At 41.9% G+C, this 72,089-nt stretch overlaps 1 protein-coding gene and 1 pseudogene across 1 annotated transcript; both read right to left on the bottom strand.

Annotated features, from left to right (window-relative positions):
* Positions 1–27,061: 27,061 nt before the first annotated feature.
* Positions 27,062–27,180, bottom strand: LOC134930239 (5S ribosomal RNA; annotated as a pseudogene).
* Positions 27,181–48,874: 21,694 nt separating this feature from the next.
* Positions 48,875–54,915, bottom strand: EN2 (engrailed homeobox 2). Its single transcript, XM_063921880.1, has 2 exons — positions 53,892–54,915; positions 48,875–50,872 (listed from the first exon to the last, which is right to left on the bottom strand). The coding sequence occupies exons 1-2, from the start codon at positions 54,379–54,381 to the stop codon at positions 50,556–50,558; spliced, it is 807 nt and encodes a 268-aa protein (XP_063777950.1). The 5' UTR covers positions 54,382–54,915; the 3' UTR covers positions 48,875–50,555.
* Between the last annotated feature and the right edge of the window lie 17,174 nt (positions 54,916–72,089).

The raw sequence follows: 72,089 nt of genomic DNA, 5'->3' as shown, positions 1-72,089 counted from the left end.
TTTCTGCCAATGAAAAGTTGGGAGGTATGCATATCTATAATCTGTGCTCACGGGTCCCTAGGTCCATGGGGGTCTACACTACACCCCCTACACCCATATAATTATACTTTTTTTTTTTTAAATCATTTTTATTCACGGGATCACAAATACAATCAGATACCAACAGGTAATGGTTTCAACAGATTACATTGGAGGTATAACATAACATTTGGGGGTTATACAGATGATTGGAAAAAAACAGTGACCCATTTTTAACCCAGAGAGCGGGTAGTGTAAAATAGAGAAAAGGGCCAGTCAGTAGCGCAGCTATCCGACTAGCGTTAGGAGGTAAGAGTAGAAGAAGGTCAAAGAGAATAAAGACATGGAAGAAGAGAAAAAAGAAGAGAAAGGGACAGAATAGAATAGGGTAGAATCCTCGGGAGGGTCTCTTCAAATATGGTGCAGGGTATCACAGAGTAAAGGGTGATGGGGCATGCTGGGTAGCCAGCCATGGGCTCCAAATTTTCTCGAATGACTTAGGGGAGCAGTTAATGATGCTAGTCATGTAGTCCATGCGATAAACGTACCAAATACGGGCAATTATAGATTGCATGGAGGGCGGGACAGGGTTTTTCCAATCTGCAGCTAGTTGACATGTTGTTGCGGATACTATATGCCGCAACAATTTATTTTGATATTTGGTTAATGATGGTAGATTTAAGGGGAGGAGAATGTATTTGGGGTCAGAAGGAACAGAAATCTGCAGCAAACTAGATATAAAGTTTATCACTTCCCTCCACATACGCACTATTTTAGGACATGACCACCAGATGTGTAGGAAAGAGCCCTCTGCGCCACATCCTCTCCAGCATCTATCCGACGTATCCGGGTACATTTTGCTCAAACGAGATGGTACATAATGCCATCTATATAATAATTTATAGACATTCTCTTTAATTCTAACGCAGATAGAACTAGAAGCCGCGTTGCTCCAGGCTTCAGACCACTCATCATCATCCAAGGCCGAGCCTAGGTCCGTTTCCCATGCTCTCTCATGAGGATCTCGCTGAGAGGGAGCATCCCCAGTGAGAGTAGTATATAAGAGGGAAATTAGGCCTTTGGTCGAGTGACGTCTGAAACATATAGTCTCAAACGTGGTCAGGGGTATACTAGAGAGGACGCGGCCCATGGAGGAGTGAAAATGTCTGAGTTGTAAAAATTTATAAAAATATCTAGAGGGAATATCAATCGTTTCTTGAATCTGAGAAAACTGTGGAAAACTAGTATCCCTGGTAATATCATTCAGATATAAAATACCTCTATCTTGCCATGGAGCAAACAGTGATTTATTTGTACTGGGGGGGAATGCAGGGTTGTGTAATATTGGGATGATAGGGGATGGGGTTGGGGCTAAGCTATATTTCCTATTAGCAAAGTCCCAAATCGTAAGTGAGCGGGAGACCACGGGATGGGATGCTATGGTCCTGGGGCGGCAGGATTTCGAAAGCCAGAGAAGAGAAGAGTAGAGAGACACACCTCAGCGGTTTCTATAGCCACCCAGACCCTGTTAGATTCGGGGTTGCACCATTGTACACAGTGTGAGAGCTGTGTAGCGAAATAATATCTTCTAAAATCTGGGATGCCTAGGCCACCACTAAATGTGGGGCATTGTAAAAGTTTCAATCGGACACGGGGACGCTTATTCGCCCATATGAATTGTGATGTATAGAATTGCAAGAATTTAAAAACAGATGGAGGGATAAATATCGGGAGGGTCTGGAACAGGTAAAGTATCCGAGGGAGCACGTTCATAGTCACCGAGTTTACCCTACCTATCCAGGAGATAAAGAGGCTAGACCAAGAAGACAAGTCTGATTTAATTTGATCTAGAAGCCTAGGGAAATGAGCTTGGTAAAGCTGATGATGGCTATGCGTCAGAAAAATACCTAGGTATTTAATCTTTCGCTTGTGCCATTGAAATGGAAAGGAGTTTTCCAAAGAGAGCTTAATCTGGCCGGGGATATAAAAGTTCAATACTTCAGTCTTACTCGTATTAAGTTTATAACCTGAGTGTTTAGAATAGAGGTCTATCTCAGAAAGGAGTGGCTGTAATGAGTGAGATGGGGATCCCAGAGATATTAGAACATCGTTTGCGTATAACGCAATTTTATGTTCAGTAAGGCCCACCCGCACTCCAGCTATATCTACATTAGCCCTGATCCGTGCTGCCAGCGGTTCCATAACCAGGGCAAATAGCAATTGGGAAAGCGGGCATCCCTGTCTGGTGCCGTTATTGATGGTGAATGCGGAAGAGGTGAGGCGATTAACAGAGACCGTGGCCGTAGGGGATCTGTAAAGCGCCGAGACACCTTCAAGGAATTTGCCAGAAAAACCCATCCTCCGGAGCACTGAGAAAGCAAAGGGCCAGGAAATTCTGTCAAAAGCCTTCTCGGCATCTAATGCTAGCAACAACGAGGGTAATTTCTGTTTATGGATAGAGTGGATCTATGGCTCTCCTGGTATTATCGGAGGCCTGGCGGCCAGAAATGAACCCCACTTGGTCCGGGTGTATCAGTTGTGTAAGTAGGGGAGCTAAGCGGTTGGCTAAGATTTTAGCGTATATCTTAAGATCTACGTTTAGCAAAGAAATCGGGCGATAATTGGAACAATGTGTGGAATCCCTTCCTGGCTTTGGAATCACAATAACGTCAGCTTGTACAGTCGCTGGCGCAAATGATGCTCCCTCTAAAACACTATTAAAGAGCGAGGTGAGATATGGAGCCAATTCCGTATGGAATGTTTTGTAGTACTGAGCGGTAAAGCCATCTGGACCAGGGGCAGCTGACGATCGCATAGATTTGATAGCGGCAACCGTCTCTTCTAGCGATATATCCGCATTAAGAAGAGAAATCTGTTGCTCCGTCAAACCTGGTAAGGGGGCACCCGACAAATATGAACATGCTCCCCCCGAACCAACGGAGGGAAGAGGAGATTATATAAGGAGCTATAATAGTTTCGAAATTCCTCCACCATCAGTTTAGGATCATAAGTGAGAGCATCTAACGTAGAAGAATGTAGTTTATCTATCAGTCCCATAGCTCGCTTACTTCGTAACTTATTAGCTAAAAGGCTATCTATTTTATCCGCTTTATCATAAAAATTTTGATGAAGCTTCTGTAGTATAGCTGCCGCTCTCCGCGATAAAAGGGGGTTCAACTGGCCTCGGAGGTTATTTATCTGGGAGAGTAGGGAGTCGCACGGGGCAATTTTGTGCTGGGCTAGAAGCGCAGTAATTTGAGATTCCAATGAGGAAACTTCATGTGCTGCTTTCTTACGTATGGCTGAGGCCTTAGACATAAATTGGCTGCGAATAGTGGCTTTGTGTGCTTCCCAAACTAGACTAGGAGAGACTTCTGGGGAGGCGTTTTCCTCAAAAAAAAATTTTAGGTTCAGTTTAGTGTCTGAAAGAGTGGAGGGGTGCGAAAGGTGAGTATCATCAAGACGCCATTTACGGGACTTATTAGGAGTTCCATAGAGATCGATCAGGATATACACTCCTACATGGTCCGTCCAGGAACAGGGAATCAGATATCAGCGTCGAGATTGAGCGAGAGACATGTATCATATCTATCCGAGAGTAGTGCTGATGAGGTGCAGAGAAGTGAGTGTTTAAGACGCCAAGTGTCTTGTAAATCAAGGTGTGTGAGGGAGGATGTCAATGTAAGGGCCGCATCAGACGGAGACGCTTCCTTCTTATGTTTAGGAGGAGTGGATTTATCTAATAAGGGGTCAAGCACAGTGTTGAAGTCCCCACCTAGAATAATGTGGCCTTGCGCTACTCTATTGAGATGCAAAAAGAGCGTGCGAAAAAAACGGGATTGGTCCTGATTAGGGGCGTATACAGACACTAGTGTTAGAATATCAGTGCGGATCGCACCTATCACTATCAGGTACCGGCCGTCAGGGTCAGCTATGGTTGTGGTGTGGACAAATGGGATATTGCGATGGATCAGTATAGCTACCCCCCTTTTTTTACAAGCAGCAGAGGCAAAAAAGGTCTGGGTAAATTGCTTACCGTGAAGTTGAGAGTGTGTACCGGTGAAATGGGTCTCTTGGAGAAAAACTATATCAGCCTTCTCTCTCCGACAGGCGGATAACATCACTGTACGTTTCTTGGGAGAATTAAGCCTGTTAACATTTATAGAATACAGTTTAAGCGCCATGTGACACCAAAGAACAAAAGAGGAGCAGTGTAAACCCGTCCCGGGGAAGAAAGAAAAGGAAAGAAGAAGAACAACAAAGAACAAGAATTAGAAATATAGAAGAAAAGAAAGAGATAGAAAACCCATACGGGAGAAAACCCTGAATTATAGGGTCCCAAACAAGGACCGCTACACAGATATAAAACAACATACTTCGAAATAACAAATAAATTGAGCACGGGGGTAGTGGGAACAGTAAACTATCGCAGGAGAACCGGGTCCCTCTGGACCGCAACAGTTGAGTCGGCTAGAGCCGAAGATACAATAATGTAACCCATAATATGAAAGAACAATGAACAAACAAAAACGTACTGTGTCATAACCAAACAATAAGAGAAAGAAAAAAAAGAGGGGGGGGGGAAAGAGGGGCGGTGAGAGGGGGGGGGGGGGGACAAGAGAAGCAAGGGGAGACAAGGCAAACGGGATAGGCCCAGCGTAGTATTATCAGGCTAGGCGTAACACATGTTAAACTTTAAACCTTGGTGTGCATTATCAAAGCTCATGGTAAACGCCTGAAAAGATGGAAGGTGATAGTAAGAGTCTCCTCTTATCAGGAGACACATTTCAATAGAGTTAAGAGCTATTCAAACGTATTCAGATAAAAGTGCGCCGAAATCAAGGGGGGTCATCGGTGTCATTGCGGTGACGAGTTACCCTCGTCCATTCAGGCGTGGGGATCTGGGAGCGTCGTGGCCCAGAGGAAGAGGCAGTCCCCCCATCAGATGGTGGTGCAGGGAGGAGACCAAGTTTGGTCAACAGATCCTGTCCTTGGTTTAGGGTTTTGACAGAGTGAGTAGAATTGTTCGCTGTAACTTGTAACATGAAAGGAAACCCCCACCTATATCGTATTTGTTGTTGGCGCAGTATACGAGTAACAGGCTGCAAGTCCCGTCTCTTTTGAATGGTGGAGGGGGCCAGATCTTGAAAAACTTGCAGTTGCATATCCCTGAAAGTGATCACCGGAGAGTCTCGTAGTGACATCAGAATACGTTCCTTTGAGCGAAAATAGTGTAGCCGAACTATAACATCCCTAGGTGGCTGTGTCGGGGTCGGTTTTGCTCGGAGCGCTCTGTGGGCCCTATCACAAAGGCAATCAGCATCTGAAAGGCCAGGTACGACGTGTTGAAAGAAGTCTTTCAGGAAGGCTGGTAGTGCAGAGCTAAGGACTGATTCCGCCACGTTACGGATGTGTAGATTGTTGCGATGGGAGCGATTCTCTTGATCTTCTTGACGTTCTTTGAGGTCCTCCAGCTCGTCGTGAAGTCTGGAGAGCTCCGAATCAAGACGTTGATGAGAGCGGCAAAGGTCGTCTGTCTTCGATTCAAGAGTGTCTGTACGATTACCAAGGGTCGTGAGATCAGATTTGAATTTGGCGATAGCTGTGGAAAGTTCTTGCTTAAAGGCGGACTGCACCCCTTCAAGTAAACTGGTCATAACTGCTTGGATCTGTGGGTCAATACCCGCCTCCGATGAGCAGGGGGAGGAAGGAGAATCCGTGATCAATGCAGGAGTCGGGGGACCCTTAGATTTTTGTCAAAAGAAATTTGTGGGGGCCTGCGCGTTTTTCTTGTTTCTCTGCGCCATCATGGGGAAGTGAAGAGGGTAGGCGGGGTATCACAAATGTAAAAATAGACACAGACGTTGCTTGTCGGAGGTATGTTTAAGTAGAGAAGGGGAAGGTATAAAGAAAACTATCACGGTCCAGGTGGGACAAATTGTGTTGCTAGGCCAGCATCTCAGACAGCACAGTGGGGGAGATAAGGGCCAGTGACCCCATCATTATCTTCATAGGGCAGCATTGGTAAGCGGCACGTGTAGCAATGGATAGTAGCGTGACCCCAGAAGCGAAGAGAGTAAGGACCCGGCGGCGTCAGAGGGAGAGACTAGGATAGGCGGTCCCACAATCTTACCCAGTCATCTGTATGTGAACGTCTCCAGGAGCTGTGTATTGTAATGTGGCACTGGAGCTTGTCTGCCGACCGGTCCGTCGGTAGGTAGTGTGCGACGTCGGGAGCCGGCGGGTACAGCACAACCCCACAGATCCTCTTCCCTCAAAGCGACTGGCAGAGGTGCAGTGGTAAAAGCTGGAGGCTGCACTGTGGTTCCGGGGAGAGAGAGCAGGGGGCTATATAGCATCAGTGGTGATAGAAGTCTCGTCTGCCACCTCCAAGATGGCCACCGCAGCCGAGCTCCAGCAGAGCCGCAGCGACGAGAGGAGAAGCAAACCAGCCCAGGAGTTCCCCGGGCCGATGCACTCCACCAGCTCCCCCCGGCAGCAACTGCGACGGCAGAGTCCCGGCCTGCACGAGCCGCTCAGGCGCGCACCTCGTCCGCGCGGCTCACTCTGCCCCCTCCAAGATGGCCGCCTGCGCCGGGCGCATCCAGCCTCCTCGCGGCTCCAGTGAGTGTTTTGTTCCCTGCTCCAGGGGCTCACATCCACCGTCCCCGGCTGTCGGTAAGGGTCCACGGGGGGAGGGAGAGCACGGGCAGCTAGGATCACCGCAATCCGCGTCTCCAACGGATCGGCGCCTCCTGGCCGGATCGGGCTCCGAAAATTTAGGTCCCAGCTTCTATAGGGTGGGGAGGCCGCAACCTGCTGGAACAGGAAAAACCTGCTCCCCGGCTCTGCAGCTCTTCCACACCAATTGCCCTGGCTCAGGGGCAATATAAGAGGGCTCCTGGGGTAATTCAAATGCAGTTATCTTGGTTATAATAAAGGTAAATAGGAGGCTTTTTTCAGGAGCTCTCTAGGGACACTCCTGCTCAGTCAGGCTGCAAGCCACTCCCCCCATATAATTATACTTATCCCTCCGGAGTCACGTGGAGATCTGTGCTGCACTGGAAAAATGTTGCAGTGGCCATTTTCCCCTGTGATTTGCAACTGCGCAATAGAGATGTCCCTTGAGAACAAAGTGTGGACGCCATGTTCCAGTAGCCTCTGGCACAAATACAGAGTCTGCCACACTGCCAGAGAGGAGGGTGCATGTACGGAGCCTGCACACATGCCCTCTTCTCTCTTTAAACCCCCCTGGTGTGCACATATGTATCTCAGATAAATAGGTGAAACGCCACAATAAATAGGTGCTGATGGAATGCAGGTTTCCATGTTTGTAAATGAGATATGTTTTACTCGAAAATGGTTAACTGACCAAATAGGATTCACTTTGCTGCATTACAAATGTAAGTACAATGTCAATCATCTACATATTTCCGCAGCATAGACATTTTTACATATGTATTTTTTTAAATAGTATAGTAAATAATGTATATAAGAGAATTTGTATTTTAGATTCTGTGGTTCTTTAACTGATCCATTTTCATATGTGAAATGTAAACTAACACAAATTCAGAATATTTCATATTCTTTGCCGCTTTGTATACAGTATATCCATGTCTCCAGCATTGTCATAAAGTAGTTCTGAATCATTGACGTTCTTGAGCTTGAAGGTAGATCAGCAATGGGATTAGGCAGCTCAGATGCGGTACTGACAAATTACTAGATAATGAGGATGTAACATATGAGAACTGCTGGTTTGGGTGTACTTTGGATGCTGATTTGCTGTCTCTTGAGAACAGCTGCAAAAACAAATATCCATATAACCTAACATGGATATAGCATACATTCATATATACTACACTGAAAAAATAATAATCTAATTTTAGCTAGATACTCTTCATGCATAATAATACATTGCATTGAGCTTTCATGGGTAATCTGGGATTACTACTACCTATGACAATGTTCATACAGTGCACATCCTCATATCATTTGTAACTACTGACAGGAGAATATAATAGGCTTGAGATAGCTGATATAGCCACCCCTCTATAGTGGTTATTTAGTAGGCAAAATTATGTAGAACATTAGAAACTGAACTGCAACTTCTTCCCAAGAGAAAAAGACTAATATAAAAAGTATTTACAGGTGTCTTCAACTAGACATAACAATGACTGCATATGCTGGACAGTAGATTTAGTTACTTATAACCTTCCCATAACATTACTTGCATGTCATATTTACTTATCTTCATTTTTGGAAAGATGTAGCTCAGTCGGAAGTAAACTGGCAGTATTACAATGACACTGAGGGGGAAATTCAATTCTCTATGATGTATGGCTGCACACAGCCCGCGGAATTGTGATAGTCCAACATTGATCGCTTTCCTGTGCTCTGCTATGCGGTCGGACATACAGTATAAGCAGCTAATAATGTGTCTGGCTGCTGTAACCTTTATACGAAGATATGCTAATTCAACTACCTGTCTATGGTGTTGGTAGATAATACGCTCTGTGCCTGTCTTCTTCTACCATAGAAGCCTATGGGCGCATCCCCTAGTGTTTATCCCCTTGTACCAGTGTCTCTCGGAGGCGGAGCTTAGTATGTGAAATGCTCTGATACTCCATCTTAGAGTGAGTGAGTAAGCGTGCAGAGCTGAGACCGGGAGCGGAGCTCAGTGAGAGAGACTTACTGCGTTTCCATGCATGTACCGTGGCTCCGGAGCTATCACAGAGCCGGGCGCCGCACCTTCTCTACAGCGGGAGTCAGACTGCATGGCTGTGCAGTCCTCCATCCCTTTCCACTGGAGACAGCTTCTGCTGAGATACCGCAGCCACACAAACAGACTGATAAGTACTGCTACCACTGCTGTATTACCTTGTATGATATAAGAGGGCCAATTACTTATATTAATAATACATTCTAGTCACCTGTATGTTTACTGAATAAACCTGCATTTCTGTTTAAGTTCATTAAGTTTGTGGACTGACATCACTGCACCAGGTAATCTGCTATACTCTGCCAACAGGTTATTGGCCCGTGCCCCAGACCTGCATGTCCAGACTCGTGTGCCTAAAGATTAACCCCTGAGTGCTTTTAAATAATCACACAGATAAAGTTTAAAGTGACATTTTATACATTTGCAGAAAGGATGCAGCATGAACTTTGCTAAGCTGAAAGGTTCAGAGAACTATGCTACATGGAAGTTTGCCATGGAGATGCAGCTTATGCTGGAAAAGTTGTGGAAGGTCACAATAGACACAGGAGCAGGTACAAACCCAGATGACGTAGACAGAGCCATCGGGACTATAGCTTTAGCTGTGGAGCAGCATGTCTATTCAATAGTCAGCGAGAAAGTGTCAGCTAAGCACATGTGGACAGCCCTGCAAAATGCGTATGAAGACAAAGGTCTAATGAGAAGATGCGTTTGAGACGCATGCTATATGGAATGAAACTGAATACCTGCAAGGACATGGACGATGATATTGATAAGTTATTGTCGATAGCTCAGCAGTTGGCATCTGTGGGGGCACAAGTGGATGAGGAAGAAGTGGCAATGGCTATGTTACAGAATCTAACGCCGGAATTTGATAATTTGGTGGTTGCTTTAGAGTCAAATGACACTAAGCTGACATTGGAGGTTCAAAGAACGTATTCCCATCAAGGCCATTGCTGAGGGTTCTGCCTTTATCACAAAGGACACAAAGTCTAAAAAGGACAAATTCAAATGTTTTGTATGTCACAACATAGGACATAAAGCTTCAGATTGCAAAACGAGAAATTCCAGTGGTGCGAAGAATCAGTGTGACAAGCCAAAAGAGTCAGCACTGAATGTAGCAGACAGTCACAGGAAGGATTGCTGGTACATGGACTCGGGGGCCACTAGACATTTCAGTTGCAATAAGCATTGGTTCAATTCTTTAACACCCTGTGTATCGACTACAGTTTCAGGGATTGGAAATAAGGTCCTTACTGCATCACAAGCTGGGACAATCACAGTACGTTTAAGAATTGGAGGAGAAACAGTTGTTACAGATATCCAAGATGTGTTGTATGTGCCTGATTTAGGAAGTAATCTCATTGCTATCAGCGTCCTAGAGAAAAAGGCTACAAAGTCCAATTTCAGATGGGCAAATGTATGGTGCAGAATAAAAGAGGGACTGTTATTGCTTGTATTAACCTGTGTGAATAAACCTGCATTACTGTTTAAGTTCATTATGTGTGTGGACTGACGTTACTGCACCAGGCAATCCGCTATACTCTGCCAACATATGGGGCCCATTTATTATAGATCACATATGCAATGGTATCTGGGCGCGATATTAGAATCCAGGAACACATTGCAATATGCAATCACTTCAGTTGAAAATATGATCCAGCACCAGCAAGGACTGAGCCCGTCCCTGTGATGTGCTGTAAAGGCTGCTGCGCATGCGCGGTCCTGCTGACTGCTGTGCACTGTGGCCATTTCCGGTAAAGGGTTGCTGGTTGAACTTAAAGCCCTGATTTGTAGTCCATAAGCTACAATGGGCTATCACTATCTAATGATGGCTGCAGCTGCGGGGGATAATATCGGGAATACATCACATTACGGATATTGGTATATCTGGCAGCATCAGTCCCCCCCCCTTCTCCCATAGAAATCTATGAGGGATGTGACTGCTGCCGGGAATGGAGGGATCGCTTCTGGTATCGGAGAGATGCTGTGATCCGTTCTTTAAATATTCTGGTGATACTTAATATTTGCAGTTAACACACCAAAACGGGTGTTTTCAGGTATTAAGCTACAAATATACAATGATAAATGGGCCCATTTGTGAGTATCCATGCACCTGCATGCATGTGCGTTTCGCCACCCACTGTTTTCCAAATGCCCTGCAGCTGTCTTTATTAATATCGTGACTTGCATCCAGCGCATGCAAGAACCCTGTTATGTGTACAAGATAATAGACGAAATCCCTTATACAGGTGCTTAAAATGCACTTATACACACACATGTATATATATATATATATATATATATATATATGTACACTGCTCAAAAAAATAAAGGGAACACTAAAATAACACATCCTAGATCTGAATGAATGAAATATTCTTATTAAATACTTTGTTCTTTACATAGTTGAACGTGCTGACAACAAAATCACACAAAAATTATCAATGGAAATCAAATTTATTAACACATGGAGGTCTGGATTTGGAGTCACACTCAAAATTAAAGAGGAAAAACACACTACAGGCTGATCCAACTTTGATGTAATGTCCTTAAAACAAGTTAAAAGGAGGCTCAGTAGTGTGTGCGGTCTCCACGTGCCTGTATGACCTCCCTATACTGCCTGGGCATGCTCCTGATGAGGTGGCGGATGGTCTCCTGAGGGATCTCCTCCCAGACCTGGACTAAAGCATCCACCAACTCCTGGACAGTCTGTGGTGCAACGTGGCGTTGGTGGATGGAGCGAGACATGATGTCCCAGATGTGCTCAATTGGATTCAGGTCTGGGGAACGGGCGGGCCAGTCCATAGCATCAATGCCTTCGTCTTGCAGGAACTGCTGACACACTCCAGCCACATGAGGTCTAGCATTGTGTTGCATTAGGAGGAACCCCGGGCCAACCGCACCAGCATATGGTCTCACAAGGGGTCTGAGGATCTCATCTCGGTACCTAATGGCAGTCAGGCTACCTCTGGCGAGCACATGGAGGGCTGTGCGGCCCCCCAAAGAAATGCCACCCCACACCATTACTGACCCACTGCCAAACCGGTCATGCTGGAGGATGTTGCAGGCAGCAGAACGTTCTCCTTGGCATCTCCAGACTCTGTCACGTCTGTCACATGTGCTCAGTGAGAACCTGCTTTCATCTGTGAAGAGCACAGGGCGCCAGTGGCGAATTTGCCAATCTTGGTGTTCTCTGGCAAATGCCAAACGTCCTGCACGGTGTTGGGCTGTAAGCACAACCCCCACTTGTGGACATCGGGCCCTCATACCACCCTCATGGAGTCTGTTTCTGATCGTTTGAGTAGACACATGCACATTTGTGGCTTGCTGGAGGTCATTTTGCAGGGCTCTGGCAGTGCTCCTCCTGTTCCTCCTTGCACAAAGGCGGAGGTAGCGGTCCTGCTGCTGGGTTGTTGCCTCCTCCACATTTCCTGGTGTACTGGCCTGTCTCCTGGTAGCGCCGCCATGCTCTGGACACTACGCTGACAGACACAGCAAACCTTCTTGCCACAGCTCGCATTGATGTGCCATCCTGGATGAGCTGCACTACCTGAGCCACTTGTGTGGGTTGTAGACTCCGTCTCATGCTACCACTAGAGTGAAAGCACCGCCAGCTTTCAAAAGTGACCAAAACATCAGCCAGAAAGCATAGGAGCTGAGAAGTAGTCTGTGGTCACCACCTGCAGAACAACTCCTTTATTGGGGGTGTCCTGCTAATTGCCTATAATTTTGTCTATTCCATTTGCACAACAGCATGTGAAATTGATTGTCAATCAGTGTTGCTTCCTAAGTGGACAGTTTGATTTCACAGAAGTGTGATTGACTTGGAGTTACATTGTGTTGTTTAAGTGTTCCCTTTATATTTTTGAGCAGTGTATATATACAACCGACTGCCTCATGTATTACTGTATTACCTTGCTCAGGTGCCCTCCTTAGGGGATTGCACCCCTATACATGCATGAATTGGAGGGTAGGCAGCACTCATGAGGCTTAAACCGGCATACAGATACCAAACAGTGCTTTGATCAGCGTTTCTGGGACCTTGACCCCTTCCTCAGGACATGCAAGACAACAATCACAGTGACAGTCTGACAGAGCAATTCAATTCATGCTCCATTAAGGCATGCATGCAGTACTTCAGCTTGCAGCCTATGGACGCCCAAATGGGAGTTAAGGACCCCATACACAGGTCCTATTTGGCCTGTTTTCATCCGATTCTGACGTTTCGGGCCAAATCGTGTGTGTTTGACATGAGTTCAGATCCGATGCACTTTCCCGTGCACATCGGATCGGAGTCAGAGATCGGACGTGCTGCACGTCTGACAACCAGATTGGGGCGGGCTCCGGCAGCGGTAAACGGGATCGCATGGAACATGACACATGCAAAATGACCGCATGTAATATATCGCATGCGATCCTTTGCAAGACTAAATCTGATATTAATGGGCGTGCACATGCAGCATGCACACCGAATTACGTATTGGCACCCACAAAACAATTGAATCCCCCCACAGTGTCTAAAGGGCTCACATACAGTATATCAAATTAGGACATTATTCAAAACACAGGCAGAAACTTTTAAAGTGCTTATGTAAATAGAATAAATACATTATAATAGCTAAGACCATATCATTATTAACTAGATAAAAATATAAAACTATAAAATCTATTTCAACATGAGGCCTAATGGTAAAAAAATTCTGGAATAAATTTAATCTCCATCCTGGCCAAATTAGCTGCTATATTATTAACTCTAATGCTATCTATAAGGTGTTTGATTCCATAGAATGCCTTAATTCCGGAAGCAATACTCGAATGTTCTTTCTTGAAGAGCATAGATATGGCATGGCTTCCAGCCCCTTCCTGATATTGCTTAAGTGTTCCCCCCAATCTGATCTTTAAGGGTGTAGCGGTCCTGCCTGAATAAAACTTTTGACATGTGCATTCAATCGCATACATCTCTTTTGACTTCCCATATATTATGTTCCTTTCCATTTATTTTGACATCCTCTACATCCTCTACTATTTTTTAGATTATCTTTAAACCTTTACATCTTACACATGTACTGCATCTGTAGAACCCTGTGGACTTAATGACACACTAGGGTCCTTTGATGTAGGCTGAAAAGTCCCTTTAATTAAATTATTTTTCTATCTTAGGGCTTTGCTGTAAATATTAGAGATGTGCACAGGGACGTGCAGTCAGGGGAGGCAGGGGAGGCAGTGCCTCCCCTGTCATTAATGATTACAATAATGCAAAGAAGATACTTATGATACATATGACACACATACTTATGATACTTATGACACACATTTTGTGTCATAAGTATATGCTTTATATTGTAATCATTTGTACCCTGTAAAAATAGGTTTCAATTCGTTTCGGAGGCACCGAGAGCGGTGCCTCCTGCGTCCAATGATAAAGGGCTGCAAGTGAGGGGCGGGGCCAAGCTATGGGCAGTAAAAAGCCCATTTAAAAAAGCAGGATAAGCGGCACTAGTAGACGTGCCTCAGTGACAGGGGCGTGCTTTCAGTCCATATGAAAGCACGCCCCTGCCTCTGAGGGAGATATGATTGGGCATCACTCCTCTCCTTCATCCATCGTCACTGTAAGCCGGGAGTAGCTGCACACTCTGCCGCCAGGGCTGGCCATTTCATTACTCCAGGTAAGGCACCATATCGCTCCGCAGCCCAACATAGTCTTCAGGTGTCACCTGGTCCCGGACACTATCAGAGACTGGCGCACAGCCCCCCCGCCCGCTTCCCTGCAGGATCCTCATACTTGTGATTGAAGTGCTCCGCGGCATGCACAGGTCAGTGTCCCCGTCACTCTGGTCAGCAGCGCGGAGAGCCGGCTGGTGTGTATGTGCGGTGTGCATATCCCGCCATCTCCTGGTCTCCATGCTGAGCGCTGCTGTCCTGCTTTCATAGTTTCATTACAACCATGTGGGCTCTGCCAGCGATTTGTACACACTGTGCCAGAGTATAAGGGGAGTGGTGGTGGTGGGGGGGGGGGGGGGGGGGGGCGAAGGTGATTAGTGCGTTTGTACCGGGTATAAGTGTAGGGTGTGTGATTACTGCATGTGGTGGTGGTGGTGGTGGGGGGGTGATTACTGCATGTGTGCTGGGATGTGTGTGTGTGTGTGTGGGGGTGTGTGATTACTGCATATGTGCTGGGTGTAAGGGGAGGGGGGAGTGAATAGTGCATATGTGCCGGGGTATAAGGGGAGTGATTAGTGTATTGGTGTAAGGGGAGGGGGGGGTGCACACAGACGTAAGGGGAGGGGTGGAGATTACTGCGTGTGTGCTGGGGTATAAGGGTAGCGGGAGTGATTAATGCCGCCATCTCAAACAACCACCCTTCAGCTCTAATCCTGCTTCCATGCCTCCAGGCAGACCCTCTGCTGCTCTCCTTAACCCTGGCCACCTCTGCTGCCCAGGCCTTGGCTGCCACTGCTCCTCAGAATTTGCGGACATTGGCGGCAGCATCAGATTGGTAATTAGCAGTAGGGGCAGTACCTGGCAGCAACATTAGCAGGCATTGGCAGCTGGTGGGGGTGACGGTACAGTAGTAGGCACTGGCAGCGGCGGTAGTGGGCATGCGTCACCAGCCACTGACCTCACTGCACGCCACTGGTGCACAGATCCCAATGTTCTGGTTTTGCTAAAACCGCCCTCTGTGTTTTGGTTTGGTTTTCTGGTTTTGGCAAACACCCTTGTGTTTTTTTTGGTTTTGGATCTGGATTTTATTTTATTTTAAATTGCTAAAAACAGTCCAAAATATGTAATTTGGGCCTGTTTTTGTTCCTACAGTATTATTAACCTCAATAACATTAATTTCCAGTCATTTCCAGTAAATGTTGACAACCTCACAGATCACAATATTGGGGGTCATTCCGAGTTGATCGCACGCTGCAGATTTTCGCAGTGCAGCGATCAGGTTACTACTGCGCATGCATATGCACCGCAATGCGCACGCGCGTCGTACGGGTACAGAAAGCATCGTTGCTGTGCAAGACTTCTAGCGACGAATCCATTCACACAACCGATCGCATGGAGATTTACAGGAAGAGGACGTTTATGGGTGTCAACTGACCGTTTTCTGGGAGTGGTAGGGAAAACGCAGGCGTGTCCAAGCATTTGCAGGGCGGTTGTCTGACGTCAATTCCGGGACCGGACAGGCTGAAGTGATCGCAAGGGCTGAGTAAGTTTAGACCTACTCAGAAACTGCAAAAAACATTTTCGTCCCGCTCGGCTGCACAAGTGTTTGCACACTTGCAAAGCGAAAATACACTCCCCTAGAGGCGGCGACTATCTGATCGCTGCTCTGCAAAAAATAGCTAGCGAGCGATCAACTCGGAATGAGGGCCCCTGTTCATCAATATAGAACCATGGCTGGCTAATTGAAGCGACAGAGCAGCATCACAAAAGCCAGTTACTTTAAGACTACAGCACATCTATGAAACATTGTGGCACAGCAATGGCAGACAGGATGGCAGTTTAATAAACTATTTGACCCCATAGAAAGAATGTTTTCTAAAGTAGAGGCCCTGGAGTTGTACAGAGAAATCAATGTGGAGTATGTAGTGGCAGGCAGGTAAAGCATTGATTGAATGATTGATTGATTGATTGATTGATTGATTGATTGCAGTTGATTATTTGATTGAAAAATATTAATGTAATTAATTTAGAAAATTAAATAAAAAATCTCAACAATCTGTTTTGCAGCAATTGAGAAGAGGAAAGGACATGAAAGAGTACAATGTTAACAGCCCAGGATTCCTGAAAAGGGTTGAAACTGATTCATTTATTGATTTATTAAATTAATTTAGAATTGAAAAAAAAATCTGTTTTCAAGCCACTGAGAAGAGTAAAGGCCATAAAACGGTACAATGTTCATAGCCAAGGATTCCTGCCAAGGGTGAAACTAGTCAAGAAAATGTATAGTTGCAACACAGAGATGCAAATGCCACATAAGCCTATCCTACACTAACAAATATTCTGAGACTGACATATTGACCATAGTACCACACCCACCAACCTCTTCCCAATTGTGTAACACTCCTTCAGTACATTAATGAGGTCCACAAGAGAGTGTGAGTATGAGGGATAACACCATGATTTTTCTCCTAAATCTAGGTCCCAAGTGGTGCATGATGGAATTGTCCTTCGGTTTTCCTACCCACCCTTTTGTTGTATATTAAGAAATACATGCACAATTTAACAAAGCAAGCACTTAATCAACAGGGACTGATACTTCTTTGGCTGAAGTGCTTGGTTTGTTTGGTCCCCCACAGTGGCAGTGGAGATTACATGTGCTGGTCCAAACTGATGGCAGCTGAGACTAGACAGCTTGTTATTATTTTACAGGATTTTTTTCAGATGGCTTAGATGGTTAATGACCCTATATCTACTAACTTTGACCTCCCAAATAGTACAGATGCATTTACAAATGTTGTCAGAATTTGGGTAAAAATAATTCCCCACACAACAGGGGACTTTTTTGGTCTTAACAATGGCCTTCTTTGTGTTACGGGCAAGAACTGTTGCCACTGGTGGCTAACTTACTTTAACACAAACAACATCCTCATCATCAACATCCTCATTAGCATCAGATACATATATATCGTCTTCATCCTGTTGCACTTCTTCCACACTAGCATCCTCAATTTCTATATATACAGTGACAGCAGCACAGCCCATTAGATGGGCACAGTGACAGCAGCGCCGCCCCTTAGATGGACACAGTGACAGCAGCACAGCCCCTTAGATGGATATAGTGACAGCAGCACAGCCCCTTAGATGGACACAATGACAGCAGCACAGCCCCTAAGATTGACACAGCGACAGCACTTTTATTCCACACAGCCACTTGGATGGACACCGCAGAGCAGAGAGCAGCATACGGCAGTGTGACTTGAGTGAAATGACGACAAGTCCCAGCCTTGGCTCCCTTTTATGCAATCCAAAACCCACAAGAATCTAACGCCAAAAGCATGACATTCGGCTTTGATCTGGAATCCGAGTCTGATGGGAACACTTGATAGACTTTTTTAAGTTCGGAGTGGTTTGGATTCCACGGAATCTGAACTGATCATCTCTAGTTGTAATAACGGAGAGGAATTCCATTGAGGCAACTAATGCAATCTATGAAATAATGTATAAACAAGTATATATTGCAAGAAGCAAGGCCAGATCCTTCAAACAACTTCTATTCAATTTAGGGGTGTTTAAGAGCAGAAGACCTGTGTGTAGATTTTGTGCCAGAGTCTACTGCACATGTGCAGGTCTCTGGGAACATGGCACCTGAGCCTTTTTCCTGGGGGGGACTTTTCTACTGTGTATGTGCAAATCACTGGGAAAATGAGAGAGATTTCTGCCGATTTCTGCCGAATGAGAGGACCGCCGATCAACACGAGACGCTGCGGGGGAGGGTTTAAGTTTAGGTGCCACCCGGGTTGTTTAGGGTTAGGCTGTGGGGAGGGGAGTTAGACTTAGGCACCACTGGGGGGGGTTTAGGTTTAGGCACTAAGGGGGAGTGCGATAAGGCAGGGTTAGGGAAGTGTGTGTGGGTCAATACTTACCTTGTCCCTGTCAGGATCTTCAATACCACCTCTATGCTGATGACACACAACTCTACCTCTCCTCTCCTGATCTGTCCCCCTCTGTCCTCTCTCAGGTCTCCAGCTGCCTCTCTGCCATCTCCTCCTGGATGTCTGAGCGCTCTCTGAAGCTCAACATGGACAACACTAAACTCATTATCTTTCCCCCAGCCAGAGCAACACCCCCTACAAATATCTCTATCACTGTTGACAACACTATCATCTCCCCCGTTCCCCAACTCCGCTGCCTGGGCGTCACTCTTGACTCCTCCCTCTCCTTTGCACCCTACATCTAAGCTCTGGCGCAATCTTGTCAGTTCCAGCTACGCAACATTGCTCACATCAGGCCATTTCTCTCCCAGAGTGCAACTAAACTTATCATCCACTCACTGGTTATCTCACGACTCGACTACGGCAATGTTCTGCTCACTGGCCTCACTTGCTCCCACCTCGCACCCCTCCAATCTGTCCTCAACTCCGCAGCTAGGCTCATCTTCCTCTCCCGCCGCTCCACTTTTGCCACTCCCCTTCGACAAAATCTACACTGGCTCCCATTCCCCTACAGAATCCTCTTCAAACTCCTCACCCACACATACAAGGCCATCTCTAATTCCACTGCTCCCTACATCTCCATCCACCTCTCCCTTCATACTCCCTCCCGCCCACTATGGTCGGCTGATCACCGTCACCTCTCCTCTGCCTTGGTCACTGCTTCCCATGCACGAGTTCAGGATTGTGCCCGTGCTGCACCCCTTCAGTAGAACGCGCTCCCCCGCTCCATTAGACTCTCCCCAACCTTGCAAAGCTTCAAACGGGCACTGAAAACCCACCTATTTATCAAAGCGTACCCCTCCAATGCACAACCTAGTCCTTAGGCTGCTCCTCCATCCCCCTGCCCCACGCCTTGAACATCTCTGCTTTGCTTGCATACTGCCATCAGGCTTCCTCCTGCTTGCTTGCACCTCATATCATCTGTCTGTCACCGCTCCCCACTAGATTGTTAGCTCTTCAGAGCAGGGCCCTCTTTCCTATTGTTGTCTAAGCCCTCTTCTCGACACATTTCAGTCAGCGACCATCTTTACCTGCTTTTTCTCCTACTGGTTAAGGCTCCTCTCTATCTATGGCCACCAGCCCCAAGTAGTACAATGATTACTCCCTTGCTACTTACATCTAAGCTGTATTATGTTTTGAGAATTGTGGTGCTCTTTGTTACCTGTACTCCATTTTATTTATTTAATTACGGTTATGCTAAGTTTTGTCTCCCTGTACTGTCCTTTGTATGGCGCTGCATAACACTTGTGGCGCCCTATAAATAAAATGTAATAATAATAATAATCTTGACCATCGGGATGCTAGCATTGCTATTGTGACTGCTGGCATCCTATCTTCCCGACGTACACTGATCCTGTTTTGTGAATTTAGCAGTAGGGATCTTCTGAAATAGCAAGCTTTCATTTCTGGCATAGACCTTGGACCTGATTCAGGTTTGTAATCAAAGCATAAGACCACACAATTGGGCAAAACCATGTTGCAGTGCAGGTGGGGGCGAGAGATTTACTCCTCATTACTGATCAGAGGTAGTCCTTCCCAAAAATTTTTTGTGGGGGATCAACCAAAGCAAGCTCTTCAGCCCCTAAAAGTGTCAGTCCCTTTCACTGATGTGCTTGGTTTGTTAAACTGTAAATGTCCTTTTTAATATCCATCATGGAAGGGGGGGGGGGGCGGAGGACAATTCCATCTTGCTGTGTGGCAAAGATTCATAGATGTGCTATAAACTGCCTTGTGTTTTTTGCCGCTGCTCTGTCGGTGTAAACAGTCAGCTCGCTGCAGCCTTTGGCCTAAAACAGATAAAACAATATTGTGAGGTGGTCAAAATTGACTGTAAATGACTGAAAACTAATGTTATTGAGGTTAATAATACGGGTGGTCTTCTGTATGCCGGCGGTCGGGCTCCCGGCGCTCAGTATACCGGCGCCGGAAGCCCGACAGCCGGCATACCGACACTTATTTTCCCTCGTGGGGGTCCACGACCCCCATAGAGGGAGAATAAAATAGTGTGGCGCGCGTAGCGCGCCACCGTGCCCGTAGCGTGGCGAGCGCAGCGTGCCCGCAAGGGGCTCATTTGCGCTCGCCACACTGTCGGTATGCCGGCGGTCGGCCTCCCGGCACCGGTATGCTGGTCGCCGGGAGCCCGACCGCCGGCCAGCCGTAGTGAACCCAATAATACTATAGAAACAAAAGCAGTCCCAAATTCTGTGATTTTAACTGTTTTTATGATTTGTTTAAAAAAAAAAAATACAGATCCAAAACCAAAACATACAAGGGCAGGTTTAGCAAAACCAAATTCAGATCCAAAAACTTGAAAGAGATACAGATCCAAAACCAAAACACGCCGGTCGGCGCACATCTCTAATTCAAATACCGTATATGATAAATGGGCAGTATGCCTCACAGGGCACTGAGGTCATAGGTTCAATTCCCACCATGGCCCTGTGTGGAGTTTGTATATTCTCCCCGTGCTTTCATGGGTTTCCTCTGGGTACTTTGGTTTCTTCCCACAATCCAAAAATATACTGGTAGGTTAACTGGCTCCTGACAAAATTAACACTAGCATGAATGTGTCTGCGAGTACATGTGTTAGGGAATATAGATTGTAAACTGTACTGGGGCAGGGACTGATGTGAATGGCCACATATATCTTGTTAGACAGAAGGAGACTAAGAAGGTAATCAGATGTGCAAAGACGCAAGCTGAGGAGAAAATGGCCCAGTCAGTGGGTAAAGGAGGTAAAACTTTTTTTTAAGTATATAAGCAAAAGGAGAAAAACAAAAGGTGGAATAATAAAACTAAAGACAGGGAGTCTCGTTGAGGGAGACAATGTAATGGCAGATCATCTTAATTATTATTTTTGCTCAGTATTCAATACTGAAAGAGAGGGGAATGGGCCACAGTTAAGTTGCAGAGATATTCAGAAAAATTAATCAAGTACATTTACAGAGGAGAAGGTCCTAACAGAACTCTCAAAGCTGAAAGCGGACAAATCTATGGGTTCAGATGGGATACATCCAAGGATACCAAAAGAGCTTAAAGAGGTGCTGGTAGCACAATTAACAGAATTATTCAACCAGTCGTTAGCTACAGGAGTAATTCCAGAGGTAGAGGCAAACAACTACAGACCAGTGAGTCTTACTTCAGTAGTAGGAAAATTGATGGAAACACTCTTAATAGAAAGAGTTGTAGATTATCTCAAATCCAGCAATTTACAGGATCCCAAACAGCATGGATTCACTTGGGGGAGATCATGGATATAGCTTATCTAGATTTTAGTAAGGTTTTTGACACTGTTCCACATTGCAGACTGCTAAATAAACTCGAAAGCTTGGGACTGGATACTAAGATTGTTGAATGGATAAGATCTTGATTGCAGGATAGAAAACAGAGAGTTACAGTAACTGGAGTGCATTAACAGGAGGGAAATGTTACCAGTGGAGCACCCTAGGGATATGTACTTGGACCAGTGCTTTTTAATATCTTTATTGGTGACATTGCAAATGGCATTAAAGGAAATGTATGCCTTTTTTGCAGATGATACAAGGTATGCAACAGGGTAGACACACCAGGAGTAAAACAAATGATTGAGGATCTAGGTAGACTAGGGGAATGGTCAAGAGTGTGGCAATTACAGTTTAATTCCAAAAAATGCAAAATCATGCACTTGGATCTCAAAAATCCAAAGGCTAAATATAGTATTAATGGCACTATACTGGAAACTACTGAGGAGGAAAGGGATCTAGCAGTCACTATTTCAGGTGACTTAAAGGCAAGTAAGCAATGTAACAAAGCAATGAGGAAGGCTAGGCAGATGCTTGGCTGCATTGGGAGAAGAATCAGCAGCAGAAAGAAGTAATAATGCCACTGTATAGGTCATTGGTACGGCCTCATCTAGAATACTGTGTTTAATTCGGAAGGCCATATCTTCAAAAGTTTAGAGACTGTACAAAGAAGGACAACTGAAATGGTGCATGGCCTACATCCCAAAACATACCAAGAAAGACAAAAAAAATCTCAATATGTATAGTTTGGAGCAGAGAAGGGAAAGAGGGGACATGATAGAAACTTTCAAATATATCAAGGGTTTTAACAAAGTCCAGGATGAAATGAAGAGAAGCAATTGGACACGAGGACATGTACTGAAACTGAAGGGAGGTAGGTTCAGGGTAAATATAAGGAAAAATGAATTCACAGAAAGGGTAGTGGACAAGTGGAATAGCCTCCCATCAGACGGAGCACTTTAAACATGCATGGGATAGACATAAGGATATCCTTACAAAGAAATAAGGATCAAATAAGGTTTGAGACAAAAATATGGTAGAAAAAGGGACTAGATGGGCCAAGTGGTTCTTATCTGCTGTCAAATCTGTTTCTATGTGACTATGTTTCAAATATTCTTTGCAAAGCATTGAAAAATATGTGTGCGCTATATAAATAACTGGTAATAAATAATAAAAATGTTACGGTGTGTACACACGGTGAGATTATTTTCTTACTATTTTGACTATATAGTCAAAATTGTAAGAAAAATTAGTGCAGATCGCAAGGAGAAAGTCACCTTGCAATCCCGATGCGATGCCGATGCGCGGTCCCACGCGGTCGGCATCGCAAGCCTAGATAGACTGTGCATCAAGTCAATTTTGACTATCTAGTAGAAAAGAAAGTCAAAATTGACACTTAGCCAAAATCGCACATAGTCAGTATCGCAAGCACAGTCATTATGTGCTTACGATACCGACCTAGTCCCTATCGCACAGTGAGAATCGGGGTTAGCCCGAATCTCACCATGTGTATGCACCTTTACACTGGAGCTGCTGGAGCAGATTTAGGTTTGCAGATGGCTCTAGACCAGGAATCTTAGAAATGAGTTTAGATTTAATAAGTATCACAGTGTTTAGAAGAAAGGATCCCCCACCCCCTGATGACAGCAATGGAAATTTTCTTCCCCCTAACCATTGAACCAACAAAATGGGTGAGCCATGTAACAAAATAAATAAAGATATTCAGGCTCAGTGGTTTGCTGCATAAAGGTGTGTGATGTGAGGGAGCAGGACACAGCTGGGTACACACTTGCAGATCCCTTTGCAGATCAGATAAAAGTTCTGATCCTTGGAGCAATTATCCAATCAGTGTGCACCCTTTATACACCGATCTACTTTTAGCTCAGTGTGTACTTTGTTCTGTGGGACATGAGGCATTTCAATTTCTGAGCAGATCTTAAGATGTATACAGAGAAAAGAATGTATGAAAGCCCTCAGTCCTGTGTCAACATAAATGTCCCATGAAAAATGGCTTTTTTTTCAGATGAAAAATCCTCCACACATCGATTGGACCCTTGTGGGAGATGTATCAGTCTTTGATCATCAGTCCGTACGATTTCTTCCAGTGATGGATGTGCCTCAAAATAAAACCAAATGAAGATAATATGGTGTAGTATGTCTATATACAACCAAATAGTTATTCTCTAAACCACCACCTACGGATGAATCCCACAAGATTCTTTACATCAACATCTCTTTTCACACCAAGAGGATCTCAAAAATGGTGACGTACCGTACTCACATAATCACTAGTGAGTACCCTCCCATAAAGGTATCTTTGGTAACAGGTATCTCTTCAACGCGTCACTAGACTCCCTCTGAATGTTATATTCTTATTCAGCGATTCTCGTGATTACCTCCGATGAAGCATGAACCTCAGGGCAAACCAGATACATATAATATGGTGTAGTACGTCTACTTAGGAATGATTACACCCAGGTGAAAAAATGTGAAAAAAAGGTGTATAACTTAGCATACCGGAACTCACACTAATATAAAGTGAAAGACTCCTATAAAGGTTTCTTTAGTCACCAATCTCCAATGTCGTGAATGAGACCACCGTGCAGACACCTTATTAAAACCACATGGAATGACGTACCGTACTCACACAGTGTATGGCAAATGTGTTCTCATAAAGGTATCTTTAGCCACCAATATTCAATCGAGTGTGTGACCTCCCCAGGAACACCCCTCCAAATAATTCAGGTGCGGGACGTACCGTACTCACATAACACTTAGCGTCTGTAATCACGTAGCAGTTTCTTTGGTTTTCTTCAGGAGCTTTATACCATATCCTCCCAAACGGGGGAATTATAACCCAAAAGAAACCAAAATTGCACTAATGAATTCCATAAAATCCATATAATTTATTAATACACAATAGCTAAAAAATTACTAAAATTGGGGTGACCGGCGGCAGATGAAAATAGACAGTTTACTCTGAGAGGCAATCTCGGCCGTGAAAACCAAACGGGAAAACTGAACCGTCTGTGCCCAAATGTTGTTAAAGATAAGTAACACTCCTAGACCAACATGTTTCGACTGAAAAGTCTTTTTCAAGGTGAAAACGTTAAAGATAAGTAGCACTCCTAGACCAACATGTTTCGACTGAAAAGTCTTTTTCAAGGTGAAAACATATTTAGTCATTTTTTAGCTATTGTGTATTAATAAATTATATGGATTTTATGGAATTCATTAGTGCAATTTTGGTTTCTTTTGGGTTATAATTCCCCCGTTTGGGAGGATATGGTATAAAGCTCCTGAAGAAAACCAAAGAAACTGCTACGTGATTACAGACGCTAAGTGTTATGTGAGTACGGTACGTCCCGCACCTGAATTATTTGGAGGGGTGTTCCTGGGGAGGTCACACACTCGATTGAATATTGGTGGCTAAAGATACCTTTATGAGAACACATTTGCCATACACTGTGTGAGTACGGTACGTCATTCCATGTGGTTTTAATAAGAAGGTGTCTGCACGGTGGTCTCAATCACGACATTGGAGATTGGTGACTAAGGAAACCTTTATAGGAGTCTTTCACTTTATATTAGTGTGAGTTCCGGTATGCTAAGTTATACACCTTTTTTTCCACATTTTTTCACCTGGGTGTAATCATTCCTAAGTAGACGTACTACACCATATTATATGTATCTGGTTTGCCCTGAGGTTCATGCTTCATCGGAGGTAATCACGAGAATCGCTGAATAAGAATATAACATTCAGAGGGAGTCTAGTGACGCGTTGAAGAGATACCTGTTACCAAAGATACCTTTATGGGAGGGTACTCACTAGTGATTATGTGAGTACGGTACGTCACCATTTTTGAGATCCTCTTGGTGTGAAAAGAGATGTTGATGTAAAGAATCTTGTGGGATTCATCCGTAGGTGGTGGTTTAGAGAATAACTATTTGGTTGTATATAGACATACTACACCATATTATCTCCATTTGGTTTTATTTTGAGGCACATCCATCACTGGAAGAAATCGTACGGACTGATGATCAAAGACTGATACATCTCCCACAAGGGTCCAATCGATGTGTGGAGGATTTTTCATCTGAAAAAAAAAAGCCATTTTTCATGGGACATTTATGTTGACACAGGACTGAGCGCTTTCATACATTCTTTTCTCTGTATTCATTGTTTCCATTTAGGGCATTGGTGGTCCCTTTGTTTGTATTAAGCTGCATAGGTTCGTTTTGCGCCTTGGGACAGTTCACTTTCTGTTTTATTAGATCTTAAGATGTAACCTCCTGATCTGACCATTGCAAAAGCATTTGAAGCTGTTTAAGCTAACACTAGTTCATACCTCCTAACTGCCCCGATTTTCACGGAACAGTCCCGTTTTCCTGGGACTGTCCCACTCGCATGCGCACAGCAGCTATTCATCTTGAGAGAGGCACAGGGGGCATGCCAGCAGCTGACAGGGTGCTCTGCATGCCCCCGGCAGCGTAAATGGGGGTGTGGCCCGCAATTGCTGCACTTCTGGTGAAGCCATACACCCTACCTGTGAGGCCACGCCCCCTAATTTTGGGTGCATGCTTTCGGTGCACGTCAATGTCCCTCCTGCCAGCTTCAGAAAGTTGGCAGGTATGCTAGTGGATATAAATCAATGCAATTATCGGCCCGATCAGCTGAAATGAGGTATTTGGCGTGATAATTGCATAGATGTGTACAATCTTAAGGTAGTGCAAGACACACCAGTAACTTCTTTACTCTTGCACTTCGGTGAACCCGGAAGAAAATGATTTACAGAAGACTCTTGTGTGGGTGCACTCTTATTTTGATTTGTTAGTATGAAAATATTAAAACATAACTTTTATTATCTCATTATTTTAAGAAAAAATCCACACTTATATAATCCACCACAATTAATTCAACTAAATATATTAGTACACATATATATGATTCAGCCCGCCAGCATCTCTGAGAGATGCCATATCTAATTGATGTGGCTGATCAAACTAGAAAAATTGGGGTGAGTATAATCCACAACCAATCATTAAAAATTAGAAATTTTTTTTTTTTAGAATTTTTTACTAAAAATTTGGAAATGTTCTGGTTAGTCTATACTAATAGACTTCAGGAGGGATGTAGACACTCTGGCTCTACACCCTGATCCTATCCCACCAGCACAAGCTCAGCTTGTATTAATAGGACCTCCAAGGGTCATTGAACCGAAATGTTATCAGGAGTATAGATCCTTATTAGCATTGACCAATGTCAGATCTGTGACATGTCAAGGAAGACGGTACTTAGAAAAAGTAACACAGGTCAGAGAAATAAGCAAAAGAGATGATTAAAGGAAAATGTGGTGATCCTGCTGTTGGCTTAGAGTCGAGAAGGTCACGAATTACAACACCGGGTATTCTCTGGGGGTCACCCTCACAGATACTGACCCAGCCCACCACCGTTTTACTTCCAAGATCGGACGAGATCGGGCTCTGTCGGTGGGGTATGGTAGTAATTTCTTGGGCCTACTATAGCCGACTCACCAATGAGAGTGCACCTAAAGAAGATTGGGGAGAGAGACAGAAAAACGGGGCGGATCTGCTGTCTATGTTAGGCACAGGATAAACCTGTGGATCATGGATGAGAGTCCGCAGATATATAGAGAAATGGAGAAATGGAGAAAAAGGGGGAGAGAAGAAAGAGAACTGAATAGAGACTGTGACGGATGTCAGCTTGGTATCAAACCGAAATGCTGTCAAAAAAATATATAAAAATATAATAATAAGGCATAGACCCGAGTAACTGGCAATGTTGGATATATTCAGTGGTTACTCTATTTAAAAAGAAATAGAGAAAAAAAAAGTTGGTGCACAGGCCCTGATGGGTACCAGTTATCACTCTTATTCACATATGCTGCAAAAGAACAAACGAACAAATACTATGTATACCTTGCAGCACGACTGATAAATTATTAGGAGAGATAGCGGTGTGACATTCCTGCCCAGATCCCTAGATAAACCTGATTAGGTCTAAATAATACCTTATACAGAGCTGCAGAGCTATAACATCAGGCATAGTATACAGGCGTTAGGATAATCCACAATCTCGGGTATGTTTAGGAGTACCCCTATTGACAGTATAACAAGTAACGGGGGTAGGCAGGCCCCTGCAGATACTGATTAGCTAAATGCTTATACAATTGCCATTCTTGATTCTCTACTCAGTGCTGTCCAGAAAGGTTTCAAAAAACCATAAAATGACAATAGACCCTAGTGGTTAGAAGGGATAATTATGATAATATGGTTGAAAAAAGCAACAATAATGGCAATTTGAGAGAAAAAATGAAAAGAGTAAAAAATATTTGAAAGAAGAAAAATGATAAAAAAGAATATGATATAACAGTCACTGCCCAGATCCCTGGGCTGCCCTAATTAGGGTAAAGAAAAAACGTGCCGAATTACTGCATTTGTATATAGAGTCAGATGAAAATAAGCAAAAAGGTGTACCGGTCCCTGCCCAGGTCCCTGGGTCAGTCACTATATAACAGGATGCAAGATTTACTCCTCAGGTCCTTGGTTGATGTTGGAGTGATTCATGCTGGAACACTGGGATAGGTCATGCTGGAATGCTGGAAAACGCGTTTCACCCGTCCTGCGGGCTTGTTCACTTCCAATGCTGCTGGTATGGTGTGATAACTTAGGTTTAAATACCCGTATAGGTGGTTATTAGCCAATAGCTGCAATGTGCTTGATTAGCTGAGATCATCCTCAGGCCTCCGCTGTGCTCAGCAGAAGTGACGTGTTTGGACAGGTTGCTAGGCAACCTATACATCGTGCCTTAACAAAAACGACACACAAGGAAGGGGAGAGAGTGTTAATAAACTCTTTATTAGTGTCCTCGTTAGTATAGTGTCCTCGTTAGTACAGTGGGTTAATACATTCGGGCCGCAGGGATAGCCGCTTATCTATTTACGATATTTATATATCCTGAGCCCTGCTGCGCCACGTCATATCCGGTAACTGCTTCCGGCGTCATGTTGCTAGGATACGGGACGTCCTCAGCTGCTTTAGGTGACGTCACCTTCCATCCAGGGATCGGATAGGACGTCGGGGTTAGAGCGTCCCGTCGCTCGGCAACCGAGCGTACTCGGGACGTTCGGTCTGACCAGCGGGTGGGACTGTGTTAGAGCTCCTAAAGGCCGGTCTATTCAGTATATTGCTGCCGGCTGTCGGGTTAATGGTTGGAACAGTTGTTCCCCAGAACTTAGTATAGGCCTAGGTTTATTATAGACAGAGTTCATTGCGATGCTTTAGTGTTAGATATTGCCTGTGTCCCGCCCTAAAAAAGGTTTTTTTGCAGATTAACCGTGTCTGCTAGGTGGGATAGTGCAATGACCTGTTTATAGATTGACCCCATCCTGGGTGATAAACTAAAAAAGAGGGAAAGAGAACTTGATCATTAATGTATTAATATGTGATCCCAGGTGATGATTTATATAGGGGGTGATCTGAAATAATACATTACCAATTAACTAATAATGGGAATAAAAATACGGTGCCTAAGTGAAAGTGAGTGTATGTGTATGAGGATGTAGTGTTAGGAGTGATATGAGGTATGTGCCAATAGATTATGACTTGATGGGCAGATTTGAATTAGGATATGGTGAATAAGGTGGTGAAGCCCACCGTGAAAGTGGAAGTAAGTGTTAGAAGTGTGATAGTGGCACATAAATAGGAAATGTGGTGATCGTGTGGACTGGTGGTCTCACTAATGTTGATAAATAAGGGGTTACACATCACACCCATTAGTTATTGGGTGTGGGCATGGTGAGTAACCTCGTAGGGGGGTTATTATTTGAGGGAAGGGGGGAATAGGATGGGTGAATACTCGAGTGCATTAAACCAAATTAAATCAGTGACAAGTGTGTGGTAAACAAATTCATAGTGAGGTGAGTGAATACACAGTGTAGGACGTGATGCGGATAAGGCTGGTGAGGGGGAAGGGGGGGGGAAGGAGAAAGGGGAAATAACAGGTGCTCCTGGTGGGTCACCAGTACCTGGTTACGGGGTATAGTCTGGTGAGTACAAGTACTGCCTGATACTGTGAGAAGGGGGGGACAGTTGGATGAAATAAAAGACAGGGTGGTGATTGCAGACATTGGGCCATCACCCTGACTGTTTATAGTCAGGTAGTTATTTAAAGAAAGGCACTATAATTTATGCTTTCATTGAGGCCCATTGGTTTGTAAGTGTTTAATTTGAATATCCACTCTGTTTCTTTCTTTAGTAGTTCTTTGGTCAGATCCCCTCCTCTGATGCCTAACTGGACTTTTTTCAAGCCGAAGACTCTAAGGTCTTTTTGGAAGTCTGTGTGACAGGAATGAAAATGCCTGGCAACCAATGTCAGTTTTCTCATTCGTGCGAGATCACTGGCAGCATTCCGACAGTTTCCCACATGTTCCAGGATCCGCTCCTTGAATTTCCGGGTCGTCATTCCAACATACCTCAAGTTGCAGCTACATTCAATGCAGTAGATCAGGCCTTGTGTGCAACAGTTAAAGAATTGTTTAATAAATATTGGTTGACTGTAGCGATCTGTTATTGTATTTGTTTTGGCTATCTGGGGACAGGCTTTACAATGTCCACATGGAAAAGTGCCTCTCAAAGTATTAGACCTGATTGTTCTGGATTGAAAGTGACTCCGTACAAGGAGGTCATTGATGTTCCTTGACCTTCTCCAGCTCATTTGAATATTGGTGTCTATCCATGGTGCCAGGGTCTCGTCAAGTTGAAGTATGGGGAGATGTTTTTCAATTGCTTTTTTGATCTGTCTCCATTCCGGGCAAAAAGTTCCAATAAATCTGATCTTATCATCTGGTTTATTTGGGGTCTTGGTTGAGAAGATAAGGGTGTTCCTTGGTATCTTGGTTACCTCTTTATACGCTCGTTTCAGAGATCTTTTACTGTACCCTCTCTCATGCAGCCGGCGAGATAGTTCCTGGCTCTTACGTTTAAATACTTCATCTTCAGAACAATTTCTTCGGAGTCTGAGAAACTCCCCTTTCGGTATGTTTTCCACCGTTGGCGGGAAGTGTGCACTGGTTTGGAACAACAGACTGTTGGTGGATGTCTCTTTCCGATAGAGTTCTGTGGATAGGCTGCCTGTGGTAGATTTATAGATATTGATGAGAAAGAAAGGCTACCTTCTCCTGATTGATGGTATGTGTAAGCCTCATGTTGAGGTTGTTGTTATTGAGGAGCTTGATAAAATCCATTAGGAGATTCAGCTCCCCAACCCAGATGATAAAAATGTCGTCTATATATCTAAGCCACAACATGACATGTTCCGTATATAGATCATTAGTATCGGAAAAAACGTACTTCTGCTCCCACCAGCCTAGAAACAAGTTCGCATACGTGGGCGCACATGCTTCCCCCATAGCTGTACCCCTGACCTGGAGGTAAAATTGTTCCTGAAATGTAAAATAGTTCTTCTCTAAAACGAAGGCAAGTAGGCTGTACAGGAAGTCCCCAAATAATGTCTGCACTTTCCTCCCTTCCTCTCTCTTAGCTTCCCTCCAGATCCAGTACCCGGGGAACGTGCCCTACCCACACCCTATCCATAACTTCACCACTGGGTAATATATGGTGATGATGATAATGGATGAAGTTAGGCTGACAGACCTTCTCCCCTATTCTCCTAATATCCAAAATATGCAAAACCTGCTTTCATATTAATCAATCCTACATAGTATTAAATATGTTAAAAATTATTTGCAGGAAATTCAATTGCTGACTGTACATTAGCCCCTGCATTGCAAGTGTTCATCTTGTGATATAGATAGACGTGTTTTGCTATTCCAGAATGACAAATCACATCCATTGCGCTGAATTGAATTGTCTACTTTAAGTTTTGAAAAGAAAAATACCTTTTCAAGATGAAAATAGAGGTCCCCACCATATGAAATGGCACATTTAATGTGTGGTTTCATGTCATGGGTGACTTAAGCTTCTAGCTGCTGGCAGCCTAGCAGAATCTTCAGGAATCTTCCTAAAAGAAGTTTGTATTAATATAACTGAAAAATATTTGTGGCTAAGCAACAGTAGAATGTACAGGGTGTTTAAAAAAAAAGGTAACAATTTTTTTTCTGTTCTCACACATTGCTCGTGTTGCCGTGTCGGTCGCTGGTATGCATACCCCCCAACTGTCCCGAATACAGCGAGACAGTCCCGATAATTGGACACTGTCCTACCTGTGGGCCGCAATGTCCCTTCAGCAGGGGGGACAGTTGAGAGAGCCAGTGATCACTGCTGCTCTGCAAAGCAGCTGGTGATCACTGAATAGATGCTGTGCGCATGCGCACGGCATCTATCAGTACAGGGAGGGGAGCCGGAGGCTCAAGGAGCACTGGGCATGCCCCCAAAATGTAAAAAACGGGGGTCACAGTACAAGGCTCCGCCCTCCACCTTGCCCACCCTGCCTGAGGCCCTGCCCCCTTTTTGGATGCTGGTGCGCCTCTGGCGCAGCTGTTCCCAACTTGCAAGAGTACAAAGTTGGGAGGTATGGGAATGTTCTTTATTAGGATTAACCATGGACCCTGTTTGCCGGAACATTTCCATCTAAGACAGGACACAGTTTTGTTTGGTGGTGCAGGTCTCTGGAAATTATCCTAGAATCCAGTTGTTACAGATGGCAGGGAAGGCCTGCCATACCGTTCTGTCCCATAGCTACGGAAATAATGTTTCACACACCATGCACAGTGGATGGCGTACTGTGGCATACCGGCTGTCACTCAATGTCTACTGTAACCCATAAGATACATAACAGTAACGTGCTGTAAGCTCGGTGGCTGGAGAGGCACTTCCTCTCTTCTAAAAACAAAAATAAAAGCGTAGGGTTCCCTTTATTTAACTAAAGCCAGCACCAGGCTGAACCAGACAGGGAGATAATGCTATAGTGTGGAAGGGGGGCACTCAGTTTTGAGTCCCCTTGCCATTACATTAAACATCCCCCAAACCAGTCAGCTCAGGGCTGAAATTCCTCAGAAAGGTGGGACTCCAAAAAATAAAATGGGGTCCCTCATCCCGAGCAACAACCAGCACTAGGCTGAAAGCCCAGTGCTATGCCCCGCACCCCCGGTGGTGGTGGGTGCGGGGTTCATGGCAGTGACGTGCGGTGGGGTGAGGCAGGTATGGAAGAGCCATTCCTGTCATACTAACGTTTGTGCCAGAGTTTTGACTGTGTAAAGTATATGAAAAATACAAAGAATATGTTTGAAATATCTTCTTTGCATTATTCTAAAAATTTTATAGCCCAAACTCTGGAGTAAAAAGTCTATGGCAGGTGAGGCAGTGCCTCACCTGTGTATCCTTTCCACACATCTCTAATCAAAACTCACCAAATTTCCAGGAGTTTATACTGCTGCACCTGTGTATAATGCCCAGATGTACGTTTTGGCTCATATATTGCATGTAAATCTTGCTCTGGTGCTAGCCAGTGCCTCCTGAGCTATTTAGCTCACCGCATGTCCCTGGTTCATGGTATGTTAATATTGTTATACAGGTAGCCTACAGGTCCCAGCAAGCCTGCCTCAGCATGCTGTCAATTGGAGAACCACAAATGCCAGCATGCCCGGACAATAAAGGACCACTGCAACTACAGTCAACCTGTAATGAAAATATTAAAAGAAATACACATTTTAATAAAAAAAGTTTATATACTGCATCTTCACCTGGGGGTGGTGCCTTAAGCTTTTTTGCATGGCCGCCGCTTCTCCAGGGCTTCCAGCGTCTTCTGTCTTCACCTGGGGAGCAAAAGAGCTTACAGGCCACCGCCTCCCCAGTTCTTCCGGCGTCTTCATCTGGTAGGCGGCAGCCTTTAAGCTCTTTTGCATGGCAGCTGCCCACCAGGACTTCTGCTGTCGTTTTTCTTCTGGAACTCTTCCCTGCTCCTTCCCAAACGGCGGTCTGACAGCCACGGGCTCAAGATGGCCTCTATAAGCCAGCTGCAGGGGAGGGGGGATGATGTGGCAAGCAGTGTCTGGCTCGTGGCAGCCATCTTGGATTTCAGAAATGGCTCTGCAGTGCCATTTTTGAAATTGTATATGCTGCCATAATGTCCGCCAAGTCCCGTCTCCACCGCCGATGCCCGCCACCACAATTTTGACTATACTAGAAACTAGATTGTACACTTTCTAGTCAAAATTGACCTGTCTGCAGTTTATTTTTTCTTGCTATACCGACCCCGCAGGAGTGTGCATCGGCATCGCAAGCTGTAAACACATGGTGAGATATGTACGTTTTCTACAGATATGGACTATTTAGTCCATATCAGTAATTCATAACGCACCATATGTATGCGGCTTAAGATACACATACAACTTTCAGTTACCTTTTTTTCATGCTTACTAATGGTTTCAGAAATGTGGAATGGCAAGACAGTGTCTGAAAATCAGGACAGTTGGGAGGGAGGTGAGTGTATGTGTATAGACCCAGCCATAATGATAACTGACAGCACAGTGTAAAAGCAGGAAAAAATTAAATACATAAGCTTCACATGAATAAAAAAAACACATTGGCACCCCAAAAATAAAAATAAAATAAAACACATATTAGTTGCCCCAGCCTTCCACAGAGGATGGATCTGACTGGCACAAGCAATGGTGGCCAAAAAGCAGAACAGACAGTGTGTGGGACTGTGCCTCCCTCTCCTCTGAGCAACCGCAGTGGCAGGCAGTCAGATGAGCAGTCAGCAACGGCAGGTGGGTGGGCGGACAGCAGCAGATCAGCAATCCCTTTCTGCAGTTGTGGAGGTACCTAGAGTAGATTTAAGAGCTGGTACCTGAGGTGAGGGGGACCGGGGACCGCAGGAAGTTGTTCACAGCGTACTTTTCAGTTTATGTTTCCTGATGAATGTCAGTGTCTCTATTATACAAATGCATGCATATATAACTGTGTTCGGGGTGTGCAATATATGTATATATTGTATATATATTTACATACATATAGTAATTTTTATACTCTAGGAGCCTGTGTGCAAATTCTGATTAAAATTTTTTTGTCTCCATAGTTCATAAACAGTTCCTAGAAAATGTAGTCCCCAAAAAATTACATTTATATACATACAGTATCGTTGTTTTTGGCTTGAGGAGCCTGCACACTGCACGCACCTAGTATCAAGCATCTGGTTTTTCCTTTATTGCTTCTCTCCTTGATGTCACATCAAGATCATATATATCTCAGTTTCTTTCTAGGTCACTAAGCTATCCAACAGTGAAAACGCGATCCAAATTTATCCAGTAGTTTTTGCATGATGCCAGAATGAACAGACATATGGGATGCGGTGAGCATCCTGGCGCTGGATACCTGGCGGTCAGGTGACTAACGTCGGAATCCCGACACAACTTCCGGTGTCGGAACCCCGACCGACAGCATCCAGAATGTAAGTATTGGGGTGAGGTTTAGGGCCGAGGCGGGGGGTGGGGGGGGGGAGTCTAGAGTTAGGCACTACAGGGGGTGTTAGCTTTAGCCGCCTCCCGAGTATTAGCCCTTGCCGACACCCCCTGTGATTAGCCATAGCCGACACTACCCCCACTGTCTTAGTCCTAGCTGACACACCAGATGAGTTAGGGTAGGGGCAATGGAGATAGATTATTTATCCCATCCCCTGTCGCAAGTCATGTGACCGCCAGCATCCCGACCATCTGGATAGAATGTCATACCCAAACAGACAAACAAAAATTCTGAATTTTTTTGTTTTTGTCTCATCGTTCATACACAGTCCCAAGGAGTATATTTCTATGTACAGACACAACCATTCCAACTTTATTATAAGCATAGATTAAACAAATGAACTACACAAAAACATGGCACTGTGCAAACTACAGTACCTCCATTCATGAAGGTGTTGAGGAAAGGTGTCTTTTTAATAGTTCAGACTTCAGATGATAGAGTTTAGTTTACATTAAGCGGCAAATAAGCATGGAAACTCAGATTTTAAGGGGCGATCTATTAAACCTGCTTTAGCAGACAACCTGTCAGATTCTATCTAGATTTGAAAAAATATGCTAGATAAATGATAGCTAGAATCTGTGAGTACAAGGTTTGATAATCCACCCCCTATAGGTGATAGTAATTTAATGAGGGAGATTGACCAATGAGTTACATGCTCAGATAGTGCTGTGCTCATCAGGAACAGTGTAGATGTGAACAGAGGTGTCCAATGAGCAGGAACGTTGTCTAATTTGGCGAAATTAAAGGCCTGAGCCATCACAATTTAATGTGATTGCGCTCTCAGTTTCTGTTTATATTCAGGCTCCTGTCCACTGTTTGTGATGCAAGTATATTTATTTGCACTGGATCACTTATTAAACCCATCGACCTTACGAGATAATTAGGAAGGGACTCAGAAGGCATTACAGGCTTGAAAATCTGACAGTCTCAATTTTAATATTCCTCACAAGTACTTGATTGTACGACTTGTGGGTGAGCATTGTTCTCTGCCTGTTTCAGCTTCCTAAGTCAAGTGGGCTGCCTTGTACTCTGACTCTTATATAAATATTGCTGACTCCCATTTAGCATGTGTTGCATATCATTACAGGTCTTATATAGTTTGGACCTGACACAATGTTACAATATGCCGTGGTTGTCCCAATGCTTCCAAGGTATTGTTAAATAATTATAAAAAAAATATTTCACACATTTCCTTAAAGAGAATGTCTGGTTTTGTATATGGAAAATCTACGCAATCTGCGTATTTTGAGATATAATTTGCAGGTTGATAGGATTGCAGCTGTTTCAGTCGTGTCAATATAAATGCAATACAAGGCAATATATGTGATGCCAGTCTAACACTTACTTCATCTAAACAAAACAGTTATGTACGGTTGTGTGGGTATTTTTATTATGCTGTGATAGTGCTTTTCTACAGCAGGGACATGTGGGGAAGGAAGGAGATAATATATATATATATATAAATAGATGCGGGGGCGCACAAGTAACGTCAAAATGGGCACTAAAAGTGCACGTGAGTCTGTGATTTTAGAGAATAAGTGAAAGCATATAACATAACAAGTAACACTATTCCAATTAGTGGATGGCAGCAACCTTAAGCAATATGATATGTGCTTGGATGGCACATAAACGATAAGATATGAAACTAGTGAAGAAAAAGGGCGCCTATTTAGTGTTTTTAAAGAATTAATAAAAAGTGAACCAAGTGATAATGTATGGACATCACTTATCTGATACACACACTGTCTTCGGTCGCATGACCATTGCACATATGTGAAGAGAAATAGAACAGAAATAACATAGCGCGTACAGTTTTCAAAGCATATTTCACCATAAAAAACAATTGTATCTAAAAAACCTCCTAAGGATAAGCAAATCCTTAATGGTAAAAATCCACCAGCAGGGATTATTTAAAGGTTTTTCACAAATTTTAATACAACATATAAAACATAAAAACAGATGGTAAAAATGCAAGCGTACAGAATATAATAGGAATTCAAGCTTATCAGTCCGTATATGCAATCGGATATATCCTGTTTTCCATGAAAAATCCAATACTGGTAAAAATGCAAACGTACAGGAATATTTAAGTTAAAAAGCTTATCTGTCCATAAGGAGGTCTCAGGTACAGCAGTTCCAACGCGTTTCGTCAGCAGTATGACTTCATCATGGGGATAGGGTCAGTGGTGAAGAGTAGCCTTATTTATACCTATGAACAGTGTGAGGGTCTGGCACATGGCCAGGCCAGTAGTGACCTCACTTCCTGTCAAAGGTGGTGAATAGGTTCCAAGATAATAACTAAAATGTATTGTGTATATAAATAAATAATCTTAACAAGGTTTACATTTAATATTTAAGTCAATTAAAAACTGTTTTAATAATGGATGTAGATAGTTGAGGAAGGAATTACCATTTAATCAGCGTGGAACGCACGCTGGAACGCAGTGTACTTCCGGGTTCGGAGGAGGAAGTTAGGACGTAACTTCCGGTGACGGGAAGGCCTTTAAAGAAATATAAAGTTATATTGCTACATGCCCGCTGTGATTGGTCAATGAGTACACATAAAAATGTTTTTTTGCTATAAAGAAGTTTGTAACAGATGGATTGTCCCAATCATGTGATCTTGATTGACCAATTAGGTTAGGTATAAATATACTACCAATTCACTTTATGAGTCACCTTTGAAAAAGCAGCAGGTTGAAGCTGCGAAATGCGTTAGTGTTCTTCCTGGTCACCCCACTTTATTGGATGGACTTCATCTTTGCCTGAACCAACTGGACTTTCATTTACTCCACTGGAATTTACAAGGGATTGGACTACACGCAAAGAAGCTACCGTAGCTCTGGTGAGGACCCTACAGCCAATTCAGCTTTATTGAGGGACTATTAATCCTCCAACGGTGCCAGTGTATCATCTACATCTCCCCAGACTATGCTGTTAGTCAATTCAACACCAGTGGAATTTGCACATATTGATGTCTGGAACATTATAAGGAACAGGCAAGAGTATTAACATCCTAGGGTGACTATAGCTCATTGTTTTATATTGTATCACTTACAGTATGTAAGTATTTTAAAATTATTACTTAAAATAAATTGTACAGGTTGAGTCTCCCTTATCCAAAATGCTTGGGACCAGACGTAATTTGGATATCGGATTTTTCCGTATTTTGGAATAATTGCATACCATACTGAGATATCATGGTGATGGGACCTAAATCTAAGCACAGAATACATTTATGTTACATATACACCTTATACACACAGCCTGAAGGTCATTTTAGCCAATATTTTTTATAACTTTGTGCATTAAACAAAGTGTGTGTACATACACATAATTCATGTATGTTTCATATACAACTTATACACACAGCCTGAAGGTCATTTAATACAATATTTTTAATAACTTTGTGTATTAAACAAAGTTTGTGTACATTGAGTCATCAAAAAACAAAGGTTTCACTATCTCACTCTCGTTCAAAAAAGTCCGTATTTCGGAATATTCCGTATTTCGGAATATTTGGATATGGAATACTCAACCTGTATCAATTTTTGACAATCCATCTGTGCTATTAGCCTAGCACTACCTTTTATTCTGGTTTTATGTGCTGTACCTGCCTGCAACAGACCTGGACCCGGACACTCGTGCCGCACAGTCACTGTGTGTGAGAGGCTCCTGTCACTCTGAGGTTATGCCCACGCCGCCTACAGCTCGCTGCCTTATTTGGACATGATGGTTCACATCCCTGCTGGGCACTAAGCAGCATATACTCTGGGCCCCTCTGATCCTTGGGGCCCGGTACAGGTGTCCCCTTTGAACCCCCCCTGTTGCTGACCCTGGTGTGTGTGTGTATGTGGGGGGGCGTGCCCAGGCCCCTCCAAGAAACCTGGATCCAGGTGGTTAGTATCCCCCTCTTTCTGCACCACTGTATCCATGTGCACATATACATGTATTTGAATTGATTTTATGTCCCTTAATTTTGCCCAAATCTAGATCTTTGTGCCGTGTGACATACTAACAACTTGGTCAGTGATCAGTTTTGCTACATCTGCGCTGAACAGCCATATTGCAGTGCACATGTCTGTATTTCCAGGTCAGCAGGATTTGTCATGTAACCAGGCTTTTCCTCAATGCCAATTTAATCATACCAAATCAGAATCTGATCTACTATGATGGGCTCACAAATAACACAACGGTTGCTTCATTTGATTGACCTCCCCAAACTGACCACCCAATATGTTACTACATGTGTAAAACTTTAGGTGTAAAAAGAAGTGCTAGCCTGGCGACACTATTTCAAATATAAACTGGTCACTTTGGCCAATATAAATAAACTATTAAAGTTGTGAGTGTATAGTCTTACAAATAGGGAAACTTTATATAAAAGTACTTATTATCAATAAATGTCTTTTAGCCCTGAGCAAATGGAACAGTTCTTAGTACCCCAATATACTGTAGTTTGGACTTGCAGCTTTGCAGAAGAATTCCCAATTGCTTCCAGTAAAAAAAATAAAATCATTTGGGAGCACATAGAGCCGACTGGAGACTGGGATGCATTTTGCACTTGGAGGTGGAGTGGATGTTAGTGAAGTGTAAGCATGAGTGCCTTACAGTAAGGACGTGCCTTATGCTAACCAATAGAAAGACACCTATGCCCCATTTAGGAGCCTAATCACTTGCAGGTGCTTGTCCCCTGGAGCAAATGGGTGCAGGATGTGTGGTGCACACAGCGTATTGATCCTATCCGCACACTCTACACCCTTTCCACCTACCTTGTCCTACTGCCGACTGCGCAGTTGTTCAGACTGCATCTTTGGAAATAAGGCACCAAATTTCCAGATAAAATGTATGACGAATGGCGCAGTCATCAGCTTGTGTCGGTTCCAGTGTTTTATTTTTTGCTAGGGCAGTAGGGGCTCCTGGACATCTGCTACTGGGCCAATTCCAGTCTTAAAAAAGTATCTAGCTTCACATGGTAAAATGGGTTTATTACATTATTAAAAACACTGTCCAGACATAGACAGACTATATGTTGTTTAATTTGTGTACTATAATTTTAGCATTTACTACTAACACAGTCATGGCAAATTTCCTGGTGTAAATATATATATATATATATATATATATATAGGTGTGGCCATGCAGGAAAGGGGCATAGTCTCACAAGAAGTCCCTTGCTGACATCATTATGGGGGGGTGTAGCCTCACAAGAAGTCCCATGAAACATCACTCCGAGAGTGTACCCAACACCCTTTGAGATGTTGGGCTGGCCCCAGAGACTACTGTCTGCGCTGCTGGCTACTTTTCAGTGACAGGAACCGAGCGTAGCAGGGTAATGTCACACTGCAGCGCCCGGCTCCCAGTCACTGGGAAGGAGACAAAATTTTATTGTCACCCCCTGGAAGGGTAACACCTTGGGTGCAGTCAACACCCCCTTCCCGCCCTCCTCTTTGTAACACCTCTGTACGGTACTGGGGTACACCAAGTACATATGCTATACTACAACAGGGATAGGGGATATAGCGATAGTAGTTGATCTGTGGTATTGTTCCTAAATACCTTCAAATTATATTAATATTAGCTAACCTCCAATAGCATTGGATTCAGCCAAGCGGTCACATAACTACATCCCATTTTATCTATGGTCCTGATTCATGTTTTATCTATGGTCCTGATTCATGTTTGTAAGTAAAGCATAAAGCAAGCAACTGGACAAAACCATGTGTAAAAATAAAGCTGTCTAATTTGTGGGCTCCACGCAGAAGCAGCCAGTATTTACCCTGCACAGAAAAATACAAATGTATTTGCTCCTCTTGCATGGAAAGTTGCAACTTGATTTGTTCCAAACAAAGCTACATGCTTCTTTTTTTTTGCTTTCCTTACAAAGATGAATCAGGCCCAATGTAAGCTGCAGGTCCTACCTGTATGTATCTGGGAAGTCTGCTTTTCAAATGTGCACTTATGGGGATCACGATCCTGTGCATGCATACAGATTAACAGGCCGGCTTCTAGGGACTACATTGGATGCAGCCCTTAGATGCCCAATAGGGCTACTATGGTAACAGTGGAGTGGCTTCCCACTGAAAAGGCTTTCTGCTATCTGGACTGGCAGACTCGGGGGTGAAAACACCTCCCCCTCGGACTGCACTGCCAGACGGTCAATGGTGTGGCAGATGTTTCTGTTGGGATAACCCCCTAGGTTCAAGCACTTCTGTTTGTAAGCCAGTTCTCTTATGGCTATTTTTTATTTATTTATTTATTTATTTATTGTATACCATCCATCTAACCCATTCCAGCTGCACAATATATTGTTGGTGTTTGATTATTATATATGCTACAATCGCCAAATTGCACTCTTCATGGAACATGACCAGCTCAGCAAGGTGAGCAAAACTAAGCCTTTTTTGGAGATTGGATTTTACTCTTGTAGAATAGTTGCAAACGCCATCCAACTCTACTCCCTGTCTACCTCTCTCCTGTGACCTCATCAACTAGCTGCCTGTAGCTTCAGCTAATGATTAAATTATACAGAGAAGTGGGAGTAGGTGGGACAAACCGTCATATAGCAGTGTCCACAGCAACCAAACTAAACAAATATCACTAAATATGATGTTGAAAGTTGCTGTATTTTGTAAACTAAAATCTCCCAAGTTCTGTGTTGCTTTGGAAAGTATGTTGTATGTTTTATTTTTAATATAAGCCACTTATCTGAAACTGGAATTATTTTTAAAAGTGTTTCATTATTTGAATTTAAAAACGTGTTGAGTGGTAAAACTTCTGTTTTCATAAGATTTATATCACTCATTTAAAAAAATCTGACATTTTTTGTTGTTGTTTTGAAATAGCCTATGGTACTAATATTAGCACGATCCACATTTAAGACCTTGGGATCTATACATGAAGCAGTGAAAAGTGTGGAGAAGTAAGTTAGTGGAGAAGTTGCCCAAGGCAACCAATCAGTTGCTCTGTATAATTTTATAATATGCAAACTATAAATATTACGTCAATGCTGATTGGTTGCCATGGGCAACTTCTCCACTGTCTCGCTTCTCCACACTTTTCACTGCTTCATGAATAGACCCCTTAATCAATGACAAGTTATTATTACATTACTCTTCTGTACACATATGTGTTATTATAGCAGACTTTAAAATTTAGTGTGCGGGATGTACTAAGCAGAAAATGCTGTAAACCCCCTGTTTAGCGTATTTTCCTGATGTACCATCCCCCGGCCGGAAGGTCAGCGCCGCGGCTGGGTTCGCCAGCTTTAGCTGGCGATAGTCCATAGAAGCCTATGGGCTTCTCTCCGTGGCGCTGTGTGAGGGATCCGATCGGATCCCTCCCAGCATGCCTTGCGGCCACCCCCGTCACACTGCGCATGCGCAGACTGACTCCTGGGGCCGAATCCCGGAAGTCAGGCTGCCGCTGTGCATCGCGGAGGACAGCTCTCATCGGAAGAGCTGTCCTCCGCAATGCTGATTGCATATGTAAGTACATATGCGATCAGCATCGTGGTACAGGGCGGCGATGTACATTAGTACATCCCGCCCAGTATGATTTTCTAGGAAACAAGAAATATGTATTGTTTTTGTGTTTGTCTCATCATTTATTATACTCATTATTGGTCCCCTCTTCTTGGCGATTTACAAAAGGCACAGATTATTGTTTCCATGACAGTTTAGAGATGTTTGATAATTTTTTAAGCAGTATTATTATCATACTTACAACATTTTTACCCTATCCTTGCAGAACGCATCCACTCAAACACAGATCATGATGGATAAATGTTAAACTTTTATGGTTATGTGACAGTTATCTGTGCCTTACAATTCAACTATGCTGATATTGCCCCACTGATTCTGGGTATAGATGCCATTTGTTGTCTCTATTAATCTCCTATCTTCCTTATCTGCTACCAAGGACAATCTTTTTTTTTTTTTTTGCCCCAGTTTAAATTAATCTTAGATACATTCTAATTGATAGTGTATCTAACAATAAAAATACATTTGTTTAGGTTAAACTACCTTCCAGGTGTTTTATATTTAACTATATAGAAAAGTGTCTACTGTTTATAAACGTATACAGTTCCAATAGCCTCCTATTATCATGAAAATGTTCCCTGAGAGAATTTCTTATAGAATCTTGTTAAGCTGAACAGACATACATATCATGTCACAGCCTGAATCACCATTTCCACTTCACACACTCAGGGGGCGATTTACTAAAGGCACAAGTTTGACCTGGCAGACCTTTGTTCTCAATCAGATGAGGAGATAATTAAAATCATACAGATTTTTTTTTTTTTACATTTATACTAATCTGATTGGGTGTTTGAAGCAAACACGTTTGCAATCTTAGGTAAAACAGATGCTTTAATAATAATGTAGTGGTTATGTGTTTGAGTTTTGTCAGTCACATCGTGGTACAATCTATATATATGCACTTAGATTTTAGAACACAAAATGACTATATGCTAATACAGTTACTGTTATAAGCTGAGTCATACACTACATAATTGTGTATAAATGTCAGGACTCAAATAGCTTTCCCCCAGGACACAACATATGCCTCTGGGCCTCATATTAATTTGTCACTTTTTTTTTTTCTTTGCCAAACCAAAATATGTAAGAAAAACGTCCCCTATGGAAAGCCAGCATGCATAGATACAAGAGTGCACAGAAGATTCTGTATCAGAGGATCTTTTGAATAAGAATGTCTTACCTTATGCAGAGTTAACAGTGCAACTGGATCTCTACAGTCTGACAAAGTTCAGTCACTGAGCTGCAGCATTAACTTGTATTTTAACAAGATTAAAATATATTTGTCCTGGGGATTAGCATAGTTAATTCCCCCTCTGCCTTTCTAGGAGTGGCAATGCACTTTGATCTGCGTTGCATGGCAAGAGTCCTGCTTGGTCCCGACCATTGGAGTGCCAAGTGTGAAATTGGCCTGATGTCATTCTTATTCTTCATCGTTTACATCTCTCACCCACTTTAATTATATTTCCGCCACAAAGCCCGGCAGCTTCATTCTTATATTCAGGTTGGGCTAGGAAGCGTTTAAAAAACTAAAGCTAAAATTGACCATTGTGGGGGAAGGGAGAGGATGCACATTAGGTGATGTAAAGGAATCAATTATAAAAAATGCTTGTTTACTTTGTGTGATGTATTATATATTTTATTTTACATTGTATACAATATCAAATGTCATGGCATAATACAGACATACAATACAAATAAACTTTATTTATGCAAAGGCAAATACTTTTCCAAGCCTACTTATTGTACTATATATTCCTGATACTGGGATGGAAATGTTACTTAGTACCCTTATTGGACGTTGCAATTTGTTTCAGTCATTTCATCATGGGTTATACATTTGTTGTACAGTAGATAAAGGGTTTGACGTCAGATCATAATTGCTGGGAGTTGATGGTGTGAAAAGATATTTGAAACCTACTTACCCAAGATAATATTTATTTTGGACACTGTAACTGACATTACAGGGCTGTTTTTTTAAATGAGGGTTTTTATAATTAGAACAATTCCATAAGCCCCTGTTCTGATGGGAGTGGCACAGGAAATATATTTGGGGAGAGGAAATGAGCCACCTGCAGCTGTGACAGAGGCTTTGACCTTCAGCCCAGTCTTGTGGCCACAGACTCCATTCAGTCTGCATGGGGTGTCTGTGAGACAGGCTAGGCTCTCATTCAGCTCGGCTCATCAAGTCAGTGGCTGTTGGGCGTTACTTCCACATACAAGTTGGGCAGAATAGGAATGGAGATGAGCTGCCTGGGTTTTGGAGAGCAGGTCAATGCTGGGAAAGGGGTCCTCTCAGACAACCTCTATTGTGTGGAATTCTCCACTGTTTCCCACTTTCTGCATAGAACATTGTGACAGGTAGCAGCACAATGTTACACTGGGCGCTGTACATGTGCCCCTGGCAGATTTCAGCAGCAACTTAATGCATAAGGAAGATACAATTTACAGATATGCAAAACCGATTTGTAGTTTCACAAAGCATATATAAACAATAAACTGTACACCCCACACGTCCCTGTGTTTTATATGGGTACACTTTTAAGAAGTTTCATCAGCCAATACATGCCAAAGTCAAATGCAACTTTGTTTAAAACATGTTATTTGAAGGTAATATTACTTATATTAAACTGGTATGGCTAAATTCAGGAATTAAGTCGCCATTGTTCTCAACAGATCTAACTTATTAGTGTCCTAGCTCTACCTTAATATTAATAAATTGTCATTGTGTAAGTTTTTGTGGAACTAACTTCAGAATTGTATCCAATATACAAATAAGAAAGTATATGTTACAGACTCCATGCACCCAGGCATAGTGGAGTAGGCCTCTTGTGTACTGTATGTCTAATTTTAGAATATATATGTGTGCGTGCGTGTATAATATATATATATATATTACTATCCCAAACATATACGTCTTTTTTCATATTGTTACTTCACTGAGTCATACATTTTAACAATATCACTATTTGTTTATGTGTACATTCATGGAGCTGTAATTGAACCGCTGACAATATTCTGAGCATAGATATTAGATGCAATATAGATTCATACACGTATTAAACATAACTACTGTTATGAGTTAGTGACAGTTAGAAATGACTATTAGAGGGCAGTGGACTGCAATATATGTTATTACATTATGAAAGGATAGCGTGGATCTAGACTTTATGAGTGTCTGTCCTGCCAGAGGCTGCAATGGTCCACTGACCAAACTCATATATACGGATTTAACCCAATAGCCGATGGTCATGACCGGCCAGGTGTAATAGAGCCTTGCATAATACAAGAAAAGAAGAGAGCTATTACAGCAGCAACGCCAATTCAGAATTAAAGCATATATATATATATATATATATATATATATATAGACACACACACACACACACACACACACACACACACACACACACACACACACACACACACACACACACAGTGTGTATGTATGTATATATATAAGTATACTGTGTATATATATATATATATATATATATATATATATATATATATATATAGCGCCAGCTAAGGACTATGTGTGTATATGTATGTGTGTATATATATATATATATATATATATATATATATATATATATATATAAAATCTTAGGGCAAACATTCTGTGTAGAGGAACAGAATGAGAAGTCTAGCTCACAGAGTCTCTATACACACCACAGGTTGCAGAGTTTGCCAAAAAGCTAGATGATGTTCTGTGCATGGAAGGGGAGAGAGGGAGAGGGAGAGAGAGAGAGGGAGAGAGAGAGAGAGAGAGAGAGAGAGAGAGAGAGAGAGAGAGAGAGAGAGAGAGAGAGAGGGATTTGGCAAGAAAGTGATCTCGGTGCTGAGGACAAGAGGAAAACTGACTTTTAAAGATGGGAAACTGCAATGCATAACCAGATTGTACTGCCTCATCCCTCCCTCTTACTAAAAGTGGCAATCAACTGACAATTGTAGAGAATACTACTTTTTTCTCAGCAGTGTCTCATGCTTTACATATTTTCTAAGTCTACAAAAAGACATCTAATATTAACGCTACCAAAATATGCGGGTTCACGTTATTTTACATGGTAACTGATGACACATGCATTGTTTAATGAGTGTATGTGGAGGACTGGGGACTGGGGTCTGGAGACTGCAGGGGGGGTTACCTCTCAAATTTGAAGAAAAATCGACTCTTTTGTTTCCAAAGGCGCTTTCTCCCTGGAGTATTATCTTTGTACTTTCTACACTCTATCGTGTCTGTTATATCTTACACTAAAGTAAACTTATGTTACTGTAGGTTTTCATCGTACAGTAGTTCTATGAAGTGAGCATCTGTGTTGTGATCGCAACTCAGGAAATAAGTCCACACTATCATTGGAAAATAGGAGATCCTATCGTCACAGCCATTTCGATGCATAACAGTATTTACCAATATAAACCGTCAGGAGGGATTATATTGTGCACATTGATCCTCTTTGGTCCATAAAACGCAATCATATCAGTAAAGAAAAGCACATATGCGGTAGTAATGCCGATTTGTCATAGCTCATGTCACCACAGAACATCGGATGTTAGTAGATATGATACATACATTCATTACTAGCCACACAGCTCAGCGTTGCATCCCCTGTGCAGTGAGATTGGTACAGCGGGTACACATGATAGCCTGCGCCATGTGCATCATACATGACAGTGACAAATATTACTATCAGTCACATACATAGAACTATTAGGCGCAATAAATACATGCACCAGATTGATACTTATCGCTAGCAGGACTTTGTAAATCGGCGTCAGGCTCCTTTGATGCTCTAAATATAGTATGTGAACTCGCTATTGATTATGACTCATTGACTTATACCGGGTCACCTCCTCTGTCAAGTTTATGTTTTAATTACCTACCGAGGTGCATATGTAACATGTGCCATCACCGCATGCTTAATTAACCCATTCTGTGCTTAAAGGATATATACATCCATTCTGGGGACTCCAACTCTAGGCACATGCTACGTTGTGAATTCACCTGCTGTTCTCTTCTTCTGCTCATCTTCCTTAATATTACAAGTTAATAATGTCTCCCCACGCTACGAAAATCCTTGGCCAAATGCTGGAACTTGCTGCTTCTGCTTCCCAGTTGCTGAGATCTCTCTCCCTACATGACCACTCGCTACTGCCAAATGTGTACAGCATTGCTGTTTGCTAAAACATGGTAACATTAAAACACATAATGGTCATATATTTTACACTTGAGAAGATGTGGCTGCACATTTGAAGCAAGAGAATAGATTAGAATTGTGCAGTTTAACGGGATGTTTAACGTGTAGCCTTCATCAAAATGGATTTTCAGGTTATGTATATTTTATATTCACCAATCACCTACACTTAACATTAAAGGTTTGAGCCATTATCAGCAGGAAACACGTTCTAGACTAAAATGTAAACCTCATTTTAGAGTAATTTGGTGCTTTTAAAGTCTATTAGCAAAATTATTATTATTTATTACTACTACTACTACTACTACTACTACTACTACTACTACTACTACTACTACTACTACTACTGCTGCTGCTGGTGGAGCTGCTACTACAAATAATAATAATAATAATAATAATAATAATAATAATAATAATAATAATAATAATAAATAATAATAATAATTGTGTTTGTTGGTTTTGCTATTTGTTTCTGGTAACCACTACAACATATAATAACACACATTGTGGACAGAATAAAATGGTTTATTTGATGCATTTTGGAGGACTGAACAGACACAATAGAGAGATATCTTTACACACGCCAGCTCATCTCAATAACAGGCATACTGAAAGTTTAAAAAGGTATAAATACTAGAACTTAGGAACTGACACCCGAAGTTCTGGGGATAATACGCTGTATATGACCCTCTAAAGCCACTATAAGAACAAATGATACAACACCCCGGGCCCACACGGGTTCCCTTTAAAGTAGACAGTATTATATGCAAATCTGATCTATACGCATATCATAGAAAATATCATAGAAATAGGTGATTTTAAGGCGAATTGAAACATTCATCCCGTTACAGGCGACCAATCCTGAATTTGTGTTTAACGAACACAATAAATAGTTATGTATAATATCCTTACAATTGAAACCCAACTTGTAATGGCATCAAGAGGAAAAAAATCTATAGCAGAAAAGTTTCATCAAAATGTGAGACATTTTATTTACACTGTAATACATTGTAAAAATAAGAATAAGCTGTGCAGAACAAACACTAATGGCGACATATTGTATTTACATTGTAGTTGTGATTGATTTTGACGAATAAGAAGCTACTAATAAAGAAAATAAGTATTTGAGTTCCATCGTTTAAAAATTATGATATCGGATTTATCTTCTTATTTCTTGCATTAAGAATCCACCTCTCAACCTTCACCTCCCACCAGATCTGGGGAAACTGCTGAAACAATATTTAGCACTTTTATTGCTAAACAGGCTGAAAACCTGCAGAATGTTGGGCTAGGTGGAGTTAAAAACTATTAGCAGATCGTAAATCGTACATAACTCCCATGATAAGAGCATTATATGCAATGTCTGCCACTTACTATGTAGAATTGCAGTACATATTTGTTTAACTGCAGTACATACTTGTTTAATTGCAGTACATATTTACCATTTGTCTTCACAAACTTTGACACCCCTCCCCCCCTGAAAAAAGGGGGGCTAACGACTGCTTTAATAGGCAATATTGGAGAACATAATCGCATGTGTGACAGTATATAGTGTGTAGATGCTGGGGTATACTTATTTCATGTCTGGTGTCAGAGAAAGAAAAATAGCCACGAACAACATTTAGATACATCTGTTGTATGTTTTGTATATATTGCAATGGAGAAAAGATGTCAACATTCAGTACAAAACTGTTTTATTCTACGCTAGTCACCGGTTTGCGCCTATGACAAGACTGCACCAGCGCTGTTTGGCATTGGTAGGGAAGGGTATTTGGGAAGTGACTGGGTAATAAGGGGGCGGAGCGTTAAGCTTGAATGCTGCAGGGTGAAACCAGCATCTGCACCCTCATTGGATGTCTTGTTGTCGTATGAAGCATTCTAGTATTACAACAGGGAAACAATGATATTCATAGCCGATATCTCAAGTTGTTTACAGACACTCCTCCATCCTACCCTTGGCACTGATGCTGAGACACCCTCCTCTCCTCTCCTGGACAAATAAAAATTAAACCACAAACAAAACAAAAAACTAAGTGCAAAACTATATATCAACCCTCCATGTATAAATAAATCATATTCTGCAACTCTTTACACAACTATTAAACATCTTTTTTTCTGAAGAAAAAGTACGTTTCAATACAATGCAATAAAACATGGTTCCTGCTTTTTTATTTTAAGATAACACAAAAAATTATAATATAAAAACATAAGACAAATATTAGCTATTTATTAAATTCACAGTAGTGCGAAAAATGCAGCAGTTAAATTCTTTGGACTTATAGCAGAGCTCTTCATGTCTTCACTGTCTGAACGTCCAACACCCAGAACATCGCTTAGTATAAAATAAACGCCTAAGCAGAAAATAATTGGTAAAGATAGAGAATCTGTTCCTTTAAAAACAAAAAAGAAACCAAAAAAAATAGTTCAGGATCGGATATTTTGGATTTTTAGTTTTTTGTTTCCTTTTTGCCTGTAAATTATATTTACATAGAATATTGCGGATTTATCCCAATAACACTTTGAAGCAGAATGCTGGTATTTTGTTTGTACACTGGCCCTGGTCATTCTTTCACTGGATTAAATTCATTTATTTATTTTTTAATTTTAATTATTGCATTGTAAGACTTTGCATCACTCCACCGCTTTTATTATTCACTGTCTGATTTGCTGTCCTTGGAAGTGGTGGAGTGGTTGTATAGTCCTTGTGCCATCAAGTGAAGTGCCAGGGAGTTTTTCCCCCCAGTCGCTTTTTTAATTTTAGCTCGTTTATTCTGAAACCAGATTTTAATCTGAGATTCGTTAAGATTCAGTTCCTGGGCCAAACTTTGTCTTCTTTGTTCGGTCAAATACCTGTTAGTTTGAAATTCAGCTTTCAGTCTCTGGAGCTGCTCCGCGGTGAAAGCTGTCCTGGGCCTCTTGTCTTCTTTACTGACTGTTTTCTTCTTTGGTTTGCGGGATCTGGGACCTAGACAAAACGATAAAATCGTTTATAATCTGTCTCTCTGTACAGTGGGCCTGTTCTTGTACACTCAATTAATGTCTGCCCATCCGTACAAAATAAATAGAAAAAAAAAAACAGTCACAAATCTATCTATTTATCTATCTATCTATCTATCTATCTATCTATCTATCTATCTATCTATCTATCTATCTATCTATTTTTTCTTCTAAATTTTTGACTGTTGATTCTGTAGTGTCTTAATTTTTTTAATAGGTTTGTGTCACTCATGTGATCATACAAATAAAGACTGTCACAAGCTAAATATTAAAATATTATAGCTATTTCTTTCACTGCAAATACAACGAAATTAGACATTTTTCCCAGAATGAGTATTAACATAAGGCATAAAATCTAAAAGACCTCATCATACCATTGATTTACACTAACACAAGTATGAATACTGTTTCTGATACACAGGACAGCTTACTACAGTATGTTTAGACTTTAGTCCACAGGTCATTGATGAGTTTCCAGTCTTTATTTTGGGGCAATAAGAGACATGCACTTGGCACAAGGAAGCCCCCCCCGCCACTCGCCTCCCCATTCTCCCCACTTCACTCTTTCTGCACTTGAAATATTAACACCACGCATACATTAGTCATTCAGCCAAGGTAATTATTTGCTTCAAGTTGCCCACCGTATCTCTTTAATAATGAAACATGATATAAAATGCACAGGGGGTGTATTAAAAAGGAGGTAGGGGGGAGGGGGGGGGGGGGGCTTTCCACAATCTGCAGGACATTTCTTTTTCTGAGTATCTGATGTATTATTTGTTTTTCTTCCTCGATTCTAATGCACAATTCTCCATGTAGATGGGCAGCAGTGTAGGATTTGTTTTACAATGTAAAAAAAAAAAAAAAAAAAAGAGGTGAGCGCAGAGAGGCAGTTGTTGCTATCTTGCATTGGTCGCTCGGGACTCAAATCAATGCCAAGAACATCGCTCTCAATCTATCTCAGTGATTTTGTTAGCCCTGTCCATCCCTCTGTCCTTTCTCCTTCTCATGCCCACCCTCTCTCTGCCTGCAACCAGAATGCCCACCATCCCATCGCCCTGTGCGTTACGGTATGCCTCTATCCTACCAATACACTGAGATTATTTGATGTTATACAGTTACTCTTTTTATTGTCCCTCTATCCAACGTCCTGACTTTCTCACCACCATTTTCCCATCCTTATTTTCCTTTCATCTCCATGTCCTCATGATCCCTCCCTTCTTCCACCTCTCTCATCTGTCTCTCTCTTGCCCCTCTTGTGGCTGCCTATAAACACTATATGCCCCTGACTATGGCACAGGCTATCTGCGGATTGCAGCTGCTGCATGTGCCAGCCTTCCGTGCGCTCAGCAATGCGCTCTGGATTGCGCACTCCCTCCAACCTGTATTTTTACGCACAGCCATACACGTGTTTTTACTACAAGCTGCCATCAATTCACAGCCTCCCTCACCCACAGATCAGAGCAGGGACACGTGGGCTCAGAGCCGGCACTTCATTGGGAAAAATCTAATCCACTCTCTAGCAATGTATAGTAGAGGCAAAGCCTGGCTGCTATACATTCTGTAGGGCCCTGTTATCATCAACAAACCAGAAGCTGTACAGCGCTGGTTTTTATATAGCTAAATAACCTTCAAGTATATCTATTGCTGAAATGGGATGTGTTTTTATTTTAATATATATTGGCATGATTTTATTGATCTATCTATCTATACACACACACACACACACACACACACACACACACACACACACACACACACACACACACACACACACTATGCAAAGCAGAGCTCCTCAAATATGCTACAATAAGTATGTGAAAATGTAGCACACACAAATTAAAAGCGACTGCCTTTGAAATTACATATACATATTATGTATACGGAAATTCCCAAGTCATAAATAATTCTACTACTAGACCATTCCATTCTAAGGTAAGAGAGGGGACACTATATAGGAGTCTAATATCAATTCTCTTCTCAGCTAAGGAATTATTTTTATTTCATTTTAACTTTTTACCGTGAATAAATCAAACTACAATACTATTAGACAGCAAAATAAAAATATTTTTGTCTCACTAGATATATGACGGTGCTTATTCTCTATGCACACTATTCATGTGCCTATACTATGCATCTTTAAAATATGACAATGTAGATTAGAGGGTGCGTATTTTAGTCAGCTAAATATCATCATTAAACATATTTGCAATACTGGAGAATTCATATGAAATGCATAAATAGGTAGAATTTATAAATAGTGGTAATAATGTGTACAAACAACGCGAGGTAATAAAAATACCGTAGACTAATGGTAAATGATATGGCCTGTACCACCTTTCTTAGCGTAGGAAATAAACACCGTCAGGCAGAAAGAGAACAATGGGTGTAAAATATGAATATAAAATGTAGTGTGTGTGTGTGTGTGTATGTATGTATATATATATATATATATGTATGTATGTGTATATATATATATATATATATATATATATATATATATAGTACCTTACAAAAATATTTTATACCAAAAATTATAATCAAGAAAACCTATTTAATAAAAGCCAAAGATAATACTCTGTAATGAATCAATTACGTAGAACAAATTAAACCAAAATTATGATCAGTTAAAAATGCAAAAGCCTTTTATATGTGTAATTGTCAGTGGCAAGCAGGACTGTGGCTAATGGTGTATCTAATTAAGGCATGGAACTGGAATAAGATTTTAGCAATTTCCAATTTCCGAGGGCTCATTTCCCTTGTATGTATCCTAAACCACATTCCCTATAAGAAAGGCTCTACCAAGGAAGAGGCAATTGAATTCCCCCACTAGCTGAGCTATACTTTATGCCGGGCGATGTTATAGGGAGATAAATGTTATATTCTCCTACACGAAAGTTTTTATTTATTTCTTTTTTTAAACCGATGGACAGTATAATGTCTGATGTGAAAGTGTACGAGGAGAGCCCTCCAGACACCGCAGGTCTTACCTGATGACGGTCTATCTGAGTACCTGGTGCAGTAGACCCAGGCTGGCCATAGCATGGGCTGCTGGTTATTGGTGGAGCTGGCTTGTGAACTATCAGAGTCTGAGCTCAGGGAATGGTCTCCTCCACTCAAGCCTCTGGGTTTCAGGGGTCCTTCTATGCCCACCTCACTTTTCTTATCTCCCGTGACAGTGATTGCTTTGGATCCCCCTTCTCCCTCCGTGGCACTACCTCTGTGATGCCCGGGCTCTGCCCCAGAGCGAGCCACCGTGCCCCTGCTGCCCGGGAAGACCTCCTCCTGCTGGGGGGCGCCTTCCTTCCTCCGCCCGAACTCCGGCCGCAGGATGTTATCGATGAAGAAGTTGGTGATCCGGTGATGGGGCTGGTGGTTCCCCGGAGCCTGGAGTAGGGGCAGGATCCCCCGGTTGGACTCATCCCCTGACTCTGGCTGCTGCTGCTCCGCATCCCTATGGTTCTGGTCATTCTCTTCCATGCTGTATAGTCCACAGAGCGGCTTCTGGCTTTGACCCTGTCTGCTGCCTCCTCGCCCCGGTCACCTGCACATTCAGATCCCCCCTGTGTGAGTGTGAGCGCCTCAGAGCAGTGTCTGTCTCTGGCAGCTGGATGTTACTGGCTCAATTCTGCAGAGCCAAGCATCCTCTTCCCAGGGACGGGCTCATGCTCCTTCCTTCCACGGCCAGGCAGTAGTAGCAGGTAAATCCCTCAGAGCAGCCAGCAGCAGCAGCGGCGGCAGCAGCAGCAGCTGGGCAGTGCCTGGGCAGCATGCATGCCTCACACCTGCGCAGGGCTGTGCGGAGCATATATATAATCATATGCACTGGATACTTATACAGAGAAAACAATGCACGCTGCAAAGGGAAACGGGGAAAGGGTGAGCATGCACCAGGCAGATCTGTCCTTATTTCCTGCAATTAAATCCCAAGTGCTCCTGGAACAGGCTCCTTACTGAGGGTAAATAAAGAAGCACTCACTGGACCTGAAATACTTTCACTCTGGATTTTTGTTCTTATTTTTAATAGAGCCCCCACGAGTGACGTGGGAGCCCGGTTTCCTGGACACGTGCCTGCAGCCAATGGGGGCGCTCCCCCCGCATCACGTGACGCTTGTGCTCAGTAGTAAATTGACAGGCAGCATTCCCCTCCCCTTACACCCTCCGCACCCCCCCCCCCCCATCTCTTCCAGCTACCCCTCCTCCCCCTATTCCTCTCCCCCTTCTCATCTTTAAAACCTAGGACGCAACTGCTGAAATAGCTGCTGGTGTAAGGGTGTATGTGTGTGTATGTGCCTAGGGTGTGTTATACACTACTGTCACTGTAGGGTGTGTTATATAGAGTGTGTATGGTGTGTTATACTGTATAGTGTGTTTGGATGTATCTGTGTAAGGTGTGTTATAGTGTGTATGTGTGTTACAGTATATAGTGTGTAAAGCAGTATCTGTTTACGATGTGTTTTACAGGGTGGAGAATCACATCAGCTCTCACCACAACTACTTGACATCTTTGTTTCATTATAATAAGAACTCACTGCACGATTTTTGGGATCTTTTTCTTGCCTGAAAATAAATAAATAAATAAATAAATAAATACATAAATACATAAAATAAATAAATAATCCGGTTAATCCCGTTCCAAAGGAATAAAAAACGTTAAATTAGATAATTCTACAAAGGGGATTACACCAGGCAGCTCCAGGAACATGTTTGATTAATTGCACACCACTGCTGCAAAATGTAATCTTTCTAAACAAGAATTATCTATCTATCTATCTATCTATCTATCTATCTATCTATCTATCTATCTATCTATCTATCTATCTATCATCAATCAATCAATCAATCAATCAAGTCTATCTATCTATCTATCTATCTATCTATCTATCTATCTATCTATCTATCTATCTATCTATCGATCCTCACATTGCTGATATGCCTTAAACACATTTCAATGCCTGGGTTTTTCATAATGCCATTGGATAACCTAATCTGGCAGTTATAGGATATGTTTGAAATGCCACCTTTCGGGTTATAGTCCATAAATCCATTGTATTTAAGAGAAATGCAAAATACACAGAGGTTTAGAAGTAGAAAGAGAGATTTGTCGCCAGTAGAGCGTGACTGGCACTGACAGGGTTACATTCTGCAATCTCCTCAGCCAAATAACTTAGTGATTATGAATAAAACAATAATCTGGTATTTGGATGTTTGCTTGAACGATCTCGGGTTTGTGAAAGTCAGAAAAGGTCAGTGACTGGAAGAAGAGTTGTGTTGTGAGACAAGCACATGACTCAGCCAGAGCCAAACACCAAACTCCATGCAAGGTCCATAAGAAACACACCCCAATACCCATTCTGCATACAGAGCTATGCACTCATTACAGGGGCTGAGAGGTGTAGTGCAGATGTAATGGAGCAGAGAACATCAGTATAGAATATATGCATCCCCACTACTGCACTTTTACCCCCCACCCTTATACTTTATGCTTTGCTGAAATATTTTAGTTATTGAAATTCAGATATTCAAGATCATGAATTTTGCAATGATGTCTTCAAGAATCAGATTCCTAGAGAGTGGGCAACGCGCCCCAGTGGCATTTGTCAGTAGCCATCAATAACCTGTGGCAAAAGTAAAAATAAAACACACAATACAATCTAACATACTGATCCCATATATATATGGACTTTACTAAAACCACGACACTATTTCAAATACACAATGGGAGTTGAGCAAACAGACAAGACTTGCTCTGTGTATCTCATTAAGTTTTCTTGTCCGCATCTTGCCTTTGTGAATGTAGTTTTTACTTGAACTGTCAGCTCTGAATCTAGTGTGTCATACACAGTACACCATTATTATGTATGTATTATAAATACTCCAATATTCACTCAGTACCAACATCTATATTTAGTAATGAGTCCAATGATCATTGGTAATAGCCACAAAAATGATAGGCTAAACCTATGGATAAGGTTGGGAATATTGTAAATAATATCTAATTGAAAAGCATAGCAAATATCCAAAAGAGGGTAATCCGTAAATCTCTAGATATGTTGGAACTACAGATCCCAGCACGCCCTACTAGAGTCAGACAGAATGGCTGGCAATTCTAGCTAAATCCCCCAGGGCTAGGCCAAACCATTACATACAACTCCAATATGCATGGAGTTATCCAACTGTATATTATTAAGCCTTTAATTTACAAACATATGAACTACACAGTGTTGCCTAGTTCTGGTCTAAGAAGAACCTGCCCTTATTATAACCATCAGAAGCAACGTTTCGGACCCCGCAAACTCTATATTAGTTTCTTGGAAGAATAGGAGATGATTTACTAGTTGGTGAGAAATGTTGCAAAGTTTCGTTTTCAAAGCATTAATTTCTACAGTCATATAGTAGAGTAACTGAATTACCGAATGCAGGGGCAATCGAATAGTACACAGCATTCACCATAATTGTACGGGGCTCATTTCTGCAAAGTTGCTGATTTCAGTGGGAATTTATATGGAATAATGTTACCTAAACTTCAATTCACAACTGGGCCCATGAGGGGAGGAGCCATAATCTTTGGTTCTCAGTGGTTAGTGGAACACATCTGTAGCTGGTGTGCCACCTATTCACCAGTTACTGAGTAACATATGAAGAAAATCCCATGCACTGATATTTATAGGGGAAGCAGTTAGCTCCCCGACAGAAGGGATCCCGGCGGTCGATATACAGACGCCGGGATCCCGAAGTAGGACGCAATGACAAATCATACTGAACAAATGTCTAGCACTTCCTTCATGCAGGACAATGTGATATATCCAGATATTTAGATTATATAAAGTTGGGATCCGCCCTTGTTACTTTCTCCTGAGATCTGATCAGTGTTATGGGTTCAATACATTGCTTAGAATCAGGACTGATGTTTAGATGGACAGATGAATGGATGGATAGATAGATACTTGTGTAAAATAAGAGACACTTGACTTTCCATATTTAATATGCTTATAGCATGTGCCTTCCACTCACAGTGACGCCAGGTGGTCCATCCAGCAACCCCACTTCTCAGGCCTTAGCAGAACAATGTGTTCTGGGCTGTATCTATACAATGGTGTCTATAACATGTAATAAGAACCTGGTACTATGGTGTTGAAATCCAAATTCTCTACCCCTGTCTAGGCATGTATGGGGGCAGCCCTGGGATTTCGTGGGGAGCAACGTGGATCCTAGATTATGATGAAGGTCACAGGCACCTTGCTGCTCCCTTTGTTAGTACACATGAGCCCCCAGCTCTCTGTTCCCGTCTGCATCTTATTAGAAATGCAAGAGGCATTCATGGGAAAAGCCTGTGACCAGAGGAAACAGGCGTCCAGGTTGGCTGCTGTAACCCTAAAGGGACAAGGACAGACAGATCTAGCAGGAGCATACACTGGCAGTAGTGTAGGGTGCACAGATGAGGATGTTATATCTGACTTAACAGTGAGCGCAAGTAATTAGGGGCTATCCGCAGTCCTGACAGCTGGAGTAATAAGATGCCTCTGTGGGTTTGGGGTTGGGGGAGGTGGGAAGACATCTCTCTCTAGTGACTGAAAGAAGCACAGTTTGATCTCCATGGTGGCTTTCCCATAGCTAACTATATTTTAAAAACAAGGTCACAACCTAACAGTAGATATATTTGCTACGCTGCCTCCCAGTCATCACCAGCTAATATTTGCTGTGCACATGACTGTTTAACCACTTATTTGCTGGCAGAACCCATTTCTGCTTGTAATGATGACTATTTTTTTTTAATCTCCAAATAGGGAGTATCATTATTTTAATATGAAGTTGCTAATTAATGTATCAGTATTAGCAATAACAAATCACCAACATAATGCAATGCGGAATGTTGGAAATACGTCAGAAGTAAGAAAAACACGTCATAAAGTAGGGATTATCGGCTCCTAACTAGAACACAAACAGTAATAATAACAATAATAGCAATAACGGTCTATAATGATATACAGTATGTAATAATAGGACACCAATCTGGTGTTGACTATTACTACTACTGCTAATACTACTACTGCTACTACTACTGCTGCTAGTGCTGCTACTACTGCTGCTACTACTACTACTGCTGCTAGTGCTACTGCTGCTACTACTACTACTACTACTACTACTGCTGCTAGTGCTACTACTACTACTACTACTACTATTGCTGCTAGTGCTACTGCTGCTGCTACTACTACTGCTGCTAGTGCTACTGCTACTGCTGCTAGTGCTACTACTACTGCTGCTACTACTGCTAGTGCTACTGCTGCTAGTGCTACTACTACTACTACTACTACTACTACTACTACTACTACTACTACTACTACTGCTGCTACTACTGCTAGTGCTACTGCTGCTAGTGCTACTACTACTACTACTACTACTGCTACTGCTGCTACTACTGCTAGTGCTACTGCTGCTAGTGCTACTGCTACTACTGCTGCTGCTAGTGCTACTGCTGCTAGTGCTACTACTACTGCTGCTACTACTGCTACTGCTGCTAGTGCTACTGCTACTACTGCTGCTGCTAGTGCTACTGCTACTGCTGCTAGTGCTACTACTACTGCTGCTACTACTGCTACTGCTACTGCTGCTAGTGCTACTACTACTACTACTACTACTACTACTACTGCTGCTACTACTGCTAGTGCTACTGCTGCTAGTGCTACTACTACTACTACTACTACTACTGCTACTGCTGCTACTACTGCTAGTGCTACTGCTGCTAGTGCTACTACTACTGCTACCACTACTGCTGCTAGTGCTACTGCTACTGCTGCTAGTGCTACTACTACTGCTGCTACTACTGCTAGTGCTACTGCTGCTAGTGCTACTACTACTACTACTACTACTACTACTACTACTACTACTACTACTACTACTACTGCTGCTACTACTGCTAGTGCTACTGCTGCTAGTGCTACTACTACTACTACTACTACTGCTACTGCTGCTACTACTGCTAGTGCTACTGCTGCTAGTGCTACTGCTACTACTGCTGCTGCTAGTGCTACTGCTACTGCTGCTAGTGCTACTACTACTGCTGCTACTACTGCTAGTGCTACTGCTGCTAGTGCTACTGCTACTACTGCTGCTGCTAGTGCTACTGCTACTGCTGCTAGTGCTACTACTACTGCTGCTACTACTGCTAGTGCTACTGCTGCTAGTGCTACTGCTACTACTGCTGCTGCTAGTGCTACTACTACTACTACTACTACTACTGCTGCTACTACTGCTAGTGCTACTACTACTACTACTACTACTGCTACTGCTGCTACTACTGCTAGTGCTACTGCTGCTAGTGCTACTACTACTACTACTACTACTACTACTACTGCTGCTACTACTGCTAGTGCTACTGCTGCTAGTGCTGCTACTACTACTACTACTACTACTACTGCTACTGCTGCTACTACTGCTAGTGCTACTGCTGCTAGTGCTACTACTACTACTACTACTACTACTACTACTACTACTACTGCTACTACTACTACTGCTGCTAGTGCTACTGCTACTGCTGCTAGTGCTACTACTGCTGCTAGTGCTACTGCTGCTACTACTACTACTACTACTACTGCTAGTGCTGCTACTACTACTACTACTACTACTACTGCTGCTACTACTGCTAGTGCTACTGCTGCTAGTGCTACTACTACTACTACTACTACTACTACTACTGCTGCTACTACTGCTAGTGCTACTGCTGCTAGTGCTACTACTACTACTGCTACTGCTGCTACTACTGCTAGTGCTACTACTACTGCTACTACTGCTACTGCTGCTGATACTGCTGCTAGTGCTACTACTACTGCTGCTACTACTGCTAGTGCTACTACTGCTACTGCTGCTACTGCTGCTACTGCTGCTACTGCTGCTACTACTGCTAGTGCTACTACTACTACTACTGCTACTGCTGCTACTGCTGCTACTACTGCTAGTGCTACTGCTGCTGATACTGCTGCTACTGCTACTACTACTACTACTACTACTACTACTACTGCTGCTACTACTGCTAGTGCTACTGCTGCTAGTGCTACTACTACTACTGCTACTGCTGCTACTACTGCTAGTGCTACTACTACTGCTACTACTGCTACTGCTGCTGATACTGCTGCTAGTGCTACTACTACTGCTGCTACTACTGCTAGTGCTACTACTGCTACTGCTGCTACTGCTGCTACTGCTGCTACTGCTGCTACTACTGCTAGTGCTACTACTACTACTACTGCTACTGCTGCTACTGCTGCTACTACTGCTAGTGCTACTGCTGCTAGTGCTACTACTACTGCTGCTAGTGCTGCTACTGCTACTACTACTAGAGTTATACAACTGTCTTCAGAATAGAATTGTTATAGTACAGAGCAGTAAAATAGGTGTGTAGTCTATACGTGATAATAAACTACACTGCTAATTATAGGATCGCCGACGTACAAACTATTTTTTATTATATGTGCTTTGTATTTAACAATATCAGTCCAGCTTATGTCATACCTACTAGAACAATAACCCATTATTTAATTGCAGCAACAGCGTATTTATTCTTTGTATGTATTGCTTTGACTTCAGTTCCATTCCAGAGTGAAATCAGGACTTTGTAACATACGAATTAGGTGTACCGTATATACGCCTAGTACCGTATATACGCCTATGTTAGAGGGAAGAGACTCTATTTCTACAACTGATTGATGAAAATCTTATTGTATAGGATCTATGTTACTCATTGAAGATGTTGTGATACCTAATTTGGAATAAGCACAATGTACACTATAGGGGTAATTCCGAGTTGATCGCAGCATCAAATTTGTTAGCAGTTGGGTAAAACCATGTGCACTGCAGGGGGGGGGGGGGCAGATATAACATTTGCAGAGAGAGTTAGATTTGGGTGGGTTATTTTGTTTCTGTGCAGGGTAAATACTGACTGCTTTATTTTTACACTGCAATTTAGATCTCAGTTTGAACACACCCCACCCAAATCTAAGGAGCCCTACTCACTGGCCGACCAGCCGCCGAGCTGCCCGACGGCGGATACGGCCGACGAGCGACCCGGCGGCGGGGGGGGGGCAGTGACGGGGGGAGTGAAGTTTCTTCACTCCCCCCGTCACGCAGCTGCATTGAAGTGCAGGCCAATATGGACGAGATCGTCCATATTGGCCTGCAAGCACAGCTGACGGGAGACCAGCGATGAACGAGCGCGGGGCCGCGCATCATTCATCGCTGGAGTCTCCACACTGAAAGATATGAACGAGTTCTCGTTCATTTATGAACGAGATCGTTCATATCTTTCAAAAAATCGGCCAGTGTGTAGGGCCTATAACTCTCTCTGCAAATGTTATATCTGCCACACCTGCAGTGCAAATGGTTTTGCCCAACTGCTAACAAATTTGATGCTGCGATCAACTCTGAAATTACCCCCATAGTGTACATTGTGCTTATTCCAAATTAGGTATCACAACATCTTCAATATATGTAAATATGTGTTTTCAGTGAAGCCTCTATTAAAATATTGATACTTTCTATTTAGTGCTAAAAAAAAACACCTAAATAGTATTTGTGTAGTAATATACTGTGCACTACTTTGTAAGTTCTGCACCCGTGCATCGGTTTTGTCCACTTTGAGTATACGTATATATGGCACAGCTATATATTGCTGTACTATACATGCCTAAACTGAAAGTGGCCATATCTCTCTCTCTTTCTCACACACACACACACACACACACACACACACACACACACACACACACACACACACACACACACATACACACACACACACACACTTGACTTCTATTGTGCTGTTTATTGTCATTTTGTTTTGTACTTAGTACAGCAATGCTATAGCATTCTAGTAGCTCTACCTAGCAATGCTAATAGGGAAGATACAGAACATCCCAACTACTAATTAATGGTATTTGTAATATGCTAGACTTGATAATGTATGTGCTGCAAATCTTAAGATCCCAGTAGTGTCTACATTGTACTTAACTCATTAACAACACATTAGCAAGCAAGTAAAGGTCGTGCACTTAATTAGCAGGCACATGTATTTGTTGTATTTAATTCAGCAGCAACAATTAAGTTACCACCATTCTGGATGTATCTTTCTTAATCCAACCGCCAATAACATACAATGCCAAGTGCTGTATTTGTCCCCCTCATAGCATTAAGAAGTCAGCTTTAGAGGTCAGCCTATGTAGGATACTGACCAATGAGATTTGTATGTATTTCCAATGTCGCCTAACTCTTGGTACAAAACTTAGGAGGGTGCATAATAGGTGGAGAGTTGTTTGTGCCCTTGTAACTTTACATAATTGTATATCTGAGAGTCTCCAAAAGCGATTCTGACTCCTGAAAAATTATTTCCAAGTACTTTGTTTCCTGACTTAAATACTTTAATAATTACTCTTATGAAAGCTGTTGAGCTTCAAAATGTCCCCAATGGTAGACCAGTGTAATGACAGATAGCCTTTCAGTGTTGTTAACTATATAGGTGCAGAAGAATGAACGTGCTTTAGGAATTTTACATCTATCTAATCTATCTATCTATCTATCTATCTATCTATCTATCTATCTATCTATCTATCTATCTATCTATCTATCTATCTATCTATCTATCTATCTATCTAATCTATCTAATGTATCTATCTATCTATGTCTTTACCATTTTGTTGTTAATTTTGTTTTTTTTATTATTATTATTATTATTATCCTTTATTTATATGGCGCCACAAAGGTTCCGCAGCACCCAGTTACAGAGTACATGTGCACATAATCAAAACAGGAAGACAGTGACTTACAGTTGAAGACAATAAAGGACAAGTGCAGGGTAACTAAGCATAACTACACCAGTAAACGACATAGAGATAAGTTCCGAGGTGGCGAAAAAACTGCGAGATTTGGGCAGTAGAGGATTATTAATGTAAGAAAAGGATAAGCACATGAGGGAAGAGGGCCCTACTCGTGAGAGCTAACATTCTAAGGGCAGGGGTAGACAGACAGGGGTGACACAGATGGGGTACATAGAGAGCGTGGAACAGAGGGTTAGGATGAGATTTGGCTGGGTTTGGTGAAGAAGTGGGTCTTTAGAGCCCGTTTGAAGTTTTGTAGAGAGGTGGAGAGTCTGAGGGGGAGAGGTAAAGAATTCCAGAGAAAGGTAATCATCAGTAATCTTAAATACGTGTACTACCAGATCTATTATTTGCTTTGCTATGAACTTCTTTGTTAGAAGTCAGTGCTGTTAGTTGCATTCACAGTTATTAATATCACAATATGAGAGATATTTAAGAAATCTTGCATATGTCTGTATTATATGATTGTTTTCATCAAATATTCTTAACATTTCACCTAACATTCTTCCATCCAATAGTCACCATATATGATAATTCCACTCAACATTGTTTATTTCCACCCCCCCCTCCCAACATCATGTATCTCACCCAACAGTGTATACTTCCACCATACATTCTATACTTCCACACTACACTCTATACTTCCACTCTACAATCTGTACTTCTACCCTACAATCTGTACTTCCACCCAACATTCTGTACATTCACCCTACACTCTGTACTTCCACCCAACATTCTGTACATTCACCCTATACTCTGTACTTCCACCAACATTCTGTACTTCCACCCAATATTCTGTACATTCACCCTACACTCTGTACTTCCACCCTATACTCTGTACTTCCACCCAACATTCTGTACATTCACCCTACACTCTTTACTTCCACCCAACATTAGGTACATTAACCCTACACTCTGTACTTCCACCCAACATTCTGTACTTCACCCCAATATTCTGTACATTCACCCTACACTCTGTACTTCCACCCTATACTCTGTTCTTCCACTCAACATTCTGTACATTCACACTACGCTCTGTATTTCCACCCAACATTCTGAACATTCACCCTACACTCTGTACTTCCATCCAACATTCTGTACATTCACCGGGTGTGGTTCATCAAATCGACAGTGTCTAGGTCGACAATGTTTAGGTCGACCACTATAGGTCGACAGTCAGTAGGTCGACATGGATGGAAGGTCGACAGGGTTTCTAGGTCGACATGTGCTAGGTCGACAGGTCTAAAGGTCGACATGAGGATATATTTTATTTGGTGTCGTTTTCTTCGTAGAGTGACCGGGATCCCAAATTAGTGCACCGCGTCCCCTCGCATGGCTCGCTTCACTCGCCATGCTTCGGGCATGGTGCCTTCGCTCCGCTACCGCTTCGCTCGGCACACTTTACCGTTCCAATCGTAGTCCACGTGGATCGGCAAGGATGAAAAAATTCAAAAAAAGAAAAAAAAATGTGAAAAACTCTTGTCGACCTTTAGACCTGTCGACCTAGCACATGTCGACCTAGAAACCCTGTCGACCTTCCATCCATGTCGACCTAGTGACTGTCGACCTATATTGGTCGACCTAAACATTGTCGACCTAGATACTGTCGATCTTCAGACCGGATCCCCATTCACCCTATACTCTGTACTTCCACCCAACATTCTGTACATTCATCCAAAATTCTGTACTTCCATCCAAATTCTGTATATTCACCCTACACTCTGTACTTCCACCTAACATTCTGTACATTCACCCTACACTCTGTACATTCACCCTAAACTCTGTACTTCCACTCAACATTCTGTACTTCCACCCAATATTCTGTACATTCACCCTACACTCTGTACTTCCACTCAACCTTCTGTACACTCATCCTACACTCTGTACTTTCAACCAACATTCTGTACATTCACCCTATACTCTGTACTTCCACCCAACATTCTGTACAGTCACCCTACACTCTGTACTTCCCTCCAAAATTCTGTATATTCACCCTACACTCTGTACTTCCGCCCAACATTCTGTACATTCACCCTACACTCTGTACTTCCATCCAACATTCTGTACATTCACCCTATACTCTGTACTTCCACCCAACATTCTGTACATTCATCCAACATTCTGTACTTCCATCCAAAATTCTGTATATTCACCCTACACTCTGTACTTCCACCTAACATTCCGTACATTCACACTACACTCTGTACATTCGCCCTAAACTCTGTACTTCCACCCAACATTCTGTACTTCACCCCAATATTCTGTACATTCACCCTACACTCTGTACTTCCACCCTATACTCAAAAAAAGAAAAAAAATGTGAAAAACTCATGTCGACCTTTAGACCTGTCGACCTAGCACATGTCGACCTAGAAACCCTGTCAACCTTCCATCCATGTCGACCTAGTGACTGTCGACCTATATTGGTCGACCTAAACATTGTCGACCTAGATACTGTCGATCTTCAGACCGGATCCCCATTCACCCTATACTCTGTACTTCCACCCAACATTCTGTACATTCATCCAAAATTCTGTACTTCCATCCAAATTCTGTATATTCACCCTACACTCTGTACTTCCACCTAACATTCTGTACATTCACCCTACACACTGTACATTCACCCTAAACTCTGTACTTCCACTCAACATTCTGTACTTCCACCCAATATTCTGTACATTCACCCTACACTCTGTACTTCCACTCAACATTCTGTCCATTCACCCTACACTCTGTACTTCCACCCAACATTCTGTACATTTACCCTACATTCTGTACTTCCACCCAACATTCTGTACATTCACCCAATATCCTGTTCATACACTAATCATTGGCTGCTTCCACCTAACATTCTCAACTTTCGCCCAATATTCTGTATGTCCACCCAACATTCTACATTTAATCCAACATGATACACTTTCATAGCAGCATTCTATACTTCCTCCAAACATTATATATTTTCACCCATCATTCTAAACTTTTACAAAGAATAACATAATTTTAATACACATTGGAGCTCTTCACCCACCATTCTGTAATTTCACCCACCATAAGTTTCCACCCAACATTCTATTTTGCCACCCAACATTCTGTAATTCTCCCAATATTCTATATTTCCATCCAATATTGTTTGTTTCCATTAAACATTATTACTTCTACACACTGTATACTTCCTGCCCATATTCTACCTACATTCTGTACTTCCAGCCAACAATCTGTGGTTTCACCCAACATTCTGTTCTTCCACCCAGCATTCTGTTCGTTCACTAACCATTGTCTGCTTCCACACAACAATCTGTACTTTCACCCAACAATCCATATTTCCAACAAACATTATGTACATTCACTAATTATTGTCTGCTTCTACCCAACAATCTGTGATATCACCCAACATTCTGTACTTCCATGCAACAATCTGTGGTTTCACCCAATTTTCTGTACTTCCACGTAACAATCTGTGGTTTCAACAATCAGTGCTTTCACCCAACAAGCTGTGTTTTTAGCCAACATTCTGTACTTCCACCCAACAATCTGTGTACTTCCACCCAACAAGCTGTGTTTTCACCAAACATTCTGTACTTCCACCCAACAATCTGTGGTTTCAACCAAAAATCTGTACTTCCACCCAACAGTCTATACTTCAAAAATCTTTCACACAAAATTCTGTACTTCCATGCAACAATCCGTGCTTTCACCCAATAACCTGTGCTTTCACCTAACATTCTGCACTTCCACCCACAAACTATACTTTCACAAAACAATCACCTAATATCCTATTTATTCACTAAACATGATATGTTCCAGGTAACAAGCTGTACTGCCACACAAAATTCTATTCCTCCACTCAGCAATCTATACTTCCACCTAACCTTATATACTTGCAGCAAACATATCAAATTCCAACACACTTTGGATAGTTTCACCATCTTTAATATGAATCTACACACATTGTGTACTTTCACCAAACATTGCAAAATGCCATTAACAATGCAATTCCACACCATATTTTGTACCTTCACCATGTATATAATAAATTCACACACATGGGAGGGGGGATTAAATTGATTTTCGTTCCCCACACACTGCAAAAATCCCACTCAATATTGTATACTTAAACCCAAACATTGTATAGTTTCACAAAACATTGTATAATCCTTCCAAAAAATGTAAACGATTAGCCACACTGTATTATTCCAGCAGACATTGTCTACTTTCAACTATCATTTCATACATTTACCAAACATTTTATAATTACCCTAAACACTGAGCAATTATACATTATTTTACGAAACGTGGTATAATGCTATGAAACATTTTAAATTTATCCGAAATATGTTAATAGTACCTTGCCTAATCCTATAAACTTCCTATGCACAGGTAGACAGTTTCTAACATGTGAAAGTAATTTATTGTAACTGACTGGCAACTTGTGCTTGTTGTCTGCTAACTATTGCCAAACTACCTACAAGACGGGATCCGATTTATGATTGTTCTGTACAGTATTTACAATAACAAATTAGGTAAGCATATACACTAGTAGTACATACTGTAGCTGTGTTTTTTTTTTAATAGTATAATTTCTACAGAATCTAATGCATTGTTTCTGTTTAACATAATCACCAGCGAAATATCTTAGAGAGCGTATATATATATATATATATATATATATATAATAAATCCATCAATCCATATATCTGTCGATCTATCTATCTATCTATATATATATATATGATAAAAGAAGCCAGTTGATTACGCCTTCTAAGCTATTTCGATCTCTAAGGTATTTCATATATATATATATATATATATATATATATATATATATATATATATGTGTGTGTGTGTGTGTGTGTGTGTGTTTTAGTAAAGTATTGCTCTATTTTCTTGTAATGGCAGTGAGATCTATAAAGGTGCATTTACAGTGAATAAGTAATACGTGTTGAAGAATACACCAGACACGTTTTTGTATTGACTATAGCAGAGCAGTTTCTGTCCGCTTATCTAACTATTTCCCATTGCAGTATGAATATACCTGCTGCAGACTGCAGGGTGGGTGGAGCAAATGCTCCCTAAATCTGTGCGACCACATCGTACAATGAAATAATCGCTTTGGATTTTATAGCATTTAACATGGGCTAATAGATTTCATACGTTCTCAGATATGCTATTACTTCTGTTACTTGTACAAAGTTTACAGTTGTCTTTTATTTTTTTAACTAGTTAATGTGAAAACAGTGCGAATCAAACCAAGTATATATAGATGAATTAATGCTATAACATTATTGTTTAACGTTATTACTTAAATTTATAACAGTAATTTACAGAACTCTACAGGGAAGAGATAATTCAGACACTTCTATTCACGTTCTTTATAACACATCCACACATCCCTACAGTTTTAGTTCTTTATTTGTAAATAGTATTTTCTGGATAGATCATTACATACAAAAACAATACAAGTACTGTAAATCTAAGTTTACACATGCTCCCAATGATACACGACTGTGTTCCACTTTCAAATGGCAGATTTATCTCTTGAATATGTAATTACAAATTAAGAAGACACAGTCCAAGCAGTTATACACCAGGGCATACATATATTTACTTCACTGTTATGTGCTGTGCCATTTTGAAACATATCAATTTATCATTCATGGTTTCTTCATGTAGAACAGTATATCTGTTTGTATATGTGTGTTTGTGTATGCACGCGTGTGTGTGTGTGTGTGTGTATATATATATATATATATATATGTAGCTATATATATATATATATATATCTATATCCCTAATGCAATATATATATATATATATATATATATATATATATATATATACATAAATATACAAAACATTTATCTGAGTGATGTCAGTACATGTCCCCTCTTCATGTTACAATTGTATTTAGCATGTATGAGAAAATAAATCGTCCCCACATACACAAGGACACTCCTTAAAGTAATATCGGGGTACAGTACCACATTACTTGAACAATAAAAATACTCTATATTACAAGTATTCCAATAACTCTCTGCTATCAGTTACAAGTAGAATCCGCTAACAGATGCTGGCAGTATACATTTTCTCTATGAGCACAGACTGTACTAACAATATGAATTTTACACAGACTAATATGACGAACAGAAAGTGCTGGGGTCAGGATCTCATGTCTGGAGTAATGGACCCAAAGGAATTATCGCTTGCACCTCACTAATGGCTGCTATTAGCTGCTGGTGTTTTGCTTGCACAGAAAAAACTAATCCTTGCAGACAAAACAGATTTTGGTGTGACTGCAATGTACAGTTCTTACAGCCCATAAAGAATTAACACGGGAGGCAAATTGGAAATCAGATCTATCCGCAGACTTCACACATATGTAATTGATTTCTCTGAATTCCTTTGGCTTTCCACCTCTTTACTTCCAGTCTGATTAGAAACAATAACACCTAATTAGTTAATTAATCTTGGTGTCTAGCAAAGGGGGATTTAACCTATTATCTGCCAGCCAAATTGTCTATCTAAATATGTGTCTGTTATTTAAAACAATGGCGTTGCAGTATGAGGCAGTGTATGACAATATAGGATTGTGCTGAACCTTCAATAAATATGATAATGTGACCGAATTGATACTCAACGAGATAACTTGGTTTAATTGTGTTACCACAAAAAAATAAAAATAAAATAATCTATCTATCTATCTATCTATCTATCTATCTATCTATTGCATTACTCATTCATATTGAGCAAAATTACTAGCCATTATATGTGTTATAGAGAAAAAATTGCTGCCTCTACAAATTGTGGAATACTAATTCATTCCATTTGCATATTTGTTATATTATTTTTTTCTAATTAGGATCAATTTCGGTTTCTTTTGTTAGCGGGGTCTCTAGTGGTCTTAAAATCGCTCTCCTGCCACGAAGCATAATTTGTATTGAATCACAAAAGGTTAATCCACCCCAAGACACCCCCCACCTCCTTCTTCACCTCCCTTAGAACCGAGCATACGACATTTTCTTATGTCTATTAAAAAGTCATTCAAAGAAACATTTTTAGCAGATCTTGAAATCATTGTATGATGTGATCGATGTGATCATTGATGGCTGAGATACACATATAAACCATGACCCATATGCATTTGATTTACTGTACTCAGATATTTTCTCCTGTACTACAGATATAAACACTGACATCAGTAAGATCTGGTTTCTTTTCTAAATAACACGTACACAAACCGAATGCGATGTACGTATAAAACTAGCTTTTCAGGGCAACAGAATCCAAGAAGTGTGTCTAATAATAATAATAATAATAATAATAATAATAATAATAATACTACATTATTTGAAAAGAAAAATCAGGGTTTATAAAAAAATATATATAATTATAGCTAACGACTATTATTTCAATGGAGACACTTACGATATTATTTTGTGGATCTAAGTAGTTACTTTTCTACTTTTTATCAAAGACTTTTAGAGACAGCTGCGAAACAGCTTCATTTATTTTTTGTGATTACTTTCCTGTATTCCACTTATCTCTTTTACTGCTAATAGATTGTTATAATTTATTTAAATAATAATAAAAAGTCTTACATTAAATTGTATCTGATTATACAGAAAGCCTCTGCAGAGTGTGCATATCGTGCATCCTGTAGGATGCAAATAATCCTAACAGTGGGAGGTCACGGCTTATTTGCTTAACTGTTCATTCACTTTTATATTCTGAAATATTATCAGCAAGTATTTCAAACTGATGTTTTTTTATTATATTTTCAGCCTTATTCGAAGCAATCAATTTGCGGAATGTATAAATTCGCTGTTTTTATGCGTGGAAAGCAATTGTTGGGGGCTGTCTCACTTTCAGTGTATAGAGAGAAAAAAATACCTAATGCAATATTCATGTGTAGCGTCACAGCCAATTCATGTAGCGTTGTGGGGCGAGGGAGTCCTACTGGCTGGCAGGCCAGGCATTCAGGAGGATTTGTGAATGAACAGCGATTGCTCTTTACCAGCTCACAGATCATAGAGGCTGAGATCACTACACGGATCTGCTCCAATGATTCGCTGCAATATCTGCTTTATTGTACAATGCAGGGGTCATTCAGAAGCTGCCAGGTTTTCTTTTCACATACAGAGCTTTGAAAAGTCAAATGCTTCAAAGGCAGGTTGGACAGTTACACTGAAAAGGTTATGATATCCCAAGGCGTTTTTCCTTACTTAGAAAATAAATGTGTGTATATATATATATATATATATATATATATATTTTATAAAACAAGAAAATGTAAATCAGCACATAAAAGACAAAGGCATGAAAAAG

This window comes from Pseudophryne corroboree, chromosome 5, assembly GCF_028390025.1.
Source record: "Pseudophryne corroboree isolate aPseCor3 chromosome 5, aPseCor3.hap2, whole genome shotgun sequence".
Taxonomy (NCBI): domain Eukaryota; kingdom Metazoa; phylum Chordata; class Amphibia; order Anura; family Myobatrachidae; genus Pseudophryne; species Pseudophryne corroboree.
This window is presented reverse-complemented; position numbering and strand designations above follow the sequence as displayed.

Coding starts and splice junctions, on each gene's coding strand:
- EN2 (XM_063921880.1), bottom strand. CDS start 54,381: ATGGAAGAGAATGACCAGAACCATAGGGATGCGGAGCAGCAGCAGCCA. Junction 50,873..53,891: donor CTCAGATAGACCGTCATCAG/GTAAGACCTGCG, acceptor CGTTTTGTCTAG/GTCCCAGATCCCGCAAACCA.